The 70,341-nt window shown below is 38.7% G+C and overlaps 3 long non-coding RNA genes across 7 annotated transcripts; 1 reads left to right on the top strand and 2 right to left on the bottom strand.

Moving 5' to 3' along the window:
- The first annotated feature begins 881 nt into the window (after positions 1-881).
- On the top strand, positions 882-2,413 carry LOC147652351 (uncharacterized). The gene is made up of 3 exons (XR_015288483.1): positions 882-1,032; positions 1,380-1,427; positions 1,518-2,413. It is a non-coding gene; the product is annotated as an uncharacterized LOC147652351 (long non-coding RNA).
- Positions 2,414-8,352: 5,939 nt separating this feature from the next.
- Positions 8,353-13,870, bottom strand: LOC147652352 (uncharacterized). Its single transcript, XR_015288479.1, has 2 exons — positions 11,264-13,870; positions 8,353-10,071 (listed from the first exon to the last, which is right to left on the bottom strand). It is a non-coding gene; the product is annotated as an uncharacterized LOC147652352 (long non-coding RNA).
- Positions 13,871-14,189: 319 nt separating this feature from the next.
- Positions 14,190-54,371, bottom strand: LOC147652353 (uncharacterized). Of its 5 annotated transcripts, XR_015288474.1 has the most exons (5): positions 27,543-27,792; positions 24,795-24,874; positions 22,346-22,387; positions 16,151-16,274; positions 14,190-14,404 (listed from the first exon to the last, which is right to left on the bottom strand). It is a non-coding gene; the product is annotated as an uncharacterized LOC147652353 (long non-coding RNA). The 5 variants fall into 5 exon arrangements; XR_015288475.1 differs by lacking the exons at positions 22,346-22,387; positions 27,543-27,792 and adding an exon at positions 54,272-54,371; XR_015288472.1 differs by lacking the exons at positions 22,346-22,387; positions 27,543-27,792 and adding an exon at positions 27,799-27,936.
- Between the last annotated feature and the right edge of the window lie 15,970 nt (positions 54,372-70,341).

The following is a 70,341-nucleotide window of genomic DNA, read 5'->3' on the forward strand; positions in this document are numbered from 1 at the left end:
TTAGATCTTGTCCTAAATAGACTAGCAATAATTTTTGTGTACCACAATTGGATAAATTTGTATCTTCTCCTACTTAATAGTTCAAAATGGCATAATCCCACTACCATAATTCCCAAATTTGTTTTGCATGTTAGATTATTCAGAAGGAGTAGATAACCCCTCTGGACTGTTGAAATACACTTTCATGTGGGAATGGCTTTATCAGTTTATGAATTGGTTGTGTAGAGTTATAATCTGTTTTGGACTTTCAAGATCTTTCTGCTCTCTGTACTATCTCATGAGAATTCCCTTAATCAGAAATTCCTTTTTCTATGTTCAGAGCAATAAAAAGTGTTTCAGTAGAACTAGATAAGCTGGATGGATTTTTCTGAATCCATCCAAATTCTGAAGATTTGATATGGCACTCTAGATAACAGTTTTCATCCATTTTTTCTTTGCAAGAACAAATAAGTAAATAGATTAAAACAAGCTGTGTGGATTTCTTTATAAGAAAAGCCTGATAAGTTTAGGAAGACGGAATTCTGAGGATGGTTTGTATTTTCTTCTCTACCACTCTCAAGATGGTGGTGATAATTTTCCTTGATTTAATTGTGTACAACAAAATTTGACTCCTGAGGAAGGGACTTTGCTGTATAAAACCTTCCATTAGCTGTTATATTAACAAGTCATGCCATGTTTTACAATGTGCCATTATTGCCTGACAAGTTATTGTATTTCATATTTGTCAAGATTTCTGCCTTCTTATTCACTGTGTTTCCATTGCAATGCTCAAAGACAGCTCTTCTATTTCTAGCCTCGAGCCATAATTATACTTAGGCCTTGAGCCAGAGATAAGCCCCTGCCAACAAAATGTTTGTGTGTATCTTGGAAACATAATCAGTGTTAACTGGGTTGGTGTATTACATGTCATACAGGCAAACCCAGCAGCCCTCTTCCACAGAGCAAGTGATAGCCCTTATCTGCTTCATTCTCCAAAGAACTGCCAGGTCCAAGAGCTATTTGAAACCAGTGAAAGGGATTTTGCTGACAAAAGTAAGTTACAAGTTTCCAGTCCAACAAAAGATATTTAATGTGTATACCTAAAATCAAGGGCTCAGTTCTCTGTTGTCATTGGGCGTTTGCTGGATTGAGGCTCAAAAGCTCAATGTGAGCAGTTTGAAAGGTGTGGATTTTGCTATGACTTGTGTGAATTACACAGAGAAAAAGGATTAACATTTCAGTCTTAATGCCCCTGTTAACTCAGTCTTCATATGCAGATGTACGTAGTACATGTTTTGATTGTCGTTGATGGCAGCATAGGAACATATTTGTAATTATCTGTAAAACCATGGAAATTTCATTGATTAAGCTCTTTCTTCTGTTTTTGTTGGGAAAAAAAGACTTCAGTGTCTGTGGAGGCTGTGGTGACCCATACTGTGCCCACAAATGTCAGTTGCAGAGAGTTTCTTCTCCAAGCAGCTACAGAAGGGGTAAGAGTTTATGGACGGTTCTTGCTAAGTGCTGCTTTTCCATTTCAGTTGGAATAAGGCTGATGGATGGAGATGATAAAGTGGAGAGAATGCTCCGAGGCTCTCGTTGAGTTTGCTGTCCAGAAAAAAAAGAATTGACTGAATGTTATCTCACCAGCACCAAGTGGGAAGTAGCACATGAGAGAAAAACATGGACTGGAATCATATAGTCTGTGCTTGGTTTTGGATATTAAATGATGGGGAGATGGCAGAGGGAGAAAAATGTAAAGCAGAGGAGTTTTATATTAATTTTGACAAAAACAGATAAAATGTAGGCTACTTGGTCTGAAGCATTTACCATTAATGTGGATGATGGAAGGCCTTAAGTACACATACAAGTTCTTGTGATGTATGTGAGTTCTACTGTTCTGTTTCCTAACTAACATGCTAATTGTTATCTGTTATTAATTTATTTATTTTTTTGGCTTAGGAATGATCTCAGAACAATTGGTTGAAGTGTTCCATTATATGGAACAGTGATTCCAAATGAGATGTGGCTGTTCCTTTGGGATGACTGCCCTTCATATTTCTCTTCCTTGGGACAGCCAAGGAAGCTAAGAAAGGCTGTCTCCACATAGCTACACAAGTGAAACAAATTACAATATTCTTCCACTCTGCCTGACAAGATGTTTTTTGTATTTCCTGCTCCCTCTGAAGAGCAGGAAATACAAATTTCCTTTTCAAGGAAGAGAAATAATTTAACAGAAAGAAATAGTGAGATAATAGAATTACTAGAAGAAGGATGGATTCAATAATGTTTTGATTTAAATCAGAAAACAAATTCCCAGTGTATTTTCCAGTACTCAGTTTTAAGCCCAGCTATTATTTTTCTGGCAGAATAGCAGTGTCTTGTAAAAATGTTGATTTTACAGACATGTGTTTTATGCCAGTCCCTCAGTATTTGAAAGGAGAGAGGGCAGGTGAGCTGGCATGGAACAAGGATGTTGAGGTGCTTTGCTGGGGGCTCTGTGGTTACCCAGAGCTCATTCCCTGAGCAGCAGCTGCCCTGTTCGAGGGCACAGCAGGGACATCCATCAAGGGGTAAGGCTAAAGCGAAGCAGAGGCAGCACAAAAAATAACCAATTTCTTCAATGACAAATACCTTCAGTGGCCATGATGAACTTTGCTTATTTTGGTAGTGTGCTTTTCTGATGCCATTAAACTTTTTGTGTCTAAGACCACAATATATTTAAGGGAACTGTTGTTACTAGAAAAGGCATCACACAAATGTATGACTGGTACCACTGAAATCAATACACTGAGTCATAATCTTACAACAGCCATATAGATATTTGTGCTTCCTTCATTAGGTTCAGAGAGTTCAAATTAAATAACAGGTGTAAGTATACAGGGAAAAAAAAGATCCTAAGCCTCATCATCATATAGGATGTATAGGAATGAAATACCATATTTATGCTGCTCTTTTTCATTGCTTTATTTAATTCAAAATAAATTCACATGGTTTGCAGTGAATAGTTTTAAAAGGTAAAAGTACAGTACTTTCAGTACTACAATTTCCTAATGCATAAAAAATATGTTGTTTAAATTAATTGTGCTTTTCTCTGCTTTGTTAAATCTTTGAAATGGAATAAATATGGCTGTGTTTTTTGCATTAAAATAGAGATATATATGTAGATGTATATATGCTCTATCTGCTGGAACAGCTTTCAAAGAAAATTGTGCCTGTTCTTGTTTAAATGTCAAAATTGAATTCTGTTTCCTTTTAATTTGAAGATATTAGTGCTGCTCCAGTAGTCACAGAAACTGCAAATCAGAACAGTGTGTTGAAGATAACCATCAGCAGAAATTCTGAATATTGGAATAGAGTTTTCTTAAGTTTCTACCTGCATCTGTCAAGTATAGCAGCAGCAGCAATTTGATTGATACTTAAGGCTTAATGGTGGCTATGGTTAGGACTTAAGTAAAAGGGTACTCTGCATTTGCTGTACACCCTCTATTAAACAAATATTGAAACATATTTTCTGTCATTGAAAAATCCCTCTGATTTGTGACACAGTGCAATTTATGCCTTATGAACCAGAGGAAGATAGAAGCTGAAGATATTCTTCTACAGTTGGATGAAAACCTTTGTTATGAGCATATGGCCTTATCTTTGTATCTGAAGGATAAAAATTGGGGTTTAAAATCATATATAGAGTATCTACATAGACTCCAAAAATCTACTAGCTGTCTGTAGAACACGTAAACAAGAATATTATCAGATCTGCAGCTCTAAGTAATGCAATTACAGACACTGATGAAGTAATTGGATATGAAATTAGTAATCATATGATTGTGTGGAATTATCTGATCTGATCTGCATGCCTGACTGTTAAGAACTATGCATGTGAATCAAGCTTGGTAAATAATTCATACCTTATCCTATAGCTAATTAATGTAACATCATTTTCCTTGGTCTGCACTTTATAGAAGTGTGGTATTTCTCTGAAATTAGCAATTTTTCGATGACAATTACCTATATCAAGGAATAAGGTCTGGTTTGCAATTTTTTCAATGTATAGCAACGATCATTCAGTATCTGAATAGCGTTGGTTAATTCTTAATTGGTTAATTGGTAAAAAAAAGCCTCCTTCTTTTCCTGTTTTTCTCACCTGATTAAAAGAATGCTTGGCTATAGAGTATTGGTTTGAGCACACACTTTGAAAACAGGCTTTGTGCATGTTTTTAATATGCTCCCCTTGCCTCTAAATCACAGCCTTTGGTGTCCTGGAGTCAAAATAATTGATAGTGGGGAGTGGAAGTAAAGATCAGCAACTTGGTTATTTGCCATAGGAAGTAAATGAAAATTAGTATGGTGAAAATTAGTGCTGGGGAAATGTTTTCAAGGGTTTAACAGCGGAATTTGGCTCCAGGTAAATAATTAGATACCAGTGGGGCTCACGGTATTTTTAGACACCTACTGCTGTAGATTGGGCAATTGCTGGCATCCAGAGATATTGCAGAAACCACACTGAATTAATTAATAGGGTAAAGGTTTGGCTACTGAAGTTTGCCAACAAAAGAGAAATCTGAATGAGGCAGTGCACGAGCAAAGTGCAGGGAAGTGTGTGCAAGGCTCCTCAATGCTATTCCCATCAGAATCTTGGACCAGAACTAAAGGAATACTAAATGTTTTATAAAGGATTATATTTCTGTTCCCGAAGGATTGAATGTGGAAATCAGACAGCCTTTTTAGAGCCTCAGAGCACTATGGAGTCCTTAAACTTCCTGGGGACGCAAGAATTTGGATTGCTCTTTGGCATACTGTCAACATTTAATAACAGTGAAATGTCAAAATAGAACCTGGTGGTAGGCAAGTGAGCATCACAATGTTAATTTGATGGTGCATGAAAGGAGCACTGTATAACCTTTCCATTTTGGAATTCTGTATTTATTGATTTACATGCCAGACAGGATTTGTATCCCCACAAGCTGGAGTATTTTTTAAAGACAGCTGATACAGTTGCAATACTTTTCCTAATTCACAATGAAAGATGTTCAATATTATTCTTAAGGCATTTCTCTACTGGGACAGGTATTTCAAGGGGAATTAGCATGCAAACAAAATCAACATTTTCTTGATTAAATCCGTGTTAGCTTTAAAGAGGAATAAGGATTAAAAAAAAAAAAACCAAAAAAAAAGAAAGTTTTGAAATAACTTTCTAATCTCAAAGAAGAGAGGAAGGAACTATCCCAGTGAAATCTTCAGTTTTGCTATTGCAGTTCAAAGCGTGAGGAGACCAAAGAGCTCTTTACTGTGAATCAAAGGTCTGACAGCTTGGAGTTCAGACAGAGCTCTAAGTTCTGATCTAAGATTAATAAATATGCAAATGCACAGTCTAGAAAAAACCCTCATAAAATCCAGTCTTTAGCTTCTGTAATTGAATGTTTGTTTGAAATGACTGCTTTATTTCAGCTTAATAAGTTGCCACATTGTAAAATTTGTTGAACTCAGACCACAATGCAATCAGAGCATATTTCAGCAAACTCCAGGTTACAAAAAAATGCTCTTTTTGAGACAAGGAATTGTTTGGAAAATCAGGTGGAAAAAGAGGAGGTCATAAAGATGCACAGTGCCACTTTCTTATGGTACATGATACTTTTGAAACAGTGGGTGCCCACAGCTGTGGCTTCCCATATTTCTCTTCTCAAGTACTGCAGGTCTCTCCTTCATGTTCTGAACAGGAGAAGAATGTGGCTTAGCATTTGCTAAATGCTCCTGAACTGCAAATGGCTTTTCAAATGCTGCATTAAGTCACACCAATTCTCTATAATGTCAAATATTTGTTTATTATGACCTCATTTTTACAAGTGTGTTCAGTCACTCTTCCAGAATCACAGTGAGAGCTAAGTTAGTGGGCACAGAGTGCCAATTTTCAAATCACCTTTGCTAGGATGATGCTTAAGCTGTACAAAATTGGGATGTCTTCTGTGCTATAAAAATAACATAGAAACTTAATTTGCATTTTGCATTTACTTTAAAATAAATTATCTGATGCCAGTCATCCAGAACTAAATGTGGTGTTTTTTTGCTGTTGAGTACAAATAGTTCATTTTGTGAAGAAAGATGTCATGTATGTTGAAAATATCTCCAAGCATTTTGTTGTCATAGCTGTTTAGCTTAAAAGTAAGAATTTAATTACCAGATTTTATCAAGTCTCCAGGCTGCAGTCAGGAAGTTCAGCAGAATGCAACAGTAGCTACAGCTACTTTTTCTTGAGGGAATGTACTCTACCTGTGGGCTTCACTTCAAGGTGTCAGTCAAGGAATTTTGTTAAATTTATGAAGTGTTTTAATAGTTTATGCCCTGCTTTTCTCCAAGCTTGCCCTCTTTCCTGTAATAGGGGCAGGATGAAGTGCTTTGAGTGTGGAACATGCATAGAGCAAGAAGATTTGTAAAAATCTTAGAGTGTTAACAATACAGTTTTGAAATGTTTTGTTGTTTGGGATTCCCATAGAACAGAAGATCTCATTCCTTCCATCATTTTCAGAGGGAAGAACTACTTTCAATCTTCCCAATTTAGTAAATCTCCTGTTCAAGATTTTGAGAGGTTTTATTTGAAATTTTATGAAAGCTCACAATTTTTCTCTAAGTTCTTCATGTAAGTTTTATTATTCATGTGTGTCTAATACTTTGTATATGTTGCCTTTTTATGAAGTCACTTGAGGGAAAATATGTATATACTGTCAGTGATAGTCTGACATATTTATATTTGAATTTGTATCTTAAAAGGGAGGACAAAGGGTGAAAAATCAATTTGTGGACCTTTTCACTGAGAAAATACTGCAGAGAAATGATTTCACTGCAGTCTATTGCTCATGAAGGGAAGCAGCTTAGAGAAATTTTTACAACCAAGAGAATTTTAAACCCAGTGAAGCAGGAAGCTATGAAGCCATCCCTGGATTAGAAAGGGAGGTTTCCAAAATTGGAATGTTATTTAGACAAGTCTTGTGCAAGTTAGCAGTTGAATACTTCTTCTGAGTTTATGCATTTTGGATGAAAAATATAAAACTTGTCCCTCTTCAGTGACATAACTGCTGATGTTGTGGATTTGGGGTTTTTCTGTCTTCCCATTTTTCATTTTTAAAATTCCATCGAGCCCTTGCTGGTCAACACCCAAAACATCTGAGTAGTATCAGTTGTGCCCTAAGAGCTCTGCAGGACTGGCTTTTGTCCTGAAGTGTGGATCCCTCTCCAGCATGTTTTGTGCTTGAACTGCCTGACATCACCTGCAGCCAGAGCTGTGAAAATGGTGTTGCTGGGAGGGACTGGCTGGGATGGAACGGAGGGATGCTCGGAGAGGGACGTGCACTGTGGCTGTGTCAGGCCACACCTGGAGAGGGGATGGGCAGCTCAATTATTGTTAAATCTGTTTGTATCAGATATTGTTATATCTGTGCTGGAGGGGACTGTAATGCCCACGTGAGGCATAGAAATGTTCTGGGTGTGACTTGTCCAGTTAAAATTTGAAGAGCTCACATCTCCAGACAAAGCCTGAAGTTCTCTCTCCTACTTTTTTCTGCTCTTTCCACTGCTATTAAAGATAGAAAGCCCTTTCTGACCTTTTACAAACACAAACCAGGTTACATTTAGATTTAGTCTGCATAATTTCATGTATGTTGGTTTGTTTATTTCCTCTCTCTACTTCTATTTCTATTTCTATTTCTATTTCTATTTCTATTTCTATTTCTATTTCTAATCTGTATCTATATCTGTAGCTATATCTATAGCTATATCTATAGCTATCTATATCTATATCTAATTATTTTATTTTATTTTATTTTATTTTATTTTATTTTATTTTATTTTATTTTATTTTTCTTTTCTAAATTCCAATTTCATGGGAAAATCTCCTCTAACTGCCTAATCACACTTCCCAGCTGACTTCTAATACAATTTGCCACTTATCATTGTCACACATATTCTTTGAAAGTAACACAATGATTGAATATAAGCTTTTTTAAGAAATGGTGTTTTTTGTTGACATCTTTATGCCTTTTTTGGTTTTGCAAAAACATGCATCGATGTTTTAGGCAGTATTAAGTTCCCGTTACAAAATATTCTGTCTTCTTCACTGCAGAAATGTATGTAAGAAAGCCAGCACAGCTACCTGTGTGCTCCATAGAGAGATCATTCGAGTTCTGTTAGCTTGGGCATAATTGGTGAGAAACAAGGCTGGCTTTCTGCCTGTCTTTCCTTCATCTCTGAGGAGAAAATGATGTATGCAGAGAAGCATTTCCAATTTTAAATTATTTCAGGTTTTCAGCTGACTGGTTTGAGATTTGATATCCTGTCATGATTCAAAGATGAGAGGATTAGGTTAAACAAACCTTTCTCTTAGCAGCAGGTAAGCAGATAAGCAGTACAGTAAAGTAAGATGGCTACTGCAGCTTAAGTGGGATTTTGTATTGGGGAAAATGATTTTTTGACAGTTACTCTATTTCAGATGACTCTATTTCTATTTCTATTTTCTATTTCAGATCAGAGAAACAGGAGAAAAATATGAGGATTTTTCTGTTTATTGTCAAAAGAGAAACTATTCCTTGTCAAAGTTAGAAAAAACCTATTCCACAAACTTGAGCATTTGAAATTGAACATGAATTTTGAATAAATAGACATGCAAAGTCTTAATCATAAGTAGAAAATTTGTGAAAATATAATCCTTAGCCCATATTCTCGGTGTGCTAACCTAAAGGACACAATATAAATAAAAACTGAAATATTCTCTATAGTTGTGGGGATAGGAGAAACCCAACAGTCCTTCAGTAGGGCACAAAATTTACAGAGACTGTGGAACAAAGCCAAACCTCCATAGATGTTCTGTGTGCAGACTGTCTGTTATTAGAGACTAAACCAACTGGGTTAGACCAGCTCCAGTAGGGTAAAGGGAAGGAGAGATGCTGGAAATGGCTCTGACCATGAAGAAATAAGGAAGAGAACCCAGACTGAATCAATAGCCACTCTCACCCCTTGCAAAGTCCTTGTTGTAGACCATGAGCACCCTGCCTGGAGAGGAGGTGCCGTGAGAATTGTGGACCTGAGTCAGAAACAGTGTCCTTGACTTGCTCTAGAGGTGATCAGAATATTTCCTGTGAACTTTTTCTTCTTTTCCTGTGGCCTCTGAATGAAAAATGTTAACATTTAACACTTAAACAGTTTGGTTCTTTTTAATGTATTTTTAACTGAAAATTCACATTCTCATTACCCCAGCATCCAGAGGTGTTCTCTGATTCAATGACAGACAAAGCTTTTTTTAATGTGATTTCTGACTTTAAGGTAATAATTTAGGAAAAAATGTTGACATCAGTTTTTTATAAATATTAAAAACTTTGATTGCAAGTGGGAATGTTTCAGAACATGTTTGTTGTTTTTTATATAATTTGTTTTTTTTGCAAGGAGACATTCCCCATTCACATAAAGCAATGTCAGCATTACTGTCATTAAGAAAGATTCCTCTGCATTAATATGAAATGTTAATTTGAAAAGACAGTGGATGAGTGAGAACATGTTTCCTCAAGAAGTTGTGGAGCCTCCATCTTTGAAGACACTACAAAGCTGGAATGGTGCTGTGCAGCCTTTTCTAGGTGGCCCTGCTTGAGCAATCATGACTTCCAGGGGCTCTCCCCACCTCAGGCATTCAGGGATTCCATGGAAACTCAATTAATTGCTCGCTGTGGTTTCAGAGCTTTCAAAGCAGCAGTGCCTAAGTTCATGCTGACCCTGTCCTATAGTTCTCTCTGCTTTTCACAGGCCTTTTAGAGGGTTTGTTTTTTCCCTTTCATTTGTGTCTATTTTTCTGTATGCCTATCATTTAAATTTCCTTTAGTTACAATTTTCTTTTATTTTTTTCTATTTTTTGTTTGCTTGGTTTTAATTGAAGTGTGTTTGTTGCCTTGTTCTGAATGGAGGAAGTCGTGTTGCTGTCCTCTGATAAAGGCTTTAAACACTTCATGCTGACAAACCAGTCCCATCCTTCATGGGAATCATGAAGAAATTCCATCACTGACTGTGGAGAGTTCCAAGGTTTGTTGCTTTGGCAATTAAGGTTCTATCCCAAGCTCACTGAAAAGGAATGACAAAGTTTAACGACCTTAAATGCAGGATCAATCAATCTCACCAGGCAGAGAGAGTGATGCAGTGTAGATATCTCACTACAAGAGGCAAAGTGTGATTTAGTGTAAACCCCTTTTTTCTTTTTTTCTGTGGTTTTGTTGTTGCTGTTTTTACTTCCAAAAAGCCTAATGAAGCTTGCTATTGAATAATTAATGAAAATAACTGGTATCAAATTTTGTCAAAATTAGATTCCAGGCTTGGTGCACAAATAATTGAAAATAATATCAGACTTTTCCACCCATAGTTTAATTATGCTATTCATAATACCATAGCTTTTTGCTTTATCTGTATAGACTTGCTGGTCTTAGAAGTAAAATTAATTTGTTTGTATTTTCCTTCTGACTCTATTTGTCTCAATAAATCGTGAAATGTGAGCCTAATCAGCTATCAGGCATTTGGTTCAACTGCATTTATTTTCTTGAGTCAAGCAAGCACCGTATGATATCTGATAGGCCAAAATAGACATTTTATTAGTTTACATTCTGAATGCAGACAGGATAAATAATTATAAATGCAGTACAGTGTGAAATGTCTAACAAAAAGTGTAGTTTCATGAAAAATATTGGAAGAGGCAGTCTAATAAATTTGCAAATGTATTCCAAGAGCTGGATTTGGTTTTGTGTGCTTTAAAGGGGTGAGGAGCTGGAAGAGAAAGCTGTAAGAATTGTCCATACTTGCTTCCCTTTTCCTTCTAAGTGACTAATGAAAACAGAACATACTCACATTTGAGGAATATGTTTTGACATTTACATAAATGCAACCAGTATAAGGCAAAATTTACCTCTGAGAAACAAGCTTCTGTTTATTTTCCTCAAACTGCTCTGCATACTGGCACAATACAGAGTTAGAGATTATTTGTTCTAGAAAATGTGGAGAAGAGTTTCTGCAATCTAATCTGCACAAAACATGTATTATGTTAAAATAAATATATCAGATAGCTTACTCTGCCAGCCTTTATAGCTTTTAATAATTTTATATCCACCTGCCTGTTCCAACTTCTAGGGATCTACTGCAGACTCATGGCATTTGGATATCTGATGGTCACAATATGATTGGTGCTGGTTTTAAGGAAGAAATCTTTCAGTATTCCTATTTCCTTAGTTTGTGACAAAGGCTTAAGATAAAAAATACTAATACATACCTAAACTTCCAATCCTACTGTAGAAGCTGCTGCATTCTTTGTATTTTAGTAGAAGTATACTCAATCCTGCAAGTCATTATGTACATATACCTTTTCATACATTTAAGCAATTATATTTGCTCCAGCAGGATATTACTTGAGTCAGATTATTTGGCTTCTGTAAAAGTCTTTGTTGGACTTTGTTCAGCTCCGGGTGTGCTCAGGTGTTTTTGGGTGTGCCCAGATGTGCCCCAGACTTTCTATCATGTGCTTCTCATTGAAATTAGTGGGTATTTTACTTGCAGTGTAATTTAAATTGAATTGGGATGGAATATCTTGGGATCTCAAAAGAGTAATGGTCTGCATTTCAAAGTCTTGCCCTGGAATCTGCAGTGCAGCAGAACTTGTATTTAACCTTCTCTGATTCAGTCTTGAACACAAGTTTATATGCATAGAATTACAGTGAGGAGTCTGTGAAAGCCTAAATTGCATCTAGAATACTGGGGAGTGGAGGGCACTTAAGGTCCTCCATTCAGCAGTGATGATTCCAATCATCAGCATCCATTGAGTCAGTCTTATGTCTGTTGGATATTCTCAGCTCTTTAGGTGCTAGATTAACAGCTTTTGTTGCCCAGTGCTGCAGCACAGTGACTCACATTTCCCCTGTGCTGTAGACACATTCCACTTGGCCTGAATTAAATGAACCTGAATCTGACTGCATCAAAATTTTCAATACTCATGCCATAATCATATCTGAATCTAATTAAACTAGCTCAAATTTTTATTTTCTCAATGAAGCTACAATATTACTCCCCATCTGTGATTTTTATTATGCATAAATTTCACGTGTTTCTAGGTGGATTAAATAAATTGCAAAGATTATGATAACAAACCCAAATCCCACTACTGTACACTGTGGTACTAAATAGAAGTTTGCAGAGGGTGAGAGGAAGAACAGACTAAGTAGGATCAGAAAAAAATTTAACTGGATTGCTAAGTTCAATGCCATCCTTTTGGGAAAGCTGATTTTTAATGACAGGCTCCCAGTGAGATGTTTGCCGTATGTGAGGAAAGCGTTACTCATAGTCTAGAGATCTTTTTTGTCCTGACCAAGGGTGATGTTGGTGGAGACAGGAGATGGAGCATTACCCAGAGCTGGTAGAGTCAGTGCTATCTCCAGTGCTTAAAACCTGGGGCTTCACTGAACTCCAGAACTTGCTCTCTACAGAAGCCCCTAGTCAAAATGAGCATAAAGAATAGGAACAGGAGGTGTTTATAATTTCATCAGGATCTAAGAGAGAGGAGGTTTTGGTCTGGCTGGTTTCCTTGTTTTACAGTTGCCCAATCAAAAGGGAATAGTGAGTATTTTCTGTGTGGGAGCAGTGTCTTGACAGCACATGGATTTGCTCTGCTCAGAACGCTGTGGCTCTCTCTGTGCCTCAGGTGGTGGCAGGAGGATTTCAGTGTCCATTGCATGGGGACACAGGGTTAAGTAATTAATGTAATATTTTGGATAATTTAATGTAACATAAACGTCAGTTCCATTTCAGGCCTTACGTTGGCAGAATCTGTCAGGCCCTGGATTATGAAAATTCTGTGGAAGGGTAGTAAAAGATGGTAAGAATCCCTGTGTTGTGAGGGCTTTGGTGAAACAGGCCTAGAAAAGGCATCAAGGAACCACATCACTCATTCCTGTTCTCTAGGGTGAGACAAGGTATTCTTACACATTTTGACAGAAATCTGGTTTGCTCTGCAAGTGGAGAATCACAGCTTTGCTGGGCAATATTCTAATACTTTCCTAGTCTATCACTGAGTTTTATATACAGCCTGATTTTAAACACTTCCCTCCCCTTTCATGCATCTGAAACATTCTTTTCTATTTAAACCCCACCCAGAGGTTTGTTAATTTCTTAATTTGAAACCTTGCCTTCTCTCATTCCTCCAGCTTTAGACTCTAGAAAGCCCAGTGCATTTGTCTTTCCATGAATCAGACACTATTCTCTTATATTTTTTGGCTTTCCAAATGTAACATATTTCTCTGAGAAGCTGGGTGGATTTTACCTGGCTTTGTTTACTGATACAATAAAGACCTGCTTAAAATTCCCTGTTGTGGGGTGTGTAGTCCATAAGCTGGGACAACAATTTGTAAAGGAAATGGGTCTAAATCCTTTAGTGGATTCCCTTCCACATTTTACAGTATTTTATTGCTTCTCTTCTTTCAAATTCTCAATTTAAAAATAAAAATGAGTATTATATTTTAGATATTCTGTTCAAAGGCTCTGAGCTTTTAACTCAGCATTTTGCTTTTATTTCTGTGCAGAAGTGCCTATTATGTGATACTCTCAATGTTATGAACTCCTTTTTCTTTCTCTTAAAAGCAAATCCCTTTTTGGTCCCTTTTAATCTCCCATAATCTCACATCTTTCTTCCTAAACAGATGGAAGTGTTTTTACTGTGTAATGTCTCCCTAGGCAGAGTATTTGATATTAGAGATGGATTTGATAGTTCTTCCCAGTGTGTCAGAACCAGTGTGCCTCCATTTAGCTCTCCTTGTTTCATTAAATCTTCTGGTTGGAATGTGTTTGGTTTTCCGCAGGTTTGAGCTTAGCAAGCAAATTTGTGAGATTACCTGGGGGAACAAAATGCAAATGTGCTGAAATGTTTAAGAAGTAATGGTACATCAGAGGGGGCAAAGCCCCTCCTTCCCTCACAAATCTCTAAGCAAGCTTGTAGATTGATATCAATGAAAAAATTAGGGCATCTATAAAGTGAGAACTTCTAAGCAGCTTCAACATGCTGAAACTGAGTGTTCAGATGTCTGGGAACTTCAGTGGATTGTCCCAGAGTGTGAAGTGTTTTTCTGCAGCGTCATTATCCAGGATATACCTGTACATGTATATATACATATGTATATCTACAGGTGTACATTCAGTCCTTATGACAGTGCTGTAACAAAGTAGAGACATTTTATTAGTTTTCACTTAGACAAAATTCATAATAGGATCTGGAAACCACACTCAGTCAGAATGGTAACCAAGAGCACGGTGTCAGGGATGGGTTCAGCCTGCTGCATCCGGGTGTCTGTTGGCATCACACTCTGAGGAATGTTCAGAGAGGTTTTCCCAGGTAACTCCAGCCCACTTCTTCACTCTCACAGCGAATCTGTGGGAAAGAAATAAAATGCCCTTCACACTGGGAGCCTGGCAGGTCAGTATGTTTTGATTTGGTGTTGTACTTAACTGTTCCAGCAGAAGCCAAGGTGAATCCTAATGCTTTCACCTCTGAATACTGCTTCAAAACAAAACTTATTTTCAAGTTGGAGTTCAGGAAAAACAACCTTAATTGTGGGGGGGACCGTTGTCTTAGTGATGAGTAGCATTTCTGAAATTGCAAGTTTTTGGATGGCAGAAATTACCTTTATTACCTTTTAATCCCTCCTTGGTTTTTAATCTTTGTTTCAGTTACCCTGGAATTAAAGGAAAATTGAAAATGTTAACAGGCTGGATGAGAACAGTGTATGTTTCACTCCTTGCCTGTGTTACATTATTCCTGGATTTCTTTTGGTTCTTCAGCAGATACTGATGGAGGTGTGAAATGTTTCCGAAATTTATGTAGATTACAGGACTAACACAAGGGAGACCCACTACATAATACTCAATAAATTCCTCCTCCTCTTCACTGTTAAGCAGTCTTATTTAATTGGTAAGATATTATGTTCTAGTGTCTAAGAGACTCTGTTCCAAAGATATATTTAATATTACTAAACTGTGTATTATATCATCAAATTGACTTAGTGACTTAAAGCAGAAAATAAATTCCATTAGAGAAGTAATTAACCACTTTCTCATCAGACATTTTAAATTATGTTGTGGCTGATGTTCAGTCTATTTGAGTTTGTGTTTGTTTGGTTTTTTTTTTTCCTTTTTAACAAGACCTAAAATAGACTTACTTCTGGACTTCTAAATGCTTATACAGTTTATTGCTTTTATGAATTTCCAGGAGTCAAGACTCTATCGATCAACAGAAATAATAGGTTTAAAATACTAGTAAATTTTTTCCACTGGAGTCTTGATGAAATGTATTTTTTGTTAATGCACACCTCTAGGTGGCTGAAAGTATCTTCCATTTGAAAGCATGCAGTTATCAGAGAGTGAAGGAACAGCCCAGTTTTACAAAAATGATGTATAGCCTATTTTAGAAATAGATAATATTAGATAACTCATGCTGAGAGTAGGAAGGGACATTGGGAAGTGGAGACTCTTGCGTCTGATGGAGTGAAATTTATCTGCTGGATTTAGTAGAAACTAATAGAAGCAGTAATTCCTCCATCTAAAATCCTCATGACTGCTTTAAAACCCCCATAATATATACATATATACACATTTTCTTTTTCATGTCTATGTTGACTTGGTTTTACAACCTTTTAAATTTCCATTTAGTGTCACTTAAATTTCCATTTTAGACCTTTGGTATTGTAATTTACTGGTGTTGTATTTTTTTTAGCTGGATGTCTCAGAACTCCAGCCAGGTCAGGGATCTGCACAGGTAGACTTTTATAAGGAAGAGTTTTCAGTCTTCAACAGATGAAAGTCTAAAGCACTAGAGAGAGCAGATAAATGAAACCAAGAGTGGGAAGAGAACAAGTAGCAGAAATAGCTGCATATTTTGGCACAATCAAATAGCATTCACTGACACATACTGTATCTGATGACAACAGTGCTGCATGCTCGGTGTAGGTAGGTTGAATCTCTTCAGCCAGTAATACAAAGTTCACATGGCATCTTTTGCTGGACAGCATCCTTCAGTTTTACATTTGGAAAAAATGCTTTGTCCTTGGTGCCAACATAAGTTGCTGATTTCTAAAAAAGCGGTGATTGTGGAATTTTTTAGCACTAGCTTTCAATTTACCTGAAAAATGTCAGCTTGTGTTCAGGAAGGAAAACTGTCTGTTTTCAGCTGAATTTGCAGTTCTGCTTTTAATGTTGTCTTGTCTTGTCACAGGATACCGGATAAATGCCAAAGTTAAAAGTTCCTAAAATAAAAAAATAAGAAAAAGAAAAGATCTGAACCACAGACAAAAAGTTGTTATTGAACAAGCTATTGTTGCAGATAACCAAAGAGCTGCACATTTTGTCTGATGGTAGAATAGTAGATACTTCAGTGTTGAGCCAATGTATTGTAACAATATGCAGTAACACAGTTTAGGAGGTGATTGTGCCCAAGAAAGTCCTCTGGAATTTAGAATGCTGTTTAAATTGAAGAAAGACTCTTTTATAAGGAAGCCCTGCTTATATATAGATGTTAGGTATTTTATATATATATGTATATATAATACACACATATATATTACTGAATATTTAACCAGCCACAGTCATGTCAGAGAAAGCTGGCACTAGACTTGCTCTGGAGGTGTCTTTTACTCATCTTTCTGCTGACTAAAGAGGGACATCTCTTCCCCTAAGCAAGAATGTCTAGCTTAAGCTACATGTTTAAATTCTAGGTGTCAGGATGCTGGTCAAAGGAATGCCTCCCTCAGATTTTGTAGTTAAAATGTAAGGATATCAGAAATTATTTTCAGCTGACCTCATAAATTGAGTTTGTTTAATGAAGCAAAAAGTGTCAAATCCTCAGGCATTCTGTGATTGCTTTATCCATACACTTGACCTAAAGCGAGTAAAGTAATCCAGTGAGTTCTGGTCTATTAGGCTTGCCTTTGAAACCATGAAGAACAGAAACCAGTCTAGGGAGCAGATATTCCTATTTGTAAGTTTTTACTTTCAAGAGCAGTTTGTGTTGGGTCTGCAGGTGTTGCAAGGGGCACGCAGCACCCCAGGGATGCTGGTCTAGCCTTACCCTGGCTGTCACTCTTGCCTAGGGACTCGGTAGGATTGTACATGTTTTCCAGGCTCAGTTCTTCATGTTACGCCAGGTTGTTCTGGAACTTGTCTTTAGCCTGCCTCCCTTGAGCCCTATTAAATTAAAGTCCTTTTGTTTCCTCCCATTTTCATAGGTGTCCATGTCTCACATCCTGTATGTAAAAGAAAATAATTTGCCTTCTTGGTCTGAACCTTTGTATTAATCTTCTTTGCAATCTGGTATGAATTATTGCTCCTTCTTGGTGTTTAACATGTTGATTTATTTTTAGGTTGTTGGCTGATCCACAATCTCTTTAATATCTCCTCATCTTGCCAACAGCTGCACTCTAGATCTGAAGTCATACTTTGCTTTATTCTCTCCTGGAGCCTGCAGGGTATTCTCAGACCCCTAAAGCAAGCAGCTCACCAGCAAGAATTGCTCAATCTGCTTGGTTCATCCTATTCTGAAAATGACATAATGAAGGCATTAATTTTTTTCATGGTCCAGTTAAAAAGTATCAAGGATGGGGAATTCCTCCTCATTGTTTACATACTGGTATTAAATGAGGCTAATTTTCATTTTCTCACTCACCAATTTCCATAAACAAGCAGCTGTGCTGTCTTAACATATAAGAGTGATTCTTTCATATCCTGCCATGATATAAGGACAATTTCAGAAGTTATTAGTTTGTTGTGATTTTTTTTCTTGTGAAGACTGTATATTCTGACATGTTCCTCACCTTCCCTGAATCATTATGAATTTAAAAGCTTTTTTAGCAGTGGACTAATACATGTCACTGTCTGTTATGCATCCCCTATTTATTCAGTTAGAATTTTAAAAGCTGCTGTAATGAGAAGATGCCTTTTCAGTTTTGTATTTACTAGGCCTGATTTCTGAAGTGTAGGATGCCAGAATTAATTAGTAATTTTTTAATCTATTGCTACTCATTATTACTGCATATAATTTTTCCTTATGGTTTCTTTTAATAATTCAGTGAAAACACTGTCAACAGTGGATGCTTTATTATTTCTGATCATTCTAGAGTCTCATTGAAGCTGCATTTCCTGTAGATAATTAATTGGAAAACAGCTATTTGTTCCTGCCCTCTAGAAATTTCGGCATTGAAGAACTCATTAAAGTACTAGGTTGAGCTTTGTAGGGATATATTTTTTAAAACTTAGTTTTCCCCCCCATTCTTTACCAATCTTCCTTTCAGTTGGTGTAATTGCCTTCATATATTTATATCTTATATATTTCCTGACAGTATTTTTTATTCCATTACTCTTCACTTTTTCCAACAAATAATGAAAATTCTGGATTTTGTGTGTTACTTCATACTGCTTTATCACTGATTGTATTTCAACACTTTCATGGTATTTTTCATGTTGCCATGTTCCTCATTTTCAAAGCTGCTCTTTACGACTGCCTGGAATTCCTGTACACTGTTTTCCTCTGAAATTCCTATTGCCTGTTGTTTGGGCTCTTGTTGCAAAGGATGGCAGGCATGAAATCTACCTCTCTGTTCTCCTTCAAGATTCTGGGCAGCACATTTGTATCCTGAGTGAATAATTAATTACTGTCTGCTTTTTCTGGATATTGGTTCATGCTGGTGAATTTTTTTTATCAGAGATTATTTTTTTTCACAAGGGTAACCTCAGATACTAAAATGAGTTCCTTGTATTTTGCTCTAATGCATCATGAGGAACCTTACTTCCTCATTTCCACAAAGCTATATCTTTTTCAATGAAGTCACTTGGAGTGATTCCTGTGATGTTTCTTGGGCATGTTCACTACACTGATTCAAAATTTCTGGAACACATTATAATGTACAGAGAATATTCATCCCTTGTTTCTTCCCTGTAAATATATTGATGTCTTCCCAACTTAATGGGTAGTATAATATCCTTCACTATAGAGTTTATCCCTCGAGTCATTCCTGCCTGAGAAGGGGCTAAACTTGCTGATTTTGAGAGCCTAAATTCTCTGACATATAATACATGCTGCATCCAAACTCTGGAGGGATCAAAACACTGATATGAAAGTGCCATCTCATCCTTTTTGAGGTCTGCTTAAACATATCTTGTTTTGGTTTCTTAAACATTTCTTGTTTTGGTTTTTATATCAGAATTGTGGAACAGTCTGGGTTGAAAGGGACTTCAAGGATCATTTATTTCCAGTCCCCCATTTGTGGGCAGGGCCATCTCCACCAGACCAGATTGCTCGGAACCCCATCCAACCTGGCCTTGAACATTTCCAGGGATGGGGCATCCACAACCTCTCTGGGCAGCCTGTGCCTCACAACCCCCACAGTAAAAAATTTTTTCTTGTTATCTAATCTAAACTCTATTTTAGTCTGAAGCCATTCTCCCCTGTCCTATGTAATTTCAGGGCTTTCAGAAGTCCATAAACTTCTAGTTAGGATCCATACAAAAATGTGACAATTCCATTAGAAATGTATCCAGAGAAGTAAAAGGGAAGTAAATCCCCATTTCTGTGGCTGTTTGTTCACACATGGATCCTCATGCCTGTGCTGAGATTCATGGAGGTCATTGAGATTCTGGGGGGATTGAACAGCAACAGTCTCAAGCTCCAGAGACTTCCCTGATTCAGATGTTCAGAGAAAAATTATCTATGTGTGCATTTCTTGTTCATTTGAGTTAGAAAACTAAGTACAAAGCCAATTCTTGCTAATTCAGATTCAAATCAAGCAATGCAAACTCGGTTGAATGAATTTTCCATATAATTAGCTTTATCTGTGAGGCTATGGTGTAACTCAACTTTTTTGTTGTACTTAACACTAAAATGTATCTGATTGATACTCGGGAGTAGTTATGGGGTTTCAAAATGAATAGACATAACCTAATTTTACAGAAATCATTCTATATTAATTCTGGTTTGTGCAAGATGGAGAATGGTGATGTTAATTAAAATGTATCAATGTCAAGCAGTATTTCTGTTTAATTTTATGGAAATAACTTCCTCAAATACATTTGTAACTGAGATGTAAGCAAGGGAACAGCTGATTTTCAGACTCTTTGCTTTTCTGAAAGGGTCATAAACCTCACTGAGAGGTGAGCTTTGTTCAAGCCCTTGAACTAAGCCAGTGAACAACATCCAGCTCAGGCATCACTGAGAGCTGCAGGCTTGTAACATTACTGGTAGAAAATGTAGTGGCAGAGTGGCAGTGCCATTTTCTGACTGGCTGAGGTACACACACACCCTGCTGGGTGATGATTGTTGACTTCAGAGGGATACCTGCATGCTTCAGGTGGGACACAGACCTGCTGCACATGAGAAACCCAGAATAATTTAACAGTGCATATTCAGAGCCTTGCATTGCTTGCAGCCTGGTTTGGTCAGCAGGCTCTGGACAAATATGACATCATTGTTTTTGATGATAGCCAGGAGTCAAAAATGCTTTTCTCAGTGGCTTGATGACATGATAGATAGTGAGAAGGCAAATCTGAGAAAGGAAGTGTATCTGAAAATCTGATTTTTTTATTCCCAGCTGTTATCAGTTGCTGTAAGAAGATACTGCTTCTCCTAATGACTCTTGCCTAATTATTAGGTATTGTAAACAACAAAATATTGATAACAGCACCTTTTTTTTGGTGAACTTGTCATAGAAGCAGAAATAGTGCTTGCCCAAAAATAGTTTGCCAGCAACATGAATCAGGTTAAGAAAAGAGCCATAGGTTAACAAATGACCTCTTTCCACAGCAATGATTTCATGCTGATGCACTGACAATAGGGTAACAGTACTCATCACTTACTGGAGCATGAGATACAAGGTGGATCAGAAACAAGAAGCACCTCTGACCTTGTTTCTCTGCCGTGAGGGGAAGGAAAGCCTGGCTCTCTAGGCTGGTCAGAATTGATCACAAAACCAGGATGCTCAGCAACAGCCTCAGGTTGGAAAGGCCTCAGTGCCTCAGCCTACAAACTCCTGTGTAATAACATTTCAGCACAGAGTTCACTTGGCTCATAGCTGTTTCCAGTCAGGTCCTGAGGATGTCCAAGAATTGAGGGTGGCTCCCTTTTCCAGGACATGACTGTCCTGTCCTGTCCTGTCTAACAGAGCTAATTCCTTCTACCTGAAGTCTCTGCTCTGGATAGATTCCACATATTTTGGAGCTCACAGATCCATCCACCTCCACATCATCATGGAGTGATTTGGGTTGGAATGAACCTTTGGAGACCATCAATCCAACCCCCCTGACCTAGAGCAGGTTCACAGAGTTGTATCCTTGCAGGTTTTTAATACCTCCAGAGAAGGAGAGTCCCCAGCTTTTCTGGACAGCCTGTTCCAGTTCTGTTGTCTTCAAAACAACAGAGCTTCTCCTCATATTCAGATGGAGCTTTCTGTGTTTCAGTCTGTGTGCCTCACCTCTTTTCCTGCCACGGGGCACTACTGAAAAGAATCTGGCCCCATCCCCTTGAAAGGTGAGGTTTGGGCGTGTGACCCCAGGCTGTGGATCCAGCAGAGTGTGTTGGGAGTGAGCTGTCCAAATCCTCCTTGGCCACGCTGATCTCACACAGCTTTCCTGCTGCAAAGGAGACAGCAAGTTCAGCCACCTGCTGCTCTGGGATGTGCTTCACCCGGGCACATCTTTTGTGAGCACCTCTGCAGCCTGTCCCTGCTCTGGGAGAAAGGTTCAGGTGCTTCCTGCACTCTGAGGTCTGCCCTGCAGCCTCTCTCCTCAGCAGCTCTCCGTGGGCAGAGGCACCCAGGTTGCAATGATTCAAATCCTGCCATGGCTGGTACAAACCTGCTGTGGAGAAAGAGTGCAGGAGGCACATCATACTGGGTTTGAAGCTGTGAGTGTTGGGTAAACTCGGACTCTGGAAACCCAGCTCATCAGTTTGAGGTGTTATTCCAACACAAGAGCCATCCTGCAGGTGTAAGGAAGGGCTGGGATTTATTCAGGTCCTGTGGAAGCAGGGGAAAGTGATTTGTCTCAGCAGCTTCTGTCAGCCTGAAGAGGACATGGACAATTTCTGCTTTAGGAATCTGTCCCCAGTGTTCCTTGAGTCTCCAGAGATACACTAAGAAGAGGTAACTACCAACTATTCTGCTCTTTTAATTTTTTTTTTTGAAAATTATTTTTAAATTACTATTTTTATTTTTTTTTTAAATTCAGAGCAAAGTTAATTACATCCCAGTGTATAAAACACAACTACTGCTGGGAAAAAAAATAATCCAGCCATGAATCTGCTCTTGAGGAAAACAAGAGAGACATTTCTCACCTGCATATCAAGATTTATAGTGTCCCCAGAAGCCACTTCATCCTAAAGTAGAGAGCACAAGCTAAGGAACAGATATGTGAAGCCACAGTTCCCTTTCACTTGGAGGGACATCCAGTTCTACTGGGATCAAGTTTTTGTGAAGAAAAGAAGCCTGATGAAGTCACAAAGTAAGTCCTTGGGGGGATCTCGGTCAGACTGCTTTAATTTAAAGGTCTCAGTTGCAAATGAACAACAGCAGCAGCTCTTAAAGCAAAGAGATGGTAAATTACAGCAAAGAGGCTCCGTAAGCAGAAGACACTCCGGCAGCACAAAGAACCATCCCGGAGCTGCTGTGTCACACTCTGGGCAGCAGAGAGCAGTGGCAGAACGAGCAAGGATCCTGCCTGGATGCCTGGAGGTACCAGCACATCTCCTTCAATGCGCTGGTTCAGCTGTGTCCCTTCTGCATCTCACTGTGCCAGCAGGGCTGTGCAAAGGTCCTGCCTCTGCATCATTCCGCCAGAGCTCAAATTCTCATAAAGAAAGCTACACAATGACAAAAAGTTACATTTTCTGCACCAAATCTGAAGCATCCCTTTAACAGTGGAGGGGCTTTTTTATGACATAGACCACACTCACTTTTTGTGATGTAGGTTGTCTTTGGGTGATTGTATTTCACGGTGTTATGAATTTGAAGCCAGATTTTGATTCTGTACTTTGATGGTTTACCCAGGATATTTAATTTAAGAGGATATTGAATTTAAAAGGTACCATCTGTTCCTCAATGGTTAAACCTGCTCAGAAGTATAAAACTTTGAGAATGTCAGTATAAAAATATGCCATATGTTTTGAAACACAGCTGATGACACTGTGTGCTTGTTATTTTCAGTTCTTAGGTGCTGGACACCCTGAGTCACTTCTAAATCATCATTCCATTGAGAAAGAATATCCCAGCAGAGAGCTGACTGTTCCCCTTGATGCATATAGAGAGAATTTAACCTAAATTTGGTCAATTAATTTCCTTCTTTCATTTTGCACATGTGTTCTTCCATTCTCTGGAGATGCAGTCTGCATTTCTACTAATCTCCATTATCACATTATCACAATATGGGCAATGTCTGTTGAAAGATATGCTGTTTCTTCCTTTGAGAGCTTTACTGTTCATTCCCAACTGGGAAAGCATAGCACCCTCACATAATCTGTAACTGACTGTGCATCACATTCTTTTATTTTTGTTTATCAATTATAAATTGCATTGTTTATAGGAATAAAAGACTTGTCTAGTGAGTCAAATGTATTTATTGCCCTTACAAGGAAAATGTTCTCACTAAAATGAATATACATGTATAAAAATACAGCAGAACAGTGTAACATATGTAAAGTATGTTTGTACTCGTGGCCCTTTTAATCTAGGAAAATGTTTTTTCATGCTAAGATTTGTCTGGTTTCACGTGTGTGTGTGTCTATATGGCAGAGCCCTGAAATAGCATTGCAAGCCACTCATTTGTAAGTGCAGCAGGTCTGCTGCTGGCACAGAAAGCTGCTCCACAGAAGGGCTTTGGGAATCACTGCCTGCTCCTGCAAATTCACATTGTCAGTCCAGCAGTGAAAGACAGCTGTGCATGGCAGAGACTGCTACCAGGGCAGGCAGGCAGCGTCTGGCCCTCTGCTCAACAACCCACCCTTCAAGCATATTAAGTTGGAAACCAGAAATGTTATTTCTTGTACTGTGCTCTGAGTAAAACCTCAGGTGGTCACATCATAACTTGTGGTAAGCAAATGATGTCTGAAAAAAAGGTGAATATTACTTTGAGATGTGCTCACAGAATTAAGATTATAGTTATACAGTTCTACATTTACCATTACATTAACAGTGACAGGGACAGAATTAATCAGAAGATTATAAGCTGAGAACCAAACAAATCCATGTGCTTTGAGTGAGTTATTTCAGGGTTTTTTTTTTTGTTTTTTTGCATGTGCCATTGCATTTTTAAGTGGAGATATAACCCAAGCTGCTGGAAATTATTCTGATCTTCAGTAACCAGCATTTATCCAGAATAGCTACTGGGGTTAATATCGATGAAAATCACAATTTGGCTTGTGAACCTGGCATGACATTTTCATCTGAGACATTTGACTTTGCTTTCAGTAATTGCTTATTTTGAACCTGAGAGGCAGCTTGGTAAATATATAAAAATTAAGGCCTGTGTCCTTGATAGCTTTTGTTGGGTAAAATTATAGAAATGATCTGTTGTCAGCTGAAATGTTTAAACCAGTGCATTCAATACTGGTATTCTGGTATTGGCTACTGGTACAGGTATTCCAGAAATGCCTTCTGCAGAGCTGACCCTGCCTTCAGGCAGAGATATGGGCTTGGTGATGAAATCGATTTCAGACCCTTTAGTCATAATCCATTGCCTTCCTGTCTCCCCTGCAAAGGCAGAAATGTGCACTTGCTGCTGCCTCTTACCTGGAGTACAGGTGTTGTTCAAGGAGTTCTGATCTGACCTTCTGCTCTCACAGCAATGGAAAAATCACAGCTAGAGATCCCTATAGAAGAAATAAAAATGTTCCTGATGACTGCTGTGGGCTGGCCTCCAGTAATAAAAGCTTCCTATCACTTGAGTCCCAAATTGGTATTTTTAAGTTTTGAGTAATGTGATCTCAGTATTAATCCCGTGATCTGAAAACTATTCCCTTTTCAGGTACCACAGGTTGGACACCCAGAAAATTACTGAATAATTTTACACAGGAGGTAAATTCATACATCTTGAAAGGGATGCTCTTTTGAAAACCAATTTAGAGCTAACATGAAGAAAAATTGAGTTTGTGTTTTGATGAACTTTGAAGCTGTTGTTGCCCTGATGTGTGCTGTAGATGAGGCTAATGATACATGGATTTAATGTAATGTGTCTGAAATTTTTGGTTTTGCATTAGGTGGAAGACTTGTGTATGTAAGATGGTCATGTATGGTCTTACTACAATTTAAAATCCAGTGTGTTTTCAGTTGTTGACTGAAAGCAAACTTTGTTTCTATTCTGGGATTTAAAAAAACATAAAAGTGAACTGGCAGAGGAGAAACTTTGAGACAACAGTGAATTAAAGTGTGTGTGTCCAAATGTAAACATATATGTCACTTCAATAATAATTACTAGTACAGTAACATTTGTAACACTGTACACAAAACATGATTTAATTTTTTTTTTTACTGTCTGACAAAAGGTAAAGAAAACATCATAGTTGCTCATGTGTGCATAAAAAAAATCTATGTGCAAAATGAACCCATTCTATTTTCAGCAAGTGATTCAGAATGTCAGCTGAGTCAGCACAGCCTGAAAGAATATGATTAGTATACATTAATACACATATCACTATATGTAACCTATAGACCAGATTGTGCTCCTAATGGACTAAACTCTTCCAGAATACCTTACAGAATACCAAGTTTAAATGCATTGTTCCAAAAGCTAGTCAGAAGGCAGGACAGTGACCTAAATGCACCTTGTGTGATATTTAAATTTCTTGCTGGCCATTATTGGCTAGTCTAAAACACTTTGTGGCAAGTAAGAAAGGCATTAATGTAGCAGAGGGATTCAGGAGAGGACAAACATCGTAAATATGTAGCTATTTTTTAAATATTATCCTGATAAGCTTTTGAATTTAGTCCAATAACCCTGTTAATAAAAACTGTAGCTTGCAGCGATTTAGAATAAAGCAACATGAAAAATCAAATTGCATCAATTAAAAGCCTGTAGTAAACACAATAAGCTACTGTAGTTAATGTATTTTTGAGGAAAGTGACTTGATTCAACATATGTAAAATGAAATGGTGAGGAAAGTTTCAGTTTGGATGCTCTTTTCAAAGTTTCAAGTGTGATCAGAGCTAGTTGTTTAGATGATTGCTGAGAGATAGTAGAGGTCTGTCCTCTGTTGTTCTGAGGGATGTTTTGTGTAATGGATTTGTCCAAGTACATAGGAAATGGTAATTACAGGATGAAGAAGAGGCAAAGAGGAAGGGACCAGGAGAACCAGATTGTGCCAGTAGCACGAGGAAACATAAAAACCTGGTGACTGCATAGCATGGCTGGTGCAACTTCATGCTCTGCTCCATCAGGGCTAAAATATGTTGGTAATTAAAATCTTTGTTCCTAGAAAACTGCATGAGGATTCTTTTTTGCACCATTTTCTTTTTTAAAAGAAATTCTGAGGAAGATAACTGAAAATGCACAATAAAATCTCACATTTAGGGAAAAATGCTTCCATTGATTCCATTTCATGATTCCTCTGAGGGAACTCTAATAGTATGACATAAATGACATGCAGAGTCTGGTACAGCCTCATAAACTTTACTCCCATCACACTCATCACCTGTACTGTAAGGTTCTTTTTCCCAGCTTCCACTCAGCAAAGAGGAAAAGCTCCTTTTAAAAATAAAAAATAAAAATAAAATAAAAATCAGGGAATCTAGGTAAACACTGGGGAGTTTACCCCTGCAGACCTGCTCATAATGACCAGTTGTGACTAAGAAAATTTCCTCCACTCCATCTGCAGAGCAGCCCTTAAACCTCTGTCTGTCCAGTTATCTATCATACCCCTCTTCTTTTAATCTGTTTTTGGCTTCTTACTTTCCCTGAAATGGGTTCCTAGGATTCTGGTAGCATTCAGAGTAATGATGTGGTAAACTTTTGGCATCTCTACATTGTGGAGCCCTGGGACAGGTCTGCAAACTTCACTGTGTATTTATCCATTAATTATACTGAGATCTATCACTCCTATCAAAAGAAACAGGATGAGGAGCCTGTTAACCAAACAAAAGCACAGTATCAAACAAAACAGCTCTCTGAGAAAAAAAAACATTTGGCAAGCCAAAGGAAAGCATGGAATTCATAACAAACAGAGCACACGTTTCTCAGCAGTAAATTAGCCTAAGCATAGTCTATTCACATTCCACTTTATGTTATTGTAGCTGTGCAAACTATTATGCAGAAAAAGACAGTGCAATCTTGCTGCAGACTGAACCAAATCAAGCTTTTACTTTAGCTGCTTGGGTAAAAAAGGTTGCTAGATTTTCCCAGTGAATTTTCAGAATTTATTTCTATGAGGTGGATTTTTGCTTGTTTGCTTTTTTTATTTTTTTATTTTTATTTATTTTATTGTTTTTACTGATTAATGTCAGTACTGGTATTGGACATGGCGGTTTATTGTCACAGAAAAATACCTTGAGCACCTTGTAGTCCAGAGGCCAAAGTGATGGATCAGAGTTTAGGAGTCTTGGGATATTTTAAACCATATATCTGCTGTTTGGCTTCTGTCTCTCCTGTTTTCTCCACTGTGCCTGGTTTTGCTAATTCAGGAGAGTGAGGACTGACTTCTGCAAGGTTCATGTACAAGGTAGCTTCTACATGGCCATGCTCATCTTGGTTGTGCCCTTAGTGCAATAAAATAAACAGCAGTTGATTGTACAGTTCATTCACCAGTGAACTGAAGTAGAGGATCCCTGCTAATGCTGTTTTTTCTAGTTTTTATCCTGTTGTAAAACCTGGCACACCATCCTTCTGGCTCCTTAGATGCTCAGAGTATTGTAAGTCTGACGAGGACTATATGAAGTCCAAGTCAAAGCTTTGACTTGCAGATTCTTGGACCATCTTGCTTTCTGTTGTTTAAAAGTTTGTCATTCAAATGGCCTATGAAATACAAAATGGAGATATGTGAATGTATCTTCACCTTAAAAATAAACCCACAGGGAAGAAAAATAAGGAAATCAGACAGGAGAACATGATTTTACAATTTGTGACTTGAGACAAAGAGCCCACAGACCTTAGCCAGTGTAGTAACTGAGTAAAAATTTCAAGAAAATACTCAGATATTGTGTCCTTTCATGCCACACCTCTGTAAAAATCACCATTAGTGCAGTAATCATAAAAATGAATGCAGTGTTGCCATTGTTTAGCAGACTTTACTTTCTGCAAGAACTAGGCAATAGCACAAATTTCATCTGAGGTACACAGTGAATACAAACATTTCCATTAAATCTAAAGATCAGCTACTGTGAACTCCATTTTAAAATACAGATTGCAGCTTATGCTAAATTCTTCTGGTTTTACACTTTATTGCTTTTCATTTCTCAGAATCTGACAGAGGCAGAGTACCCCATGAAGCTTCCTGCTTTAAGAAATCTTGATGGAATTGTTCCAGTTCTGTCTGTGCAGCTTCAAGTACATTTCTTTTCTAACTGATTTTAAGACCAGATGACAAATGCTGAGCCAAGCACAGTAGGAAGCAAACTGAGGACTGTGTCCTACCTGGCCAGTGACTGGGTATCCAAATGGGCGAAAAAAGGTGAGAAAAAGAAATGCTTTCTTAAAGACTTAGGTCATAGTTCAGTTATATTTTTCAGTGTGTGATTTTTGTATTTGGTAGACCCTGCAAGAGTACATTAAGATGTATGGATGTGAGGAATTTAAAAGCTTGTCTTGGAATGGACAAAGTAACATGTGGTATACCTTCAAATGCAGTGATTTGTTCATCTAATAGAATTATTTGACAAAAACTTACCCTAATGTAGTAATTCAAACTTTTTCAGTGTGCAAGCCTGTGAAAATTTTTCACTGATGGTCTGAGCCCTGGTTAATTAAATCTTATTAGTCTGAGCTCGTTTCCTTTGGTAATATGTCTTGTGGAGATGAAAAGCAGTCCATGGATTCTCAAATATCTGCAGGCTACAGTGTTTCATTCTCTTTGTTGCTTTTTAAAAGAGCACTTAAAAAATAAATTTGTAATTAGAATAAGGACAAAGTTTTCTGGGTTCTTCCCTTTGGTGATTGTTACCATTATCTCTGACCATGCTAAGAGGAAGCAAACCTGGATCTAAGCTCCATGATCCAGAAGGATCTCCCTGTTATGAGTGGGAAAGTAGCAATCCTTGTCTGGACAACAGGAACAATTATTTCTTGTTGAAGAGAAGTGAAAGGCATGAAAGAGTGATCACACTTCAGTCTGTTTGGGGTGATAGGACAAAGCACAGGTGGTCTGAAATGCCCTCCAACACTCTCAGGTACCTTTTCACTGCCTCCTTTGCAGGGGTTTGTGCCTGTGATGGAAGCCTTGATGGAGCATCTCTAAGGCAGATGAAGGTGAATCTCAGCTCTTACTCTTTTCTTCCTGCTGAGAGGCAGAATTTGTACTTTAGGCAGGCAAAATTTGCTTCCACTTGCACATTTTTATTTTCTTCTGTGCAAAGACTATGACTCAGGATAGAACAGTGAAAATTTATTCCCTTCTCCCTGTTCCCATCCTTTCCTTACAACTGGCAGGCAAGATTTCACATGTGTGTATTAACAACTGTCTCCTTCTGAAGGGCAGATGAGCATGATAGATCCCAGATTATCAGAACCCTCAACTGAACTCAGTTATCTTCCCCTTTTTTTTTTAACCTTTCAAAATATTACATCCAGGAAATATTTCAGGATTCTCATATACTTCCTCGGTACTAATATGCTTTGAATTGTTACAGTGCATTTTGAATTATCTCTGAGGAAGATGAGAAGGAATCTGACAAATTCCTTTACAGCAGGGAGCAGTTTGATGGGGTGTCTTTATGGATATTTGCAGAGGTCAGCAGGCCCCATTTCTCTTTTTACTCTCTGTTCTTGAGCTGCAATGGATTCACTGCATTTCTAGAGAAGGCCCAGCTGAGTTTCTCTTTGATGATCAGCCAGACAACCTTTATCTGTGAGTCTGAAAAAACAGCAATCAGAGCTGATGCTTCATGCTGCCTTTTGTTTTATCTCCTCACCTATCCATTACCATCAGCTACCTTGGGGAGACAGGAGGAGCAAGAACCCCAGCTTGATACCAATTGTGCTGGCTCTAAGCAAAGTAAAGGATAAACCCACAAAACTTCAAATGGACCAAAACCTTCTCTGGCTGAAGAGTGTGTGGGCAGGTCTTACCTGCTCAGAACATCTGAGCTGTTCTCCTACAGCTTCTCTGTGCCTCTGTTTCTCTACTGGCTTTAATTGGCAGCTACCAATACCCTCCTACCCTCAGGGGGAATATGATTATTCAGTGTTTCTAAAAAGCTTTGAAGATGAACAAGGATGCCCCTACAGAGCTGTCTGTGATTTCAGCAGGGCTGAAAAGCTTGCTGGTTTATTTTGCTGGCAGTTAGAATAAGTTTTGCTGCTTACTGGAGAAAAAAGTTGTTTCTGCCCATTGTTTGATGGGCTGGATTGTCCTGTGAGGCTTGAAGCAGAGCAGGTGGTGTGTGATGCACAAGCTGAGCTCCAGAGCAGGTGTGCTGGACCAGCTGGGGGTTCTCTGAGGAGCTGCTCTGGGATCCCTGCAGGAGCCACTCATTCCTGGCCTGTGACATCAGCAATTCAGGACCTCTCTGCACCAGTCTGTGCCATGGGAAGGTGAAGCTGAGGCTCTCTGTTTTCCCTTTCCTGACCACTGCTCTTTTCTTGGGGGAGAGTTGAGGAGCAGCTCATATCCAGCCCTGCCTGAGATCATGCACAAACTCTCGTCCTGTCTGACAGGACTTGGGAGAAGAGACCAGCACCCACCTTACCACAGCTTCTTTTCAGGTACTTGTGGAGAATGATCAGATCTCTCCTGAGCTACCTTTCCTCAGGATGAAACATACCTGGTGGGCAATGGTGAATGTTCCATCTATTTTCAGCCTTTTTGTGTGGAAAATAGAAAAAATAAATTCTTGTTGCCTGTTCTTACATTTCTGCATCTGTTGCGGTATAAATCTTAATTTAGAAACTCAGTGTTGAAGAGACATTGTCTTTTAACACAGCTCTCAGCAGAACTGCAGAGCTGCAATAAATGGGCAGCATTTATTCCACTCTACAGCATTTCTATTCAGCAAAGTACCAGAACCTCATATTTAAGAGTAATGTCATGTTTTGGAGTTTGAGTAATGCTCCCACATAAAAACATGCATTAACCATCAGTTATCCTACAAGGGGGAATAAAGTAGATATCCATTAGTATATTAACTCGTTGGCAGTAATAGCAAGTAATTATTCATTATTGCAATTTCTTCTTGACGTTTCTGCTGCTGGAATTTTCAGAAACACAAAATGTTCTCAGGTATATTAGAAACCTATTGACAGATGTTCAGTTGATATCAAGCCCTTAGAGCAAGCTGGTCTTCTGGATTGCTGCCTAGTTAATCTGTGATTAATGAATGCTTCCATTTTGTATATGAATTTGGGAGCCTGTGTTCCTGGCATTGCTGAAGTATGTAAATGTCTTCCTCAGATAAAACATGACAGACAACACTTAAAATACAAGTGCTTTGTTCTGCTGCCTGTCAGATCAAGGGAAAGGTCTGCACTCTTAAAGCTATGAATTTAATTGGAAGAGGAGGTGAGCTGGCAAATGCTTTGTGACATCCTTTCAAGTAATTTTGCATAGTGAAGGGCAAAACCAGCAGATGAGATATATTGATGTCCTCAAATATAATGCTTTTGTAAATAAAGGCCTGTAAACCCTTTAAAGTAAACACTTTAAAGAGCAAATGCACCTTCTTAAAAAAGAAAAAAGAAAAAAGCAGATGACCTTATCAGGTGTCCTACTGAAGATCTGGCTGGATGTCTGAAACTTCGAAGAAAGTCATGGTTTAAGAAATTTAATTATTCTGAGTGAGCGAAATCCTGAGTGGTGATAAGTGGTGGAAAGGTCCTTTGGAATTAATGGGAATTGTGGAATTCCTTTGTAATTAATGGAACTTCACAATTCCTAAAATTTGCCCCAGTGTCCATAGAAAAGGCCTCTTTTAACTGCTGGTAATTAAAAGGTTATTCTTGTAATGGAACAGCAAGCTGCACTTGCACCGTGCTGCAGTCATTACCTTGCAATTATTTCTCCTTTAGAGCTTTCAGAAGTAGCTCTTGAAGCTGACAGCTGCAGCCTACAACACATCAAGTGCTTCAGATAGCTACTTTAATGAAAACTCAGGTGAGTGTGAGGTCAGTCTCTCCACAGTACGTTCTAATTAGATTTCCACTTTTCTTCAGAAACGAGATCACATCTGGCCCAAAGACAAAAGCTCATTGTGCCAGACACAGAATAGAATAGGTGTTTTTCTGTACTTCCCATCTTGGAGAGATAATGACATGGAAAATAAATTCCCTTCCACTCTCTCCTAATCTTCCATCTGTTATTGTGTTTGTGTGCAACTGGATACAAAAGCTAATCACAAACTTCTGCTTAAAAGAGGTTTTTTTGTTGGCTCCCATGTCAGCTTTAGCTGATGCAGACAAGGTTGTTGAAGCAGAAATGTTGCAAAGCAGTGTGGAACATTGCTCAACTGCATGTGCAAGACAGGATTAATGATATCTGCTGTTGGATCCTGGCAAAGTGGAGCAAAAAACAGATGTACACCAGACTTTTCACTTAGTAACATGTGTCAAAACGTGGGAGTGAAGGGAACAAATCTGTGTGAAGTCTTGACTCCTTTAAAGTGCCCATAATTTCAGAAGAACAGAATTTCACTACAGTATTTTCAAAGAAATTGAAATTACTGCAAGAGGAAATGGCAGCTATGGAGGAAGCAGTCAATGCCTGTATGGAAAGTGTTCCTGATTCTGTTAATCATCTATTTTTGCATTGTCTCAATAGCACCAAAGGGAGTAATTTCTCTCTCAAGCTGTTGGTCAGAAAAGCCAAGTGAACTTCCAAAAGCCATTTTAGGATGAGCAGTGTCCCCATAAAGATGTGACAGCCACACCATGATGGGAAGTTTGCTCACAAGGGATGAATAACGTGAGAAAAGTCTGGAAGAGCCTGGGTAGCAACACTGAGTTGAGTGACAAGCACACCAAGAGAGTAAATCAAAAGCTGTTCTTCAGGAAAGCAAAAATGACTGTAATCTGTACTTGTCCATTCTGACCTAGGGTCCTCAAGGTGCTGCAAGCTAAGCAGTTCATAAACACTGTCTTTCTGCAAAGGCTGCCCTGTGTCACTGTGAAACATCTCCTGCATCTGAATCATGAAAAGGCAAACCCTCAGTGCAGACCCACCTTGTAAGTGAAAGAACCCAAAGTGAGAAATATGCTAGATGGGAGGAATCCAGTTAGAATGGATCAAAAAATCTGGCAACAAATAAAAGGAGTGCTGATAGGTTGCAGTTTTGCACTGCTCTTTGAGGCAGCCAGTTGCAGGAGCTGTAACAACAAAATAATAATTTAACAGCTCCCTCCAGAGCTGTTTTTTTTTCCCCTTTTGCTTTGTGTAAACATACTCCAGGAAGCCTAATTGAAGCATGTGAATAGTTCCATTGAAAGTAATAAGATTAATCATGCTGGAAGCCAAAAACATTGTTAAGTATCTTCCTAAACAATGGCTTGGGCTTCCTTAGGGCCCTTTCGTTGTTGTAGTAACTCCAGTGGAAAAAAAATGCACAGTAAACTACTGAGCTGATAAATCCTGCTCCTTCCCAAAAATGCTGTCCGTAATTTCCCTAAGTGACAAAACTTTGCATTTCCAATTTTACTTTTCAGCACAGCCATCTCCTCCATTAAGTTGTCCATATTTTTAAAATTTATTTCAAAGCTTGTAAGAATGTTTTATAGATAAACCATTGGTTATTTATAGGTATCAGTAAAAAAGAGTGTAAAATATATACCAATATCAGAGTACAGAGATATAAGTAAAATGGATATGTTGCTGTCTGTTAGCTGGGAAGGCAAACCCTTTACTCATCCTATTTAAGTTTTTATTTTCTGTGTCTCTTGTCCTAGGATGTGAGTACAGCTTCTGTCCTTTTCTGTCCGAGGGCAGTGATCATGATGGAGGAGATGGTTCATTCTGCAAAGAGCTCCCTCTTTGGAGAAATGGCACAGAGTCACCTGTGCTGATGAGGAACACACGTCACCCCAGGGTGCAGTGACAGTCACCAGGCCTGGTGGCAGCTGGGCACTTCCACTGTGGCCATCCCCTCTCAAGTCTTAGTTTGGTTTTCCCCAGCAGGTTTTGTCCATGAATACTGTATACCATTGGATTTTATGTGGAAAAATAACAGCTTCTGGTCCTAGCACATCTGCTGGGTTTTCAAGAGAAAACACACACAAGCTAAAATGAAATCCCAGGTTTTAGAGTAGCAGGAAGGTGCATCAGCTTCTCTATCTTTGAAGCCAATGAGGTGTGGATATTTCTAGGAAAACTTCCTCACTCAATGGCTCGTGATGCCCAAACTGGGGGTAAGGAAAGGTGTAAGGTGTTGAAAAGTGGTACCACATGTGAGAAGGTGACCTTCTGCTTCTGGCAACCTTTATACATAGATATTTCCTGTTGCAAAGGAACACATTATGAAAGAGATAGACGTGTAAAACACTGGCCTGAAAACTCTGCAAGCCAGTCTTAAACTGGACACTGTACATGCTTTTAGATTAACTTTGGGTTAAAGAGAATGGACAACTGGCAACCAGTTTGTGATTTGCATTTTTGGCAGCTTCACACAGGAGTTCCAGTCTGTGCTCTGGGCTGAGCTCTCCAGAGGAGACAGACTGAAGACAGGCACAGTTTGTGATTCGTTGCATGACACGTGAAACATTTTCTGATGGAGGTTTGCTTCCGAGTTTATGGATCTCACAGTGAGTGGGTAAGAAACAGACTGCCCATATTAAACACAGGATCTAAGTGGCTCACAAGCGGTGGATGAGCAATTAATTTTCAGTCAGAAGTAGTCATGGTGTGGGAGAGAAAGAATGCAATTTGCAGGAGGGGTTTTAATGCAATCCTGAGAATATTAAATAGAAGTTTTGTTTTATTTGGCACTTTCAGTGGTCTCCAAGTGGAAGACAAATGTTCACAATTCAGTAAGGCTGTTGATCACCAGTGAGAAGAGCCAGTGGAATAATTAAAGCATATGAAAAAATGTTATTAAAGAGGAAGTGTTCCAAGAGCTCAATCTACTTAATCTATCAAATCTAAGGTGAAAGGGTAGTTGCAGCAGTCATTATATGAGAAATATAAGTTATATGTTCTCATAACTAATGACAAATACAATTTTCCTACAGAGGGCTTTCTGAAATCAATCAGTTGAAAATAAAGCAAGTTCTGATATTTGAAATTGATAAATTGAGCAGCAGGGAATTAAGTATTTGTTAAAAATTGGACCCCCAGTTGCCAGCAAGCCATGGATTATGTCTTGCTGGACACATCTTAAATCAAGAACAGACATTGCTTCATAAAATATGAATTGCTGAAATGACTTGTGCCTTTGACTCTCTCTCTCATGGCTTTCTCAGTTTTGTGCTACTCCTGACAAGAAAGTACGTGCTACACATTGGTAAAAATGGTTTTGGATGTGGACTAATGGCTTTTAATGCATGCTTGTTTTTCCCTTAGGTCCTACTAGAATTTTTAAAGTCCATCTGTAGAAAGAAATAGCTAAAACACCCCTTTTCCTACTTAGGAGCACTAATTTAAAGCGGGTTAAACTTTTGCATGTTGTTTACAAATTGAGTTGTATAAAACATCCTGACTACATGGAAATGGCAGTGATTGATGGGAAGTTGCACACACACAATTAATACTGACTGATTTGATAATTACAGGATTGACATCTCATTTGCCATGAGATGCTGCAGGTCTTTTGCAAAAAGAACTGGCAGTATTGTCAAATTATTTCTCCTTTTCCTTCAGCTGGTATTTTAATGCCCTCTAGTCAAAGTTCAACTAAAGATTCATTGTCATCTTGTAAAATTCTCTTGCAATGTGAGAGAAGCCTCAGGAGGAAAAGCAAAATAGCTACCACTCCCCAAGAATTAACTCTCTCCTGAGACTTTCTCCTACCAAAGATAAATTGTGCTACGCTGTTCTTACTTGTTTTATTGGTTAAACCAGCTTTCTCACCCTTTCTGCTTTATTGCCCTGGAATGCAGAAAAAGTAAATAGTGCTGTTACAGAGAAAGGTTATACAGGTTAAAAAGAAAGTGCATTTGAAACAGTAGATTTTATTGGGAAACCCTTGTATCTGGAAAAAGTAATTTCAGCAGTTATGATGAGGAGTGGTCCTTAAACTGTGGGTATGGTACCAAATGCTTGGGTTCACAGGAATGGGCAGATGCAATCTGACACATTTGTGTTAACCTGGTCACCTTGGCCTGGCCACATGGACACAGAGATCAGCTCTTCCATGGCCAGGGCAGGATGATGCCTTACGAGGTGAGTGGGGTTTGAAGGGGTTTGAAAGGAAATGCTGTGGTCTGACACGAAAGGGAACAGCAGGAGAGAAAGAGACAACGGCAGCATCAACACAGGCAGTGGAACCAGAAGGTGTGGGGTATAAAAAAGGGACTCTCTGGGGTGTTCCCAATGCTGCAGAGCTGCCACTGTTTCCTCACTGCCCTAATGAGCAGGGGAGCCGTGGGGTGTACCCTCAGCACTCCTGCCCGTTTGGCCTCAGGCTTTCTCAGAAGCAGCAACACAATTTTTGTAAGAAAAGAGTCTTTCAGCTCAGGTGATTTCAGAGGTATGTGCACACACTTTGATATGATTCCACCCTTCATCTGTTAACATAATTAATTTATGAGAGTGATGTATGAAATGTGCTCCCTGCGGCCTATGGAGAGGATCAAAAACGGACTCAGTCAAATCCAGCAGAGTTCGGAAATATCTACAAGTCTGAAAGAGGAGGAAACTCAGACAGGTGCACAGAGGAGGCTGAGATATGCATGGGCATTCCAGGGTAGAAATATTTCTTTACCTCTGGGAATGACAGTGTGGAGAGGAGACCTCTGCATTCCCCCAAGCATCCTGCACATCTGCCCTGCCTGTCATGAGGGAGAGTCAAGCACAGCTTTTTAATCACAAGCCTTGTAAATGAAAATTAAATATTTTTCCAAGAAATAAAAAGAAGCAGCAGCGTTATTTGAATGGATAACTGAGACATTAAGTTTCAATAAGAGCCCTAAGTGTACACACCCAGTGGAAGAGACTTAAAGACATGTTTTCTTTTTGCTCTTTATTCCTGGGTGCTTGTAGCATTTCAGACAATCTTGCAGAAGGATAATCTTGGCTTGGTCTGCATCCCCATCATGGCCAGTTACGGGGGGTGAAGGAGTGGCCTCACAAGGAGGTAAAAATCCCCCAAAATCTCTAATATTGAGGTTTTATAATTGAGGGAGTAGAATCAGAAAGTGCTCAAGTTTTCCAATGTCTTGCTGAGGACTGGTGAGAACAGTGGGGGACAGAAATGTTGTCTTGTAAGTAATTATTCAAACCGTGGGAGATGTGCTTACAGCTTATCACCCTAACTGCACTATTTGCTTAGAAAATCAGTGCAAAATGGAACTTTTTTATACAGGGAGTACATACAGGGTCAGTCTCCCATGACATGTAACCTTTTACTTTTCAGGCTCAGTAGTAACAGGAATGGAAAAGAAAAATGTTGTCATCTTAGATGCTATTTCACTGTTTTCTATGACAGAATCCTAGAAACTCCTAAGTACCTTGGAATAAAAAAGTGACTTATCCTCTTTTTGAGGATTGAAGTAAGAGCAGTGTCTGAGAGTTGTGATCCTTTACTGGTCCTCCTAATGAACTATGATATGACAGGAGAGTTAAGTGCCTTCAGCTTAGCATATGGACCTTTAATTCCTTCTTTAAAAGTATCTGGTTTACTCATTTTGACAGCTAAAATGTGAGAATAGCTAGTAGGACATGTACCCATGTGATTAAAAAATGCCTTTCTTTCCCTAATAGCCAAAGATCTACCAGAAGGAGAATGCTCCCTGCAATTTCCTGTATCCATCAGTTCTTTTACTGTCCTTATATACAGCATAAGGAATGGAAATGCATTAGTGTTCTGTCAGTTTTGTAGATTACAGGTTGTTTCCATGGCTGACACAGACAATCAGGATTTACTGATGCTAGAGGAAGAAATACGGTGCTCAGAGGCTCAGAAGAGTTTTTGATTAATTTTGTGCTTACTCAACCTTCTGTCCAGCCCTTCCCAGGTGCAGTCCTGTGGAATATGGCTTCACATCCAAGGCAGGAGGATAATGTACTTACGTTTTCTAGTTGGCCCTGGATATTTTTATTTTTAACATGATAGACGGACAAGTTGCAGCTAAAGCAGAGTGTGGGAGCTCTGCTGTCCGTACATTAGTGCTGCTGAGTGCACGAAGGCCACCCAGGCCTGTCAGGAGATCACCCTTTTCTTACTCATACCTGCACAACAGAAGCAGACCTTCCTGTACCTCAAAGAATATGCAGAAGTTTCCAAAGCTTTAAAATTTACTGAACAAAACCTGCTAGGATGACAAAGAGGGTCCATCACCAGCACTTTGTGTTTTGGGATCAGGATTAGGGGCTGGTATAGAAGAATGATCGGTTTCTATGACATGAGATAAACAAAGCATTAGGTTCCAGCTCCAAACTTCAAACTTTCTTCATACCCAAAGGATGGAGTGTTGAGATCAAGATGCCAATGAAAAATAGACACACTGCTTAATGGATTTATTCCTGAAAATAATTTCCTTTTTCATAATATGTAGTAGAAGAAAAACGAGGGACACCACACTTTGTCAAGCAGTATTAAAATACGTATTAATCTAGCTGAGAGTACTAGGGATGCAATTTTAAAATGGTTACTTCAGTACTTTATCATTTTCCCACTGGCTGCTTTGATTTGCCTAACAGGTTTGCGCTTAATCTGACTCCCTTTTAACAGCTTTTCACTGTACAGCTTTGATCTGGAATAACTGGGACAGAGGGGAAAACTTTTAGCAATTCTTTTCTTACATGGTAAATGGCATTTCTTCACAGGTCTTACATTCATAGATATATTAAGAAACCATTTTTATTGGGTCTAGTCACATAACAGATCTGAAAGTGCAAGTACCCAAACTCCATCATCTGATGGAGATACAAGGGCTGAATTTCCTTTTCTGAGAATATCTGTTTTGGTTGGGAATGGCAAATGAGCCAGGGCAGCTCACTGCTAAATACATTTAGCTGTGTGCTGTGCATGGTGAAGTGTGTCCAGACCGATAGGACTGGCCTGTCTTTGATTCCCATTGACCTCAGTGAGCCAAAAATAAATAATTCAGTGTTCCACTGAGCTGGGCCCAGCTTCATTGAAGTGCTTTGACTCCAAATGTCTGCGCAGTTTATTATTTAGTGTTGATTTTACAAAAAGTAGGAGGCAAAATTTTTTTTTTAATCTGATCTATAATACATATGATTATGAGATCTTTTCATTTTAAAGCTAAAGTTGAGAGGAACACAAGATACTCCCAGTAAAATGAAAGCAGGTCTTAAAGAACCCAGTACCATTCCTTGTTTATGGAATGAAGACCAAGAACATTTCAAAATGTAGAAAGTAATTCTAAGGGCAGAAAATAGGTATTTCCATTTTCTCTTTCCTAAAGTGCTAGTTTATATAGAGAGCAAAATTGCTGTGGGAACAGAAACCCTGCCTGAGAATAAAAGTAAATACCTTTGCAACCCTGTAAATGGATTTTTCAGAAATGGAGAAACACTTAGTCAGAGGATACTTTCTTTAACAATTCCCAGTTTGATGCTTAGCTAGGCCATTTCACTCTGTTTAAAGAATCATGATTAAAATAATATCTAGAAAGGACTGAAGAGCTGAATCTTTCCTGAGGGAAATGCTATTTCAACATTGCTTTCAGCCAGAACTAACAAAAAAGTCCAAGTATCAAAATATTTTGCTGAATTGAAAGGCTCATAAAATTCTCAGACTGATAGTTTAAGAATAAACGCCTCAGGTTTAAAATGTTTTAATCTCTAAGTTGGTGTCTGCACAGGGCTCTTTGACTGGGCTGTTCTCTCAAGACCTGGACTCGATGATCCCCGTGGGTCCCTTCCAACTTCAGATATTCTGTGGTTCTGTTTTAAGAGTTTCACCTGACCTGGGGAGTTCCTTGGAAGGTGCCAGGTCAGGGAGCAGCATCCCTGCAGCTTCTCTAAAACCCCAGTGGAGTCACAGCTCTGCCTTGTGCTGCCTCCTGCTCGCCCTCAGCCACTGGGAGCTGGATTGCATAAAAAAGATTTCATTTCGGAAAAAGAGTTCTATTTCTGGATGAACTTGCATGATTAAGGTGTCACTTATTTTGAAAAAGTGTGTCACAAACATAAGAAAGGAACATTGTGGCATAAATGAATCTTTGTCATACCATCATACAGAAATTACAATGTCTAAGACAAGAGCCTGTAGCAAGAAGATTTCATCAAGGGGTTACCATGTGGGTTTTCTTACTATTTAATAAAAGCTGTTCATGGTGATGTAAAATGCAATCTTTGACAATTCAAGAAGGATTGCAGTAGTTTTGAATGGAAAAAACAGAGTCCTGAGAGCGGTTTAGAATGGGACACATACACTTTTTTAAATAGAGAGACAAGAGGTCTCCCTCCCAAAATATCTTTGACAAGATTCTGCCAAATCTTCTTCCAGGGGTACTTGAGTACTGCTTTGCAGAAATGCTGTCTCCATCATGGACAACACTTTGCCTTTTTTCTGAAAGGCACACTCCAGAATTCTGACTCTTAAGCAAGAGGATCTAATGGCCCACATAGATTTTATGAGGATGGACAGCTGCTTCTGTCAACACAGGGAAAAAGTTCCTTGAGCCACTCAATTTGCACTTGGCAGCTCTCCAGTTGTGCTGTGTGGCATCGGCTATGAGGCTGTACTCAGGATATTTATTTTTAACATCCCAGGTTGCTGCCAGGTAGAATAATGAATGAGTCTGCAGTAAAATAAGCACAACATGCCTTTCATCTGCTGATGTATGATGGGCAGACTGCTGTATCTGTGATGTTAAAAAATTTCTCTGCTACTTTGCCTGGTTTTATCTCATCTTTGTAGAAGGAAGAAGTTAATAAAATGAAAGATGTGGCTTCATGTCTGTTCACCCATCAGTCTTAGCTTCTGCTTGTGAATTTCACACATTCTGTGATTTTTTTTTTCTCCCTCTTTTACTCTTATGGAATGATTGTGATTCTTGTGGAATTACTGATTTGAAAGGAAGTTGTCCTGGAGGGGGGAGGTGGCGAGGTCCTTGAGCAGCACATCAGGATTAGTGTGTTCCCGTGCTGCCACCCTGCTCAGCAATTAGTTAAGAAACATGAATTTGTGAAATGACATCACAAAACACACCTGGAAAATTACTTGTCTTAAACCTTGTGTGCACTGGTGGGTGGTACTGATGTCTCTAGAGTTGCAGGGGTACCAATGTCCCCGTTTCTGTCCCCTTCAGCCAGCCAGGCACTTTGTGCACACACCCATCCATGCTGCCACTCAGGGCTAGTGCCCTGCTGCTCTCAGAATTCCTCTGCCAGGGGGATGAAGAGTGTGGGATGGAATATGCTTTGTACCTCCATAACTGTGGCCATTCCTGGATACTTGTATTTGGATTTGGATTTTGGAGTGGCACAGCAGTGAAACAGCAGTTTTGTGACTGGAGAAGTCTCGCCAGTCCCAGTTTGTACCTGCAGACTGCTGTGCTCACAAAAGCACTGCCCCTAGCACTTCTGTTGCAATTTCCACTTAATGCTTCTCAGACAGAAAATATCTTATATGAGGATCTCAGTTGCATTATTCCTTATGCACATCTTATTTATATGTTGAAAATCTGGGATTAGAGCTGGTCTTCTGAGGATTACTGACCATTGCTTTAGCTGAGGAAATGAATTATGCTGCTCTGCTTCCTTGCACTGTGTATTTTTATCTTGCTTCAGCTGGGTTTGGCTGTACCACCCTGTTATTTTAACAGCTTTTGACACTTTTAGAAATATCTTTTTGATTCAATATTTCATTATTCATAAAAAATTTGAAATGCCTTTGGATGAAGAACCTAGTTTGATATAAAACATGATACTTTGCATTTTGTAGTGTTGTGATATTTATTATATGTGCATTATTAGTATGTGGATCATTGGTAGGGTGCAAGCTTTACTGCTTCTGTCATGCATTACCTTAAAACTGGGAATCATTCTTCTATTTTTATGGCAAACCTTTATGAGCTTACATAATACATTTTTAGTCAGCAGTGCCTCAGCTCAGAGACAAAGGCTTGCTTTGGCTTAACCAATATTTTCCCAAAGCTTGTATTAATGCAGTTACTTAAAGCCATGGTCACACTAAGAAGCATAATTATGGACTGCATGCAGACTCTTGATAAGGAAACAGGGAAAATCTATATCAGGAGGATCAAAGAAGCACCTGAAGTTAATTATAAATTAGCACTGAAGTGGAGCTGCCAAAGCACTTCAATTATTACTGCAGGTTAAACTATCCCAGCATGATCTTGTGTGTTGGTTAAGTTTCCACCAGAGTCCTTCCACTGTGCTCATTTGCACCTAAGATAACTGAAGGAAGACTAAAAGAAGACACTGGAGATGTCATTTCTGTAGGAAGGTTCTACATTTTCAGATGTTCTTTACATTGTGGAACCTTCTACAATGGGGGCAACTAGAAAAGCCCATTAAAATAAGATATAGGACTGATAAGTGAAACTGAATTTCACAGTGAAGATATTTTTTCACATGATGAGATCAGTAAAGAACCTAGAACTTTATCACTGATTTAGTTAAGAACCTAGAACTTTATCACTGATTTAGTTTCAAAGCTGAAACCTATCAGCACGAGTTTCTCCACAGCTGTAGTTCACTGTTCCTCTTTCCCTGTAACCAAAGGTTCAAAGTGACAGCCTGGCTCCAGCAAAGGTCAGAGACCTAAATCATGAGCCAGACCTCAGCCAAGGGCTGCCATGGCTAGTGTTGCCATGGTACCCTCTCTGACATCACTTGGACAGCTCATAAATTAAAAAGGATTGAAAGCTCTTATTTACAGTTCAGTTTTGTAAAGAGTCATCCTTTGTGCATAAGCAATGCTGTTATCCACAAAGAACCAGCAGAAAGTTTAATGAATTCAAGAATTCTGCTTTAGAATATACCTGGTCAAGAAGTATTTATTTTATAACTTTTCATCACCTGCATTTTCTAAAATATGCTTCCTTTCAATTTAAAAAGTATAATTGTATACTCATGCTAAATGAACTATTCACAGAGAATAATTTAGTTGATTCATATGAGATTATTTTTTTGCTTATGAATTAGCAAGGAAGTTATGATTAGAGACAGTTGAAAAACTTTTAACAAATCAAAAGATCATTTACTCTGATCTCTACTATTGGCAGTTGACAAGGGGAGCCAGAGTAACAATTGCAGTTTTTTCAAAAAAAACTTTTAAAAAAAGTTACAAAAACTACAATTATGCACATTCATGTAGAAATTGTAGAAATTGTATGGTTGATGCCATATCTGCTGTGTAGCTGGAAAAAATTTGTTTTTGCAACAGTTCGTTATATATTTGAAGGTTGTTATTAGGTATATTCTCAAACATGTTTTCTGTAGGCAAAACAATGATGGATCTTTCAGGTTTTCTCCACAGAATGTGGTCAAATGGTGTCCATTATTCATGCCATTATCTTTTATCCCCAAGGGATCTACCTGAAAAATATTAATAAACAACAAATGATGGACTCCAATGACAGAAAAATGAAAAGAATTTGAGGATTTGAGAATTTTCATATTGTTATGCCACGCAATAAGTATTTCCAGGGTTTTTTTGCCAAAACTTAACAAAAGTATGTCCCTTAAAACGGAATTTCCACGTGAAAGGGGAAATAAACTCTCAAGTTATACATCTGCAGCACAGCTGGGGCCACCTTCCTCAGTATGAAATCCAGCTGTACAGTGAGTAACAGGCTCTTACAGTAACAATGTAGGATTGCTGAAAATAGATTTAGAATTTTCAATGGAAATTAGAAACATGAATATATGAAAAAAATATCTGAACCAGAATGTGCTTACTTTGTGTCATCCTTCATCTCTCTCTGGCTCTCTCTTTACCATCCTTCTACTACCTGAGTGTAGTGAAACTTGTTTGCCCCCACGTTAAGATCAGCTGTGGAAGCCCCTGGGAGTGCCGTGATGGAAGGGAGGAGCTTGGCCGGTGTGGCAGCTCATGGATCTGCAGCTGCAGGGTGGGAGATGCTGCGGGAGGTTTGGAGGGAGGTTTGGGAGTATCTCTATAAACAATGCACTGAAACTGCTCTGAGAATAAACAGTGCTCCCCTGCACCACTGAGAGACAGCTGCTTCCCATGCATGGATGCAAAATGCAGCTGCCACATTATTCTCTGTTAAAGGGTGGCTAGATGGCCTAAAATATGTTCTTCACATACTGAAAGTGTGTTTTTATCTATTTCTGTTGAGCTAGTTACATACATTTTTAAAGGTGTGATAACTCTGCTCCTGGCTTTGATTTTTGTTTCTGGCTGTTGCTTGCAGCAGCAGAGTGTAAATCTGCCAGGTGCCCACCTGTTGCTTTTGTGGATGGTTTTCAACATTATCACTGGCAGGCATCAAACTGCAGAAGTGCTGCAGGTAGGAAAAGGCCATCCACCGCAAAAGAAATTTGTTTTGATTACAGCAGATGTGAAAACTGCTGGCTCCTGAAGTGTATGAGGCTGAGTTACCTCCTATTTACACAGAACAGAATAACTCCAGCCAAGCCCGTGGTGACAGCCCAGAGCCAAAGCAAGGAGAATTGTTCAGCAGGGCATTCTGCCCTTCCTCAGTCCACGGGACCATCCTGAGCAGAACCCACAGTGGGAGCAGAGCTCAGCAATATTTCAAGCAGAAAATGTACTGGCATCTGCCTGTCTTTCCATCCCAAGCTAAGATTAATTTGGCTGTCAGCTGCTTAACAAAAACTGCTCTAATTTGTGGATTCTTGCATTTGAAAACTAAGCAAAATAAATGTCCTGAGGAGCGTTTTTACTCTTCCCAAAGTGCCTCTAAGTTACTCTGTGCCTTTGATACCCTTAGGCAATATTTGTATCATTGCTTTTTTTCTGAGGCTTTAGTCTTCATTTTAAGGTGCTTTATGATTATCTCAGCAGTACAGGTGTGGATTTTTCTAAAAAAAATTAAAATAAAATGTTTCTGAGGCACAGGATGAGCTGCTTATGGTATAAAAACCCACACTGCATCAAGCTCTTAGCGGCTACTGTTTCTGTTCTCTCTATTCCTAAATCCTGTGAATTTTCCAACTCTAATTAGTGTTTACTGGAGGGATTATTTCAGTCAGATCCTTATGCATTTTTCTACCCAATGGCAAGCTTTGTGTGCCAGATGCATTGGTTTCATTCTCAACATGTTCCAAGTCTTTCTGCCTGCTTTTCAGGGTGACTTGGTAGATGAAATTTGTGTGCTTCAGTGATAATCCTGGAATTTGGTAGTGTTTTTCCTTTCTTTTCCCTTAAATTATATTTAATTATTTTGTTGGCAACTTTTTCCTTTCGCTTTTTTGAAACCTGTCTATAAACAAATTAGGGGGAACAAGTTTTGATGCAACTGGGTTAAGAACCTTGGACACAGCTTCAAGTACATCACATTTGAGCTAATAAATTAATTTTCTTATTTCCTTCCACATATTAATGAGAGCTGCACAAATAAATTAATTGTTTAAAATTTAAATTACTATTCTATTAGTTTTTCAGTTTGGATTGGGTTTTTGGGTTTTTTTTTTCATTTAAGAAAGAATTTACCTTTTTATAAAAAACCCTTTGGTTTGAGTTTTCCAAGCATGAACTAAACATGATTCAATTTCAGGTAATATAGCATATTTAGTTATGTTTTTTAGCCTTTAAGTATTGTTTTTAAAATTAATTTGTAATTAGTATAATATTTGCTAATATGCATACATACATTGTATATAATACATACATTGTATATTATACATACATTGTATATTATTGAAATATACAAATTAGAAATTTCACTTTATATAAATATTGCAACATGCATTTTATATGTGAGACATACATGGTAGAACATATAGAAAGCATGTTGAAACTGTCTGGAAAAACTGAAGCAACCCTTATTGACAGATGCACAGCTTGAACCTAAACTGCCAAATGTATCTGCAATATCTGCTCAGAATGAGCTGCTGCTGTTTTTTCTGGTGATTCAGGACATCCTTTGTAACTAATCAGAATTGGTGCAGATTTTAATTTTAAACAAGTTTCTTCTGTATCATTACATATTAATTATAAAAATATGCAGTTTCTTTTTTTTTTTAATAATAGATGTTGCTGGCTTTTGCTTTCCTTTAAAAGATAAAATATAGCATGGTTTTCTGGGGTCATATTTTGCCATTTGTTTTGAAACAGGGGAGTTTGCCTTACAAATGACATCCAAACACAGCCCATTCTCTTTTTTTTGTTGTTGTTTTGTTTTGTTGGGATTGGTTTGTTTGTTTTTGTTTCTTTCTTTATCAGCATTTTCTCTACCTCATGTTCAGCTGTTCTAGGACTGTTCCAAGTGACAGTCAATTATGAGGCTATACTGGAAAATGATTTGCTTCTTGTACAGGACTCCTGCACTTCTCTGCTCCAGGGATAAGAATCATTTGTCCATAAACACTTTGCCCTTTGACAGTGCAGTTAAGTTTCTAGAGCCCTCTGTGCTCCCTCTCATTCCAGTGAGATGCAGAACGACAGACTCTAATGTGCTGGACATCTCTAATCAGATGAGATCTCAGCTCTGAGGAGGAGGAACTCTAATTCACTTTAAAAAACCCTGGAGCAGATGGCAGAGAATGTTGCTAGGAGCGAAAATCTGGGAAATGGGGAAGGCCTGGTCTCTGTCTGCCCTTGCCTTGTAAATTTGTGTGTCAGATGAAGGGTGCATCAGTAGAGTGAGCATTTTACGTGAGTTTTGCATCCCCTGGAGAAGATTTCAAGTCAAAATTGGAGGCAATCTGAATAACTGTGAATCAGTCATGAGAAACATGAGACCAGAACCCATTTGGATGAATTCCCTTCCCAAGTGGAAGTGAGAAGCCCTTTGCAGAACACCTCTGGGGCACTTGCTGCACCCTTTGTGGCTGCTGCTGCTTGTTTCTCCACATCACAAAATCTCAGCAGAGTGGGCAATGAGAACACTGCTGGAGATCAAGCTCCAAATCAGTCTTTGCCCTGGGAACCAAATTTAGTTGTTCATGCCTCTGATATTTAATTTGTCTCACCCCAGATGAAAATTGACCCAGTGCAACAAAGGTTTATGCTTTTCCTACTGCTCTCTCACAATCTTGGAATCTGAATTGGAGCATAAATTATATTGTAAGGATTTGAGTGGCAGTCATTTTTCTAATAAAGGCATGATAATCCCTGTCTGTCTGTTAGATTTCAGTTGTTCTGCAGCTGCAGTGAACTGTGTGAGTAACAATTCTTTAACCAAATAACAGTCTGGGATTTTAAGGATTCCAGTCCTACACACTTACCTGCTCCATCCACTTCCTTTTAAACGACCCCTTTTAAAAAGTAAGGCATTTCTTTTACCCCCCAAATTCTTCCCAGGACTGGGAGAAATGTCAGTGTTGAAATAAATTTAAAAGCTGTATGTTTTGTCCATTTCTTTCTTGGATGCAGAAAACTTTAAGTTTTCTGTAGTGTGATTAGTTCCCCAAGCATAAATAACAGGACAGGTAAGCCTTGCTTGGTGTTAAGAGGTTCAGTCAGACCTTAATGGACAGCACAGTTACATCAAAATTGGCCTTTGAAGAATTATCTCACAGCTGCTAGAGAGATGGATTCAAAAATTCCAAAGTTTACTTGAAATTATTTGAATATCTCTATAGCTCATGTAAAAAAGAATCTATTAGCTTATAAAATGAGATTTTTAAAAAATTTTGAATTTAAATCAGGTTGGTTCATAGGCTGTGGCTCAGCACCTCCTACCTGATCCAATTATGAGATTAAATAGACAGAGGTAGGCTGTTTCTGCTCTGAATACACAAATGTTACTGCCATTAATGAGAACAAATCCCTGAATTGCTTTTAAGTACTCCAGAAAGCAAAAGCTACTTACTGCAGTTGAATACTTTGCACAATTAGCGAATTCTCATTCCAAGCTAATGGCACTTTACCTTTTGCCAGCACAAAAGCAATTAGCAGCTCTGAAGATATCACAAGATAGCAGCAGTTTCTGTCACCACAGGGATATTAGTACACTTCAGAACTGGAAGGGATCTGAAGGAATGTGGCTATCAGTAAATGCCTACATTTTTTTGCATTCCCAGTCAGTTTTATGTGGGTTGATGCCACTGCAGTGTTGCAGCTATACATTAATAACATTGTACATTAATAACATTATACATTAATTAATATTGTGTTCCATTTGATGATGTCAGTGCAAATCCAGGGAGATTACACTAAGGTGATGAAAGGATCCTCTGTTGACTGAAGTTTATGGGGACTTGCTTTTCAAGCATTTAAATGAAGAGGTAGTGCTAGGTTGAGAGCCTCTGGAATAAATATCTGGAATCTATTGATGTTAAGGAAGTGGGATTACCAAGGACAGCAGGCAGCAGGATAATTTCTGTGCAGGCAGCTGGAGACTGGACTCCCTCCCCACTTTTCCCAGCACAGGAAGAAACTGTAACTGGGTACAGGATGGCCAAGGGAAATTGTTTACAATAGAGAACCATGGAGGATGGTGCCAAGGTCAGCAAGGACATTGCTGACAGCAGTGATGTCCAGTTTGGGAGAGGACAGTGACCCTGCCTGAAGTAAGTGTGGAATGCACTTTAATCTGGATAAAACCTGTGCAAGTTCAAAGTGCTGTGCAGGGCTCTGCTTCCAGCTGAGCTCACCTCAGGCTGGCCCCTGTCTGCCTCTTCTGAGCCAGGAACTTGCTGGAGGCAGAAACAGCTGCTTCAAAAGAGATGTGTAGAAGTGAGGATCAAGAGAGGAATTTTCCTCAGGAACTATTGTGAGATCTTAGTTCCATGAGAAATTTTAAAATTCCATGAGAATTTTAATTCTGTCAGGAGGTAGCTGCAAGCCACAGGACACAAACCAGAAAGAGCAGTTCTGTGTCATGGGGCTCAGTAGTGAGGAACTCAGTGGCCAGGTAATTTCTTTCCTCTTTTTCCTCCGGGGTGTGAGAGGTGTCCTTCCAGGCACTGGAAAAGCAGGGCTGCATTCTCCTGTCTTCTGTGCAGACAGGCTGAATCACACCAGGGGGATTCTGATTAAGGTACAGATGGTTGTGTATGTGTCATTTGAGACTGAAACAGCAAAAATATAGAATATGTAGGATATATGACAAGTTTTTCTTTAATTGAAGGGCATGCATTTCCACATTAAGTAAAAAAACCCAACCTACACTTTCATTTTTCTCAGGTACAATCTTTGCTTTCATTTGCTAAGGACACAACAAATCAATCCTAATTATAAACCTAATTGAACGGTCCAAGGAGTATTCAATATTAAACCAAATGTTTCTAATGATGATCTGTCAGTTTTCTTTTTAGGCAGCTGCCAAAGCCATATCTTTAATTGCTTCTTTTAATCTGATTTCTTCAAAGATCTTTCAGCTGGATTTTAAATCAGCACCTTATGGAGTATCTGGGTCCATCAGAAGTCTTTTTGGTAAATTGAAACTTAAATGACTAGGGTGACATCTAGCAAATTAATGAAAACTATTAGGTGGAAAAATATTATTTAAATATTTAAAAAACCCCACCACTCTCAGCTAAACCCCAAACTCTCTCTGGGACAGCATTTTCACTGATATAGATCAGCTGATTTATGCCAGCTAAGGATCTTATGCTTACAGGAGGCAGCAAATGATGAGTTTTTCTTTTTGTTCTAAATAATTTACATTAATGTGAAGAAAAGAGAGTAGGACAAATACTGTCGTAATCAAGAATTGAAAGAATGGTGCTGGATTATCTCAACAGCAGTGGCAGCAAACAGTCAGTATAAAAACCCAGTGTATTGAAAGATGTGCATTGCCAGGAGAAATCCTTCCAGTTTGATGGAGATTAATTGGAAAATTCTGTAAAACTGGTAAATTTTCCTATGAAAATATAAATTAGTTTTTTTTTAAATGAGCATTCAACTGATTTTTTTTCTTAATTTCTTTGAAGTCAAATGTGGGGCAGATCCAGACATCTCTGTTACAGATGGAAACAACAAACCAATGCATTGTGGAGCACAGAAACAGCAACAATGCTCTCTTCCCCCTCAACCAAAAATCAAGTTCTGAACTTTGGAAATGTTCATATGTATATATCCAATAGCAGAAGTTCAATCCACACCTGCATAGTATGTTTGCTGAAAAATATTTGGTTTAAGTATTTTTAGCATTAAAAATACATCTTGAAGCCTAAACAAGAACTATTTGATTTGCAATCAAGACAATGTTTTTAAAAAATGCAATAATTTGTTATTTTCTTATGTCCAGCATTTTGAGAAGTGATGAAGTGCTCTTCCATTTGGAAGCTGCTGTTAGAGCTGTGAGCCTTGCCTTGCTGTAGCCACTCTTCAATTCACTGCTCTTGCCCAGATCTGATTTCTGTTTCTGTTTGAATCATCAGTCACTGCATTTAAAATGTTGCAGGAGAGGATTACCTCCTTACAGTGCCAAGATCTTGTTCCTGTCCTCTACTATATGAATTAAATCAAATAATCACATAAATTAACTATTTCATCAAGTAAATCAAAGTAACATTTGAAAGAACAGGTGTCATCCATAAAAAGCTACCGAAGTATTAATCTGGCTTTAAATTATGTAGGACCCTACTGTAACTGTAACTTACAGACTAAATCCTTCTGCCAATTTTAAATCTGCATTTGAAACCAGTCTCCTTCGTTCTCTAGGACTCTTGTGAGGGAAGCAAATAGCATGTTGATAACTTTTATTATTCCCAAAATGTCCTAACTCAGATCTTGAGATGATCCATAAAGTGCTGTTCCTGTCCAAAATGGGATTGAGATAACAGTGATCCTTTCTTGAGTTTGTTTTGCTACAGTGTGGAATTTTATTAATGTGATATTCCTGTTTTTCAGTTAAAACCATGGAAGAGATCTATTTCTGATTGGATTTGTTTACAGTGTGAGCTTTCATAGAGGATTGTCAGTGAAAAGCTACACAGGTAAGTTCTTTGGGACCTTAATTGATTACATCTTTAATCTTTGCAAAAATACAGTGAGTTTTATAAAACAGGTTTTTTAAAATATGAACTCTAAGAACAAAACAAAAAACAAATAGGTTTTTAAAAAATAATGTCCTTCCTCAAGGGAGAGGGAGGATGAAAGTCTGCAAAGATTTCAATATGCTTTGAGAAAATGGAAAAAAAAAATATTATTAAGTCACATATGTTGAAAGCAATGGAGATGTGCTTGTCATCTGGAAAGAAAGAGTGGCAAATGCCAAAAATTATGCTGCTGCATCAAGCAAAATGTCTGTGCAGGGAAAATAAATTGGTCTCCAAGTGAAAAATGTAATTTTGGAAAATGACTTTGCATTTGTTTAATAGCCCTGTAGCTTATGTGCACTAAAACCAAACCAAACCAAACCAAACCAAGCCAAACCAACAAAAAAACCCCCAAACCCTCAAACTAACCCGACTTTAGGCAAATTATAATATTTCACCTATTTACCTTATGTTTTGCTTGGTTTTGGTTTGTTGCTAAATACTTGTCCAGTTCCCTGGACACTCCATGGAAGTATTCTGATACAAACCTTTTTGGTGATGTGTATTATATTTATTTATATATTTATTTCATTAAGCTGAAACTTGTTATGTGCAGTATCTAATTCCTCCTTTCCATGTGAACTGGGGTGAGGCAGATGTGGCAGAGCAGACTTTGCACCTTGTCAGGATGAGAAGAGAATCCAGCAGATGTTGTGAACTTTGACTGCATGGTGGGTATTGATGACCTTGGTTGGGTGATTTTCCCAAATACAGGTCAATGCAGACAGAAGGGTTAGATTTTTGAGGAGATTTTAGGCAGATTCCTGCTACCTCACACCTCATGTCCTGCAGGTGATCTCAGAGGTCCTGAGAGTGTCTGCAATGTCTGCCCTTGCTGGGCTTGTGAATGTAACCAAACTGGGAAATTCCTGCCTTCTGAAAGATTCCTGCTCTTGGGCCTGGAATTTGAAGCCATTCTAAGTATGGGTTATGGAGAATGGAAACTTGAATGGAAGTGTAAAAATTCTGTTATAAAAAAGAGTGTAGAAAGATTTTTTTAAAGTATTGAACCTTTTGCTCAAGGTTTGAGAATTGGGGAAAGTTTATAAATAATTTGAGCATTTTAACAACCTGACAGATGTAGAAAGAATGTGTTATGAATCAGAGTTTTGGGTAGAAATACCTGTGACCTGTCAGTGTGTGACCACAAAGTATGAGCAGAAGAAGTTAGAGGTGCCAGTCCTACTCCCATCTTTCTCCCCTCTTCCCTTTTTAAGAGCATTATGTTGCACTATCAGAAACCAACCTTGTTTTCCACCTTTAAAACTTGCTGCCAGTTAGATTTTTGTTTTATCCAGCAGAGAAGGAAGCAAGACAAGGATCCAGATCTGAGAAACAGGTGATGTTTTTTCCTAGGTTTAACTCCTTTTCCCCCCCATATGCATCCCTGAATGTAAGAAAGAATTTTAAAGCCAAGAGTGCCAAGTGAGCTGCTCTGTGGCTGTAGAGAAAATGGTGGTGTCAACTGTTCCACTTCTTATCACATCACACAAAGAAATCCTTTCACTTGAGTTAACATTGTCCTGAGTGAGTGACAGGAGCAGGGGAGGGAGAGACGTGGAGCTGCATGGGGTCAGGATGTGGAATGTCTTTAGGATTCAGGGCAAGGCTGGGAGAGAGCACGGCTTCAGAAGGTTGTTCTGGGGTCAGGAACCAGTGCTGAGCTGCAGACACCTCCCTGCTGTGTTTGCATTTCCCAGCCCTTCCCTGGCTCACAGCTTCCCTCAGGAGTGACGCCTGCACTCCTCAGCATCTCCTGCCCGAGCGCTCCTGTGGAGCCTGGCACCTCTGGTGACATTAAAGGCTTTGCTCCACTTTCCTGCCTCATGCAAAGACAGGTGAGACTCACCAGAGACTGCTGGGGACAGAAACTGGGGCTGTCTCACTGTTTTACACCAAGGAGCAGAGAGGAGAATTGTTCTGGGTGTGCCCGAAGTTAGAAGGCCACGTACACTGCTGAAATCCTTACCTGCAGCAGAACTCACTGGCTGAGGCACACACTTTCAATAAAGTGAGCCTTCAGTTATGCCTTCCAGCTGGAAACATTTAAATCATTCAAAATCAGGTAACCACTCACTTTCAATCATTCTTCACACATGCCTTGTATTCCTGTGACTTGTTTATTGTTTATTCTGATGTATTACTTTGCACTGTAAATATATACATCTTGATTTGTCAAGTGTCTCGGTAGCTAATATGCTGCTATACCTGGGAGAGACATTTTCATAAACAAATATTTACAGCAAATCTTATATTCTTCTATATCGTGATATAGAAATACTTTATTTGTTTGTATTCTGCTCAGAATACATCCACTGGGACAGTGATTAAAGAAATACATCTGGGGAAATGAAGGCCTAAAACACAGGAAGCTGCAAACATAAACACCTAGTGGCTATTGCAGTCCTGATAACAGGCAGTAAAGTCACCAAGCAAGAGAAACTGGGTGGCCTTCACTGTCCATTTGTCTGCTCCTGTGTGTGCAGCTATGAAAATAAGGGTCTTTGTTTTCACTTGGACATCAAGAGCACTTCTGGCATGTGAAAGCAAGTTCTCTTGATGGTAACAGCTTTTGTTGCCTTTTATAGGCCTCAACTCTCACAAAGCAGTCTTTCTTCATGGTTTTCTTTATGAAACTGGTTGTTTTAGCATGTGTGTATTTCTCAGGTATGGAAAAAGAGAAGTAGCAAAGCAGAACCAGGTGACAGCACCAGTTTCTGTCTGATCACCTACAAAGGCCTTGCTGGGCCTTTTTTAACCATGCACACCCAAGGACCCCTGTCCACAGAGTTTCTGAACTTTTACAGACCACTCCCACCCATTGGTGCTTGTCAAGTTTCTCCTCACCTCTGCTCTGTCTTCTGAGCTTGGAGACATCCCTGAGCCTGGTGTATCTTTGAGACTGCACTCGTGCTGCCTTACAGGGGGCAAAATCCTAGGAAGGTCTTAGCAGGGTCAAAAATAAACTAAGCAGTGATTTAAAGTCATGTAAAAGCACCCCACTTATCCCTATTATTCCTTTTGCAGAGGAACTGCAGTGCTGACTTTTTTGTTCTTGTCATGAATGCTGTGGAGGTCTTTTATTTTAAGGGGTTTTTTTGTGTTTATTTCATCTCTGCATTAACAAAGTGAAGCAGATGGTTGTCTGTCATCTTCTTTTTTAATATATTTTTTACACACATCTATGCCAGCTTCAGAGAGATAATTGTGAAAAAGCTTTGTCTTACAAAGCAGGTCTTTTCATGTATAAATGGATTTTGAATATACTCGTGTGGCACAGTCACAGATGGCACTTTCTCAAAGGGATCAAGGCAGCTTTTAACCATCAGTGAGGGGAATGGAGTTTTTTAATGAATCTTGAGTAGTGAAAGCTAATGTATCTTTTGAAAACTAAGTGACTGAAATAGATTGTGCTTCTTTGAGATGATTTATGGTTTTTCAGAGCTTTTATATATATATATATATATATATATATATATATATATATAAAAACCAAATCAAAAAGCCCGAAACAACAAAAAAAACTCAAATCCCTGCAAAAAAATAACCAAGGCCCAAACTCTCTTTTCCCTAATTCTCCTTAATCACTGGTATTCCAATAAAGAAACATTGCTTGAATGAAATTTAAATAGGATCTTACCCCCAAATAAATGTATTCGATGTTAATTACTAAACTTCAGCCTCTTTAATCTCCAGTATTTTTATTTACTTCTGATGACACTGATTATTTACTTAACATGAAGGATTTGTGAGCCCAGAATCCTTTTTTCCAGATGCATTAGTTGGCTTAATTAAAGCCACTCGGTTTTTCTGCATCCATCAGTCCTCATTAAAGTTATTTGTTTAGTTCAGTTAGCTGAGAGGTGCCTAGAGAGAACAATCAGTCCTAGGCAAAGAAAAGTCTGAATCTGTGACCCTGAATTTGGGAGATAGGGATCCCCAGAAGCGTCCTGTGAGTAAAGCCTCTCCACAGAGTGGACATTTGCTAGGCAGAACAAATTTTAGGAAGTACATTTTTGAGAACTTTTTTGTTTAAGACATGACAAATTTTTCTAGTGTGTGATTGTTGATGGTAAAAAAAAAAAAAAAAAGGCAGTGATTGCTATTAGAAACCATTAAGCATCTACTTTGCTGGACTTTATTTCCTCTTGGAAGGATGGGTGAGGAGGAAATCACAGCCTCCTAAAGGTATTTCAGATGAGACATCCAAAATCATGAATTGTTGCTGAGAAGGACATGTTCTCTTACCATGTTTCATTTCAGTTCTTCAGCACTTACACATTCAATCCCAGACATCTCCAGGTACCCAGGGACTGCTCCTAGTAGTTTCTATTTCCACACAGTAGTAGAAAGAGAGGGCACAGCTTGTTTTTCAATTAGGAATGTCCTAAAGTAATATAAATAAAGATAACATTGAGAACACTAGATTGGGGTATTTAATGAACTCCAGATTTTCAGAGCAGGCATTCAGTTACTTGCCACATAGTTCTAAGAGCTTCTGAGTTATCAGCAATTTAAATTTTGGCACACTTCTTTGGGTATCATATCTCTGTCTTCACATGCTAAAAGTCACATTTCAGACTCTGGCTCAGTGTTCCCAAGTGCAGAATTGTATTAAACTGCAGTGTTTGAAGTACAGTGGACATCAAATTCATCAAGAGTTCTCTCTCCCACTTGTTCTCAAATTTCACTGATCACATTTAAGTATTTAAATAGGTTAAATGATACAAGGCCTGAACAAAATTAGAATATTGATTAATACTTAATATTTTCTGATCTCTGGGCTTTCTGTAAATCAGTATGACTCTTGAAGGAACCATATTTAATATCTGAGAAGTACCTTTGCTTGTAGGGGTATATCTCTACAGAGACAGGCTTACTTTTCATAATTCAGAGTAACCTCGGTGGAATATGATGTCAAATAGAATCTCATTCCTTATTTAAAGTATCTAAAACTTTTAAATACATCCATGAGCAGAGCAAAAGGCAATGTATACCACATGAAAGATTTCTTGAGACAGTTCTGTGCCAGCATTATTTGAAACTCTCTTAACATATTCATGAGGTCTGAACACCACAGTATTCTTACCTTGTTACTGGTTTAATAACAGTATTCACTTTAAAAGTTAATTTTACTTTAACCTTTCTTTTTTATTATTAAATGGAGTTTGTTTCAAACCAGCCTGTGAAAATAATAGTGTATGTGTATTTTTGGTGTATCTTATTTGCATAGTAATAAAATATTAGACAGAACTATTAGCTGGATTTCTTCAGTGTGGTGGTTGGTGCTAGAGCTGAAGAGAAGAAAGTGCTATTCTATTTTGTTGCAAGATGCCTTGTGCCTTTCAAGTGTTAGGTTTCTGTCTTGAGATCTATCTAAATAAATAAGAAATAAAACTAGATGTGTGAAATCCCGAATGTAGTTACACAGAAGGTCAGGAAGGGATAGACAGCTCTTTATCACAGAGAACATTTTTCACAAGTATCACATCCCAGACCTCCAGCTCCTTAAATCTATCCCTTAGTCTTCAAGGGAGATCTCCAAAGTGCTTTTGAAGTCCAGGATGTAAAATCTATAACTGCTCCTTACTGAAAAACCAGGGGAGCAACAGAAGCATCAGTGCAGTGGCCCAGTAAAATCCACTGAGCCCCCTCGTGCTGTAAATTCTGTCCCTTGGCTTCAGGGCCTGTCACATCTGCCCTTGCTGACACCAAGGGCTGCTCTGAGCACCACCTGCTCCTTCTGAGGAACCTGAGACATAGATTTCATGTATTTATATCAGTATAATTCCTCCTGTTAGTCACACCAGTTCCACTGACATCTCATTCTTCACATGAAGAGGAAAGGCCTTTTTCATCCATTGTCCATTTTTCCCCATTCTCACTTCATGCTCTGAGCATTTCCCTTCTGTTGGCTCTGGAGTCAGGGACCCATTTTGGACAGATATAACTCACAAAGGGGTTCTATTGTATCTGCTGGACATGGTTTTAAGGAACAATCTGGATGTTATTCTTCAAATTGTCTTTTGATATTTGCACTGTCTGATGTTTCTGGTTATGTGGGATGGTATTTCTTCATACAGAATACTTTGGCTGTATGAGCTTTATTGCTTTATTAAAAAACATTAACTTTTTTTCTAATGTTTCACATTTTCAATTAAGAATCTATTTCAAAGCAAAGTTCATATTTATTCAGCAGCAGATTGTAAAGATAATTTCCTGTCAAATCTTCTTCCCACAGAACAGGGTTTAGCTCTTCCTGTGCTTTAATATTCAGAGGTCCACTTTGTTTTCAAAAGAGGCTAGACTTTGGTTATTAGTGCACACTTAGGAGTCTGAAATAATACTGCAGCTTTTCTGCCAGTGTGGACAATAGGAGTGGAAGCAAACAATAAAATCCACTGTGTGCATTTTAGTTATGTGTGCATAAGGAAAAGCAATTTCATGCTGGACTGTTCCCTCCTTTATGGAACCCAGCCCGTACCCAGCTCAGGAGCTCAGGTAACATTTAGAGAACATCCTGTTGTCTTGGGAGTCTTCCATTGCTGGTCTTCATCTCTCAAATATTGCATTGCATTTGCAGGAGCCTGAAATTCTTTCCTTGCTCTAATTTCAAAATAAAATATCTGAACTTTTGAAATGCTGTCTCTGCTTTCTCAGTTGCCATTTAAATGCAGAAGGTATATATGTGGTTAATATGCAGAGTGTCTTCACAAGCAAATTAGGAGCTGGTTCTAGTGAGGAGAGGGTGAAGAGGTTTGATACAAATTCATCAGCAGAGTGGAACATTTATTGTGAGCATGTTTTTGAAGAGTTTATTTCTTCCTATGCATGTCTTTAACTGTGGAGGTAAATTTTGGTTTGAATACAAGATAAATTTTGTGTTAAAATGATTGTATTTCCCAATGTTAAATGCTAAGCATTTATTAATTTCTCAGATATTAACCCAAATAATTTTCTGATTTATAGCAGTTTGTCACCTACATCTGAACACATTGCAGAGTATGAAAGGTAGTAAGATTCCAGAGGAATAAGGAATGAAATTTATTCCAGATATAGGAAAATAGAGAGAAAAACTAAAACATTTTCAGTTCCACTCCATGAGTATTTTTCTGTTTTTTCTATATATATTCTATATCTATGTATATTTCTATATCTTTTCTATTCACATGTCTATTTTCAAAGTGTATTAATTACCAGAGCTAGTAATATATTCAGACACTTTTCATTAGTACTGCTTTTATCCCCATGTAGAAGAAAAAAAAAAACCCAAACCCCTCATAGCAAATAAATAGAGATTTAAAACATTACCAAAACACCAAAGCTACAGGGAAAGCTGTGGAATTTGGTGGCCAATGAAGATGCAGTTGTGTTTTGTTTCTGATTCCTATCCCTCTCAAAAAAATCCAACCAAAACCAATCCTCCACCCCAAACCAAAAACCCAACCTCAAAATCCTCTCCTCCCACCCCCACCCCAAAAAAACCCCAAACACCCCCCCCCCACCAGTAAAAAGCCCCCAAACCACAGCTCTGCACACAAGAACAGATCAAACTGGGACCAAAACCAGCAGAACCTTCGAGAAGAGTGCAAGGCTGGAAGTTCTGTGCCTTAGAAATCCACATATTTAAACTTCTAGAAAAGAGTGGAGCTCAAACCATGGCTGCAGAGCCTCAAATCAGATTCTTGTCAAGTTCAGCTCCACATCTGAGTTTGTATCTGTCAGATGTGTTCATCTCTATGAAAAGATCAAAATGAAACCTGGTATTCAATGTCCAGGATGTCTGTAAGCCTTCATCCACATCAAATTCTGAAGGGTTTTTCCTCCTCTTATGGTCTTCAAGATTCCTCAACCATTTATTGTACCTAGAATTTCCCCAAGAGAACAGGAAATGTTTATGTCTAGTGGGTCAATATTTTTCTGCTTTAAAAGATTTATTCAGTGGAATATATGCAAAATTTAACATTAAGTGCACTCTTAAGCCCTTGAAATGAAGCCTGTGCTTGTGCACTTTAATGAGTAAAAATGCTTTTCTAATGAAGGAATAAATACATAGTTAAGACACAAGAAGTGGTCTGGGATTGACTGAAGAACATTGCTGCTGCTGCTGCTGTGAGTAGCAATAATAACACTTGGAATTATTGAATAATATATAGTGCTCTGGATAACATCAGTGCTCCAATTCCACTCTTTGGGAGATGTAATATTTTTTCTTTATTCTCTCCATCTCTTAAGGACATTTCTTCACTTCCCTTCCATCTCCCCGCTGCCCAGGATATTGATACAGTGTATTGATATTGTACATGGCAGAACTCTTCTGCCAATGACATCCTTTTGTCTGACAGGTGACTGGGGGAAACTTGAGCTCCTATTTGAGATTTTATTTTGCTGGTATTTTGGTTAGGTGCAGAACACAGAGCAGAACTTGAGCTATTCATACAGATTTGAAGAAGCTTTCCAATGCTCCTGCAGTTGTTCTAGCATTTAAAATATTTAGTATTCTGCAGTATTTTATCAGAATATGAAATATATATGCAATTCAATAGAAAAGCAAGATTCACAATGAAAGGCAATATGCTTTGAAAGATAATTGTGAAGCAGGAAAAAGAGTTTCCATTTTAGTTTCTGTGGGGTTTGATCTGACCTGATTATTTAATACATGAATGGAAATCTGTGTTGTTGTTTCTTGCTCTGAATTGAAGAGATCAGCTGGCTCAGCTCTGAGCCACAGAAACCCCTCCAGGTTGTTGGCAAGCCCTAGGGAGGGGATATTTGTCTGGGATCGATGCAGTTTCTCTTCACAACACCCTACAGACTGTGACAGAAATCCAGTCTATGACACTGCTGAACTGTTTGGTCTCTAGCTCTGCCTTTTTGTGCAGTTTTGCTGACCATGAGAATCCTCCAGAATACCACAGGACTGCATTTGGTTCAGTGTGTGACAGCAGTAGCTGCTGAGACCAAATCAATTATTATATCAAATTATGATTATCTCCATATAAAAACATGTAAATTGGGATAGTTATGCAAATGATGTTTTTTTCTATTTGTAAGCCAGCTACTGGCAGTTTTAAATAGTATATAATTCATATGTGAAAGGGCAGTGAAATATTGTGCTATGATAAGCAAGGTACAGCTGGGGCTCTGAAAGCAGTTTCACAACAACAATATCTTTTAATCTGAGAGTTCAGAATGTGTCTTAAAGGTTATTTGAAGATATTCTTGTATGGTAAATGTGTTCTGGTATTAAATACAGCAGGTACAGGAGGACCTTTCACTGTGTTCCAAGACAGGTTTTACCATCTGTTTCCTTTTGATAGCTCATTATCTGTCATTATATTTAATTCTGCGGTGGTGGAAATCTTTATATCTGATTTTATTGTATTTTATTGTATTACTAAAATACTATTTTATACTTTAAAGATTTCTAGGTACTTTCTTTAGTGTTAGAATTACTTACAGTGTTGGAAAGATCTGTGGTGCTGTTTGATGTTTTAAATCAATTTTCCAAGGAGCAATAAACTGAACTAAACCAAAAGCTACAAAGTTCTTAATTTGATTAACCAGGTTAACTGTGATTAACTATTGTTCCTCTCTCTCACGTGCACCACCAACCTCCCTTAGGTAATTACTGTGCTGCACAGCACACTCTCTACTATTCCAAAATATGTTATCTGATTGAAAACATCTTAAATATGTGGGCACATTATCTTGAACTTGTTGCCAATGCAATAGGAATACTAATATTTCCAGTGATCTATCATTTGGGCTTCTCATTTATTGCTCCACATTAAAGTTATAAGCTCACATGTGAATGCTAAAAAAAGCATCCAGAGCTTTTTTCCACTAGAAATAAATAAAATATCAACACTAAATCACAAATAGTTGGAAACTTTTCAAGGAACTGCAATGACAAAAAACTGAAGTGCAGGTTGCAAGGTCCAATGCTGACAAACAGCTGTTTCCTCAAAGCTGGTACAGGCAAAATGAACATCTGCAAGCTGCACTGTAGGCTTTTGAGAAGATTATTGCAGCCAGCAGCAATAGTCACATACTTCAATTTGCATTTTAATAAATGAGTAATTGATTTTAAATATCTGTAAAAAATCTTCTCTTCTAAAAATCTGAGCAGTGCCTTATCTGGTGTTGAGAAAAAGCAGCATTTTAACTGGTTTGAACTCAGCAGCTCTGAGGCCTCCTGGTTTCTGTGGGTTCCACTGACGATGGGTTTGTCTCACTGCCTTTACAGTCGTGTGTCCCTATATCCAAATGACAGGCTACATAGTGAAAAGCTTCTGGACATTTAAAAACATGGACAAGCTAATTTTGACAGGGTTTTTATGTTCAGCATATGAATATGTTTATCTTGAGCTACTAACATCTACACAATAAAATGGTACAGTTTTCTTAATGGAAAGACAAAACCTTGGACTAACACCTTTGAAAATTACAGACATTCTAAAAAGATATAAACCAAAAATTGTGCTGCTTCTTAGCACATGCTGGACATCTTCCTGAAAATGTTGCATGACCAGTTTCAGTGAGCAGAGTGGTCATATCAGGAATGACAGTGTGAAAATCAAGGGCAGACCTGCAAGCTGTGGTCTTGTTCCTTTTCCGTTAAACCATCTGCTGCCCTCCACTGAATCTCTCATTAACATCCTGTATTTCCCCTGGAGAAGGAGCAATGAATGGCACTGTGATCAATTCATATCTGTCATGCAAAACAATTTCATTTTTACTACAAATTTATTGCCCATAGTTGTAATTTAAAATACATATTTAAATCTCTGTAAAAACCTTCAAGTGGATTTGGGGTCCTGTGTATTTTGCAATCCCACCTAAGGCAAAGCCATTTGTAATGACTCTGAGACTCACTTCTTTTCTCAGCCCTCTAGTGTCTCACTAGCCCAGACTGGTTAAAGAAGGAAATGAGATCTTTAGCATTGTCAGAAAGGGCTCCTGCTCTCCTGCAGCTCCAGGAGCCTCATGTGGTGTGCAAGCTGCCATTTGGTTGATTTGAATTTTGTATTTTTTTTTTTTAATCTCAGTGTGATGGGTTTACCCCAGCCAACACCTAACATTTCCCCACATAGTGACAAAACTTCTGTTGAGATAAACAGGTGAAGAGGGAGAAAAAACCTCCCAAGATAATGATGTGAAGGCCATCACTAACCACTTCCCAAATGCAGACATAATAATATAAATAATAAATAATAAAATAGCTCTAGCCAGCCTCTGAGCAATGTCTGCTTTCTCAAAACATCCCTTTATTGCTGATCATGATGTTGTACAAGATGGAGCAGCCCTTTGCTCAGTTTGGGAGGGCTGTCCAGCTTGTGTCCCCACTCAAATTCCTGCTCACCTCCAGCCTGCTCATTGAGGAGTGGCAAGGAAGAGAGCAAGCCCTGAGGCTGTGCAGGTGCTGCTGGGCAGAGCAGAGCCCCAGCCAGAGGCAGTCATACAGCTCCACATTCAAATGTAGAACACATTCAATGACTCCCACAGAAAGCCATCGACAGTGCAAAGGGCGTGGATGGATGGTCAGACCAAAAGGGAATGAAACTCATGTTTTGCAAGTCATTTCCAGGGCTTACATCCCATCTGTTCTTCCTGGTGTCAAGCAGATAATGTAGTATTGATATTATCTCTATTAAGCTGCTTGTTTTCTAGTATAGAACAAGGCAAAAGAAAACTTCTGTGTCCCTTTGTAATTTCATTCTATTGAGCAAGAGTGTTTAAGGGAAAAAGGCCTGCCTCATAATCACTGATGCCAGCAGTTTCCAAATCGTTGGTCTGATTGTGCTTTAGCTAAATACGTTGGTGATTTGCCTGCATGTGGAGGGAAGCATTGCAGGGAAAGGTGGCAAGCTAAGAAATTAGAATTATTATCTCCAGTTCCTTTCTGCAATTTGTTGTTATAATTAAATCACTAGAGCATATTATTGGGAGTGTATTTCTAATAGACTGTAGTGTCTGTTTCTCTCACTGCATACCTGTCTGTACAGCATTCTGAGGTCTGCTCATGTGTTACTGTTCTTTATTATCACCTCTGAATTGTTCCCAGTGAATTCTACTTGGAGGTTTTCTGCAAGTTTTCCACAGAGTTTGGCCACTGCAAAGTGCTGGTGGGAATGTTCTGGAATATCTTCCTTCTGCTCACACCATTCTGATATCAGATAGTCCAGTGCTCTTGGTGCAACCAAATATCCATTGCCTTTCCTCAGGAATGGACTGTGGGATCTTGGATCAGAAATGGTCATTAGCATTGTGGGTGCATTCAGTCCTTAAGCTGTTATAGTGCAACAAGTTCACTGAACCATTATCTGTGCTGTATTCACACAACAGTGAATAAAGTCCTACCTTTGCTGAAATATCCACCCTGATACAAGTTTGTGTTGTAAAGATCCACAGATGACAATTTGCTTACCTGTTATTTAGAACAGAAAATTTTTCTATTCTAGACAAAGAATAAAACAAGTCTTAAAAACCAGTCACTGAATGTATTTTTAATTATTTTTATTTAGGCTCAGGCTATCCTCCAAAAGGAGCTTGAGCTAAATTAACCTTCTCTACCAACAGTAACTCAAGCAATTTGAATAATTGCATAGATGCTTTTCACAATCACCCACTCCCAGATGAAAAGGTTCAGCCTTCTCTGCATGATGTGTGTATCAGCCATCTGATACAGGAAGGATCCTGTCTGAATCACAAAGCATCAATCTGAGTGTGCTGTCCTTGGAGCAAATGGGAGCTTTTGATCAGAATGGCCACACTGCAAAACTGAGAAAAGCCCCAAACTCTGTGTGCTGAATGTGCTGGGTAGAAAAGGTGGATGTTCAGGAGTAGCTGCTGCTAAAGCAAAGGCTCTCATCATTGCTGCTGCTGACCTCTCCCTGTGAGAAAACTGTGTCAATTTTCCCATTTAACAATCTGAATGCCAGCCTTGTCTCTGTCTCTTGCCAGATCTGTCTCTGTTTAAATCCTCCTGCCAGGCAGAAGAGTAGAAACCTGTATTTGGTCTTGCTTCCCTTTGTAATTTGGTATCCTAAAATGCCTTTTGTGTGATCTTGGGATGGTACAGGTTATCCTGAAAATGGTAATATGCAGAGAGAATAGAAGTTAACATTTTCAAAACAAAACTTCAAAACCCCTTTCTTTTAAAGAAGCCTGCATATTTGAAAGGAGTCACTTTCTTGGCTGACTGTAATGGATTCAAAAGTGATGAGTATTGAATGAGCTGCCAAGCTCTGTGCACCACTGCAGATTTGTCTTTGGTAGCCTGTTGTCTGGCAAACTAACCCTGTCATGTTATTATCCTGAGAGATACATGACTTGTTGCTTCAGTAAGCTCTGATATTGTAAAAGGTTCCAGAATATAATTGGAATAGGCCTGAATGTTGTATTTGAGCACATGTGAAATGTACATGGATTTGATATGGAATCTAAATTTATTTACTGGCCTATTTCTAAAGGATTGGTCCCAGAAAATTTTGAGAAAAATGCAACTGTAGAATTATTTTGCATTTTCTCTAGAGATCTACTCTTTTACTTCTTTCTTCTTACCCTTTTTACCATGCTTGTCCTATAGAAATCTTATGCTGTGAAAAATAGCTTTTAATTATCTTGTTGTGTGGAAGTTGCTTCTTGGAAATAGATGGTGCATAAGTGCTAGTATTTAATTTCTTGTGATTGGAGTGGAAAATGTAGGTTAAAAAAAAGGGAAGGTTGCTGGCTGGATAGCAAAGGAAAGGAAATAATTGGTGAGTCTGTGAGCCCTGAGCACAGGGAGGGCAGGGGATGCTGAGATCGCCCTGAGCCCCTGACAGAGCCCATGCTGGAGCAGGAGGATGCCTGGGAGGAGGCTTAGAGCCTGTGGCAGGGCTGTGATGGAGCAGGTTGCTGGCAGGGCTGTGATGAACAGGTTGCTGGTACACCTGTGATGGAACAGGTTGCTGGTACACCTGAGATGAACAGGTTGCTGGCAGGGCTGTGATGAACAGGTTGCTGGTGCACCTGAGATGAACAGGTTGCTGGCAGGGCTGTGATGAACAGGTTGCTGGTGCACCTGAGATGAACAGGTTGCTGGCAGGGCTGTGATGAACAGGTTGCTGGTGCACCTGAGATGAACAGGTTGCTGGCAGGGCTGTGATGAACAGGTTGCTGGTACACCTGAGATGAACAGGTTGCTGGTACACCTGTGATGGAACAGGTTGCTGGTACACCTGAGATGAACAGGTTGCTGGTACACCTGTGATGGAACAGGTTGCTGGTACACCTGTGATGGAACAGGTTGCTGTCAGACCTGCAGACCTGTGGACAGAGGAGCCCAGCCCAGAGGAGGTTTCCTGTCAGGACCCATGCTGGAACTTGACAGTCTGTCCTTGAAGGACTGTTCTCCCCCTGTTGGAACAGTTTGGGAAGAACTGAAGGAACCTGTCCCATGGGAGGGCTCCCACTTGGAGCAAAGGAAGGAAGGAGTCCTCTCTCTGAGCCTCTGCAGAAACAGGGTGTGATGGAGTAACCATCATCCCCATTCCTCTCTCCCTGCCCCACTGGGTGGGAGGAAGTAGATCCCAGGAGGAAGGGAAGGGTGGGAGGAAGGTGTTTTTCAGATTGGTTTTACTTCTTGTTATCCTCCTCTGGTTTTGACTGGTAATAAATTCAATTAATTTCCCCAAGCTGAGTCTGTTTGGCCCATGATGATAACTGGTGAGTGATGTGCCTGTCCTTACTTCAGCTCGTGGAGCTCTCATTGTATTCTCTCTCCCCTGTCCAGGTGTGGAGGAGAGTGACAGAGCACCTTTGGAGGGTGCCTGGAATCCAACCAGGGTTAAACCACCGCAAAAAACTACTTGACCTTAAAGATCCATTTTATGCCAGGGCCATATATTTCTGATATGCATAACTTAACAAATGTATTAACATAGAGATCAAAATTTAGATCAGTAAAAGTTAAGGGGTTTGGGGCAGAATTGCCACTGAACATAGGATGATAGCCCTTCTTGAAATTCTTAAGTGATCTAGCAGATATACATTCCAGTATCTCAGTATTTCACATCCCTGTTTCCTCAGAGATATTTTGGTGCTTGTGCTGCCTAAGGAGTTCACAACTTGCATTCTCCATCCTGATGTTGTACACACAGGAACAGGGCATTAGTTCCAGGTTCAGGAGAGGAAAACCAGCTCCCAGTGCAGCACTGCAGCCCCACATGCAGCTCCCTAAACATGCAATTCAGTGTCAGTTCTTGTTTACTCTGCTGAAAAATGTAAGTATGAATTCCCCTCAACTGTTTTCTCTGTCAGTGTTGCTACACAGAAGGGAAACTTGGCAGCTGTATGACCCAGATTCCATGCTCTGGAATATTTTCCACTTGTAGAATCTGCTTGTTGGTTGCTCATTTAAACAATGATATTTTCTGTTTCCTGAATTTTAATTGAACTGTTCTGTGCAAGCTGGTAATTACAACTATCCAATGCTTTTCTTTAGCAGAAGGTGCAGCCATAAATTATTATTCTAAGTGAGGAATTTCCTAATGACTCATAAAACTTCTCAGTAAACAGATTATATTATGGAGTGATATTATGCAAGAATTCTTGCAGAATGTTCTTTAGTTTCAGTCAAAATGCATAAAGGCTTATGAGGTAGCCTCACTCCCTATTTTAAATGGTATCTTGAATAGCTTTTGGCATCACTGATGAAGGTTGTACTGTGCAATGCACTCAAACTGAGTAATCAGGTGATCTGCAGTATTCATAAACCAGATCTGATGGCATTCTTAAATCTCCAAGTTTTAAAATATGCATGGATGGTGAACTGAGTCTTGTTTCTTGTTTAAATCCATAACATACATTAAGCACTTTCCTTGCTGTCTAATTTCATGCCAGGAAGAATTTCCCCCTCAGTACATTTATAAATGAGTTATAGGAAGGTCACTCTTTTCATTAATTATTTGCTGCAGCAAACAAAGTGATTTAAAGCTGTGTAATGTTTTTATTAGCAGGTTTCTTGCATTGTTAAGCAGAAAAGAAGAGGGAGTGTAAGAAGTGACCCCACAGGTATAAATTGGGGGCTCACAGATACATTCTGCTGGCAGTTCTGATGGCAAAAGGCAGTCAGCATGTTAAACTTTATGTAGATAAAGCAGGCTATTACACAGTGAAATGTTTATCCATATCTTTTAGCTAATGTACTTTGTTGAAGATATAGTGTTTTATCTTAAATAGAGTGCCTATTTTTTTCTAAAAACTGTCACATGTTGCCTAATCTTTGCTGGTAGGAAGTGTGAGATTTAGCTGTTCATAAACTCAGGGCAATTCTCTTTCAGTCCAAGTTACTCTCTGTATTTGAGCAAACAACATGTGACCATCTCATTAAGATCAAACTCCTTTTGTACTTCTACAGCATTACTGAGATGCTTTGTGTTTCCTTTGATGTAAAAGATCCCCTATTTATTAATAATTCTGTTGATGTAACAGTTCTTGTGGCTCAGGTGAACCCCATGGGATGACAGGAAAATCAAGTTTATGAGAAGCAGAGTAAACCTTGCTGTGAAGTAGGTCAGGCAAGGTGAAACTGGTGCAAAGTAAAAGGAGACTGGAGAACAAGGTCTGTTTCAAAATAAAAAAAAAATCATATTAGAGATCTATTTGACATGCCTTGACCTAGAGCTTAATTTAGATTTAAAAATGGTAATAAAATAAATTGTTGATTATGGACACATTGTGGCCAATGCCTTGTCTTTTTCAGTAAAAAAAGTTCTTTATTCTTAGAATAAAAGTGAGGTGTTCTAGGTCAGGTCTGTAATTTAAAATGGGCAGGGAAAGCAGACATTATTCATTTGGACTTCACTGGTAAATGGCAACAGCAGTTTCTGAGCTGTGAGTTTCTTTCTGTGAGAACTGTTATATTGATAATTGATAGTGATGGACAGAGAAAGATTGGGGCAATCCCTTCTACCAAGAAGCCTTGGCATTGTCTGAACTTCAAACAGGTGAGAGTAAGGATGAGTGTGTGTGGCACAGGTCCATCTCTGACAGAAAATCTCTGAGCCTGATAATGAACTTAAAACTGTTTTGAGAATACAGAGACAGGTCAAAATTGTTCTAGCAGTGGTGAGTGGAGAAAATGCCAGAGGTAACCACATTAATAAAATATTGTGTGGGCTGCTACATATCAGAACCCAATGGCTCTTCTGCCTCTAACCACATCACCTTTCTCCCTGCAAGTCAGGTCAGACATTTCTGATGTTTAGAGATGTAAAACTATTCTGACTCTGTAGCAGAGCTTGCAGCACAAGATCTGCCAGGAGAATACTCAATGCAAAGCAGCTGGAAACAGTTGACATTGTTGTTTCATTGGCATGTTCTCCAGAATGAAAGAATCAGATATGGATCACCAGCAGGCTTTATCACCAGCAGACCTTTATCACCAGCAGGCCTTTTGCTGGCAATAATAATGAATTTTGAAGAAAATACCAAAACACCTCAGTTTTGAGGGTAGACTGTATTATGGGGTTTTGATTTGTGTTTCTTGAATGAGTCTGGTGTTCAGCTCCATATTTCTTATCCTTTCTCCTTTTTCATTCTCCCTCTCTTCCCCTCCCCAGGAAGGAAAGGAAACAATCGAACCATGTAACCAAGCAAACTAATTTTCAACCATCCAAGTACCAGGCTGCAGTACTCTGTAATAGTCACATATAATAACATGGCTGCACTGATGAAAGTGTTGTTTTACTTTGCTATCTCACTCATCATGCTCTTTCAAGGGTTAATTTTCATAGCACTCAGAAACCTGCACAAAACTTCATGTATATGTATATGAATAAATGGCAGCGTAGGTAACCTGAAGCACTTAGGTATAAACAGCTCTGCTATATACACACCAAGTTCACAGGAACAGTTCCTGTGATTAACAGAAAAGGAGAAAAACCAAATTCTTTTTTCTTGCATTGTTTCATTTTGGGCAATTAGTAAAGCTCAGATTTTTCCTTCAGGGGAAAATAGCTTAAATTAATTTTTTTTTTTTGTTACTAAACTGTGATATTTTGTATTTTCTCTTTATTACTCATTACAGTATCAAACCAACTTGAATTTAATAAAAATTAATGATTTTATGCTATCAAACAAAGGAATATTACAAATCCTACCACTATCAAGGCCCTGCTGCCAGCCCACCAGAGAACAAGGTCCTGTGATGCCTCCCCTGAAGGCACCTGTGTAGCCTCAAATTCTAACTTCTGTAGTCAAAGTTTAAATGTGGAGCTGTGTCTGGGCAGCTTGAGAAGCATCTCAGAATCAGCTCTGACAATGGAGGTGTCCCAAGCAGCCTCAAGGACTTTGATGTGTTTGGTTTTCCCTGTGTTCCTTTGTCCCAGGCAGGAACAAAGCTGTGGCTGCTCGTTTCCCACGGAGCTGCCAAGCAGCACCACGCTCTGCTCCAGCCAGCAGATTAATAAATAAATAAAATTAATTAATAAATAAAATTCTGTTTATTCTAGTAGAAGTGCCAGGCAGGGTTTGTTGTTCTGGGTAAGTTATTGCAGAGACCCAGTGTGACAGCATCACTTTGTCCTCGCTGCACTCTTGCCTTGTTTCTATTTTGAAGATGTCTAATTTTGTTTCTAGGAATGTTGGTGTGCCTTCTACTGTTAAACATCATATTGGTGTTTTGGCATCATTAATTGAGCTGCGCTGCTGCTAGCAACAGGCTATCATTCACACATACCTGGGATAATATATTATTAGTAAGACCCATTAATTAAGTGTGCCAAATTGTTTATAATTAACTGAAGACAGTTATGGCATTAGAAAAATTATTAAAGCAGCTGACAAAAACACGTTTAGAAATGATAGCAATGCCAAAGAGAAAAGCTTCTAAGAGGAATTACTGATACAAATACAATGAACACTATTCA

This window comes from Cyanistes caeruleus, chromosome 6 (assembly GCF_971803275.1).
Source record: "Cyanistes caeruleus chromosome 6, bCyaCae1.hap1.1, whole genome shotgun sequence".
In the NCBI taxonomy this organism is placed as follows: domain Eukaryota; kingdom Metazoa; phylum Chordata; class Aves; order Passeriformes; family Paridae; genus Cyanistes; species Cyanistes caeruleus.